The following is a 72,089-nucleotide window of genomic DNA, read 5'->3' on the forward strand; positions in this document are numbered from 1 at the left end:
GCTTATGCTAAGCCCTAGTAGTGGCAGAACTCAACATTATTTGTTGGGGGCATTTTAAAAAATGTATATATTAGTTAAAATATTTTAATGCCTTCAACTAAAATGAAATTAAAAGTTGAATACTTAATAACTTGATTGAAGTCCTCAAGTCGAAGAAGATGAACAACTAAACAAAAAAAGTTTTTTTGTATCTTGAAATCAGAAATAACAAAAAAGAATATATTTTTGTTCATTTAAAAATAAAATAATAAAAAATGTTAACTCTTTTTAATAAATGATAACTAAATTTTAAGGTAATATACATTTTTATAACTAAATTTAATAACTTATTATATACAATTTTTAAGGGACCAATTTAGGAATTTAATATATATAAAATATATACCAACAATAAGTTGGTCTAATGAGATGAGGCAATAGACCCTGTAACAAGGTTAGGGGTTCAAATCTTGGTATTTGTGAATGGAGCAAATTGAGTTGTGAGGGTCGCTCTCACCTGTGCAACACCCTATTTAGATTAATCGATTAATAAATTAGATACCAGTGATTATACCAAGTATATATATAATTTAAAAAAGGGTAAACTACAAGTTTAGTACCCAAACTATCACTTTTGTTCCGTTTTAGTACCTAAACTTTCATTTTTTTTAAAAATCATACCTAACATTTATTTTTGTTTCATTTTAATACCCCGCTTGATACATGCATCAAAAGGCTCACATCAAAGGAAGATGGACTAGCACTTCCAATTGATTCACACGAACAAGCCTTTGAAAAAAAGAATAGCAGAGTAACAGACTTGCGACTGCTTTTTTAATGGGATCCTGATTTTATTCAGTCAACATGTCTTCTGGAGATTTGACCGTATGTTTCTTATCTTTCCAACGGTTTCTGAATCTCATCAATCCAATATCGGGAGCTCAAGACATGCTTATTTTATTGAATACAACACGTGCAGAAATCTCTATAGGGAATTATTACAAATTTTCAATATTTTCATATTAGGGATAGTTTAAGTCAAGGTTATAAAGGTAATTTTATTGTAATAAAAAAACCTAGCAGCCCCGATCTTATTCTCAAAGCCATCACCTTCTAGAAGATTAATCTGGACCATTCATCACATCTAACAGCTGAGGAACAAGTCATGTATTCAAACTCCTAGTTTTCATCACCACCTTCAGATCAAACACTACATCAAGGGTCCATATTAATGTAGCCCACATCACTTGGATTAGGATAGACTTCAGTTTTTATTTCATTGTTATTTTATTCTTTAGTCATGTTAGGACAAGGACTCTTTTTTCTTATATAAAGGATGCTCCTCCCACCTTTGTAATCATCAAGTTTTATTCTTTTCAATACAACGTGAGTATGTTCGTTTCTTTGAGGCTTTTTTTCTTTTAAATTATTAAGAGTTCTTGAGACGGAGATCTTTTTCATTATTACTAGGAGGGCTAGTTAGAGTCGATTATCAATTTTGCCTAATCAATTGCGATTAGGAGGGTTCGTAGGATAACTATCCATCTATTTTCTACAAATCCATCCTCACCGTCAATCATATTTACCATCCACCTTCATAAGGGAGATCTTTTGTTTTATTTATTATCTTACTTTATTTTCAAGTTCTTTATCTTTTGTTTATCTTGTTTTAACCTTGTTCTTGCCTTAAGTCCATCACTTAAAAGAAACCCTAAAGAACTCTAGTTATTGTAACCACCTTCCCTATTCATTCTCTTCGTTTCTTCATCGAGTCTTGAGCTCTCTAGGTTTGATTCTTTAATGAGAGCAATGTTGATCAATTCGATGCCACTTCCCTATCATAACTGTTAACTTTTTGTTTTATTTTAGTACCTTAATTTTTAACAGCGGGGTACTAAAATAAAAAAAAGTAAATTTCAGGTATGATTTTAAAACAAATTAAAGTTTATGTACTAAAACAGAACAAAAGTGATAGTTTATGTACTAAATGTGTACTTTACCCTAAACAAATTGAGGGGGCCATGGTCCCCTCTATTCCTCTAGTAGTTCTGCCTCTGAGCATTAGTGGAGATGGCTTGACAGTGAATTGATGAACAAAGATGGTGTTCGATGGAGTTGGGTGGGATGGCTTGCATTTAGTTGTGTTTGGCTTGAAGTTCGCTATAATTTTCGTTGGTGGGTATGGGAGGATGGTGTGATAGTGATTGGATGAGCGAGTATGGCGAGGATGAAAAATGATGGTGATGAAAGATGGGTTAGAAATGGTTAAGGGGTAGTTGCTCGAGTTGAGATAATGGATTTAGGTGGAATAAAGGTTGAATTTGGACTTAGGAGATCTGAATTGGGAAATATGAAAATTTTGGATCAAACGGTCATCAATGACGATGTCAACATGGTAACTGATTATGACGAACGATGGTAATAATTTGAGTTGACACGTATGTGACTCAAATGTTAATAAATTCAAGTCAAAATATAAATAGAGAGTTAAATGATCGAGTGGCCAAAAGAAGAATAATTTGAAAGTTCAATTATTAAATTTAAAATTTTTAAATGTTAGTGATCAAAAGATGAGTAAGAAGAAAGTTGAATAATAAAATTTCTTATTTAACTTTAAAATGTTATCATTTACTCCAAAATAGGTGTGATTAATGCAAAATAAGTGAAGTTCTAAAATTATGATAGAGAATTTTATTGTTTAATGTACTTTTATTTTTTTATCAATTTATTTTTAGATCCATTATTATTGTATATAATTTTATGTTTTATAGTTCTATTTTAAAATAAGAAAATTTGTCATTTCTTGAAAGGTTTATATTGAAAATCAATTTAAAAAATATCTCTTATCTCTCTATCATTCTCATTTTTATTGTATTTAGGCTTATATCACAAATAAATACCTAAAGTATATCACATTTTTCTTTTAGGTGCCTAAATTATTCTTTTTATCAAAATAAGTACCTAAGTTTTCAATCTATGAATATTTTAAGTTTAAAACTAAAGTCAGTTAAAAAAACACATAAATCAATAAAAAAAGTAACAAATGACGTGTTAAATAATTATTTACATAAAAATTAAAGAAAAACAAAACCTTGATTAAAACAATAAAAAGAATATAAGAGCCTCTCATTTACCTCACCTTCATCTCCAGAGAAGTTTTCCCCTCTTTTCTTCAATCTAGGATTTTTGAACCCGTACTCTCTTAACTTTGTGAAATTCAAAAGAATCAAATATCAAATACTATTCTTTTCAACCTCTAATTTCCACACCCAAAAAACTATAATTTGATCACAAAATTGTTTTTCTGGGTACGTAGTACCGATATTGTTTTTATTGTATCGATACTGCATGAACAATACCGATATTGTTCATGTGGTACCGATACCAAAGGTAAGAGAAGTATCAATACTACCAACTGTTTCCAAATTGCTTAAATTCCATAATGAAAAATAAGTACCGATACTCGAAGGGGTACCAATACTACTTTACACAGTGGTATCGATACCATGAAGCATAGTATTGATACTGGTCAAGCCCAACGGTATTTAACGTCTAGTTTATTTAAATATTACAAAGGTAGTACCGATACTCATTAAAGGAGAACTGATACTCCCTGTCCTAGTCATTTTTATTTTACAGAAAATTAATCCCCAACGGCTAGAAACGGCCACAAACTCATTCCAACATATAGAAACAAGTTGAGGACACTTGAAGAAGGGTTAGAACACCTATCCAAGCAATCAAACACAATAGAATATTTTTTCATTCTTATTTTCCTTTCTCTTGTAAATATTAGTGTTTTTGAGCCCATTGCAAATATTTTTAATTATTTTCTTGTGAGCTTAAATCTTTGCAAACACGTTCCTTAAAGAGGTTTTTCTTGTTTACATCTTATTCTTTTGTAAAGGGGATTGGTTCTAGCTTAGCCTTTGAAAAGCTACGGAGTTGTAAAGGTTATCTCTTGATCTTGTAAAAAGAAAGAACAAATTAGTGAATTTGTTAGAAAATCCTAAGTGAGGAGATTAGGTAGTGGATGTAGACTTGGTTGAGAAGTCCAACCACTATAAATCTTTTTGCATATTGTTTATCTCTTTATACTCCTTACTCCCTAAACTCTCAAAACCAATTCACCCCCTCTTGGTAAATTATTTGGTTGTTCATTTGAGCTTCATCAAAAATCCCAACAATTGGTATTAGATCTTGACTCATTAGAAGGACTCATAACCTTGAGATGATACTTGAAGAAGATCTATCCATTTCTGACATAACCAAGAAGATTTCTTCCACCTCCAACTCGTTCCACATAGAAGAGTCCCAACCGATCGACTAGCCTCCATACTTAATAGAGCCAACTAACATCATTGGAAGAAATTAATGAAGCTATTCATCCAATCCAATGATCTTGATGCATGGGAGATGATCGAGAATGGCTACTCTTCTCCAAAGAAGAAGACAAAGGAGTGGAGTGCCCTAGAACGAAAGAACGCCCAACAAAATGACAAGGCCATTCACATGTTATTTTTTTGCATTTGGTCCCGATGTCTATGAAGGTGTTTCTTCTTGTACAAATGTCAAGGAGCTTTGGAATAAACTCGAAGAACTTCATGGTGACAAGAAAGAAGAACCACCAAAGGTAGTGTGCTTAATGGCTCTTGAAGAGCCCGAGGTATCTTCTAACTCAAATGAATTAAATTAATATTCTTTTTATGAGTTACAAGAAACCTATAATGATTGTATTTGGAATTTCAGACCACGAATTCCAAATATAAGAAATTAATTTCAAAACTTAAAGTTGAAAATGATTTGATTTTGAAAACAAAAATGGATTTTGAAAATCAAAATGAAATTTTGAAAATGGATTTAGAGCTTTCAAAAGTAAAAATTAAAAATTTTGAAAAAAGAATGCTTTGATTTAAAAGTTAAGCTTGAATGCTTAACAAAGAAAAGGAAATCATTTTAAATAATTCATCTAATTTCATAATGACAAAATCCTTACATTGTCATTATCATGGTCACAAGGAACATACTTGTCCTTTAAAGAAAGTAAAACATTTTAAAATCAAACAAGTATGGGTTCCTAAGGGAACAAGGGGCATTGAAACTAATGTTCAAAGATCCAAAGCAATTTATATATCAAAATCCAATTGAATGTTTCTTGTAGGTGTGTGGGAGCAATGGTGATTAAAATGAATATATTCAAATGCTCTAGTAACACTTGATATGGAATGGGTAATCTCCAAGCTTATTTTGATTATCTTGCATAATTGGTTGCTCATTTAGTTTAAGCATGCATGAGTTTTGATTTTAAATAATTTTATATTTTCTATCTTATGTATCTTAAAAATATGTTATGATGAATATTTTCTAAAGTTTTAATGATTTTTCATAAATGTTTGTTTATCATAATGATTTTGGTCAAAATTAGTTTTAATGCTTTGATTTTACAATTTTTAATTTTTGACCTCAATTTAAATGTTTATGCATGTGATTTATTGCAAATGATATCTCTCTAACAATTGATATCAATTTTTCAAATGCATAACATTTTTTGGATAGTTGTATGCACATGCACTTAAATACTATAATTGGTATTGCATAAAGTATATTAGACTTGGATATATTGAATTTTTTTGTGTTACTAACATTTTTGTTAATCTTTGTTGAAATTCAATGTCTTTTAAGTGTCAAGCTTTTAAAGTCAAATTCTTGTTTGGAATGCTTCTATTAAGGGGAAGTTTTGATTTTTCAAATGATTTTATGCTAAAATTTACCACTTACTCTCCATTATTATTTTTGAACTTTAAAGTTAAATTATTTTTTATATATCAAAAAGGGGAGAAATATAGGTTTGAATAATTCAATTGCTCAATGAAAAGGGGGAGATTTAATATTTTCCAAATATGTCTCTTTTTTATTAAATGTTTTATTAAAGGGGAGTTTTTCCAAAACAATTTTTCAAATGTTTTGTTATATCAAAAAGGGGGAGATTGTTGAACCATGTTTTATAATGTTTTGATATAACAAATTAAGGCAAAATGTTTTTGGACTTGATTGAATTTGTTCAAAATTTTCAAAAGTTTTCAAAAATAATTCAAAGTCCATTAAACTAGAATTTGAGCACAAAACTGTTTTTCTGGGTACGTAGTACCGATACTGTTCTTACAATATCGATATTGCATGAACAATACCTATATTGTTCACGTGGTATCGACACCAAAGGTAAGGAAGTATCGATACTCTCTAGGTAGTATCGATACTAGAAGATGTTTTCCAAATTGCTCAAATTCCATAATGCAAAATAGGTACCGATCCTCAAAGGGGTGCCGATACTACTTTACACGGTGGTATCGATACCATGAGCATAGTATCGATACTGGTCAAACCCAACGGTCTTTAACGGCTAGTTTATTTAAATATTACAAAGGTAGTACCGATACTCATTAAAGGAGTATCGATACTCCCTGTCATGGGCAGTTTTATTTTGCAGAAAATTAATCCCTAAGAAACGGCCACAAGCTCATTTCAACATATAAAAACAAGTTGAGGACACTTGAAGAAGGGTTAGAACACCTATCCAAGCAATCAAATACAAGAGAAGAGTTTTTAATTCTTATTTTCTTTTCTCTTGTAAATATTAGTGTTTTAGTGAGCTTAACTTTGTAAACACTACCTAGTAAGGGTTTTCTTGTTTACATCTTTTTACTTTTGTAAAAAGAGAGTGATTCTATCTTAGCCATTGAAAAGATAGGGAAGTTGTAAAGGCTATTTCTTTATACTGGAAAAAGAATAACAAATTAGTGAATTTGTTAGAAAATCCTAAGTGAGGAGCTTAGGTAGTGGATGTAGACTTGGTTGAGAAGTCGAACCACTATAAATCCTTGTGCAAATTGTTTCATCTTTATACTCCTTACTCCCTAAACTCAAAAAGTCAATTCACCCCTTCTTGACAACTTATCTGGTTGATCGACTGCGCTTCATCAAATATCCTAATAGAAAACGACTCATATTAAAATTTTGTTAAGCCAGTAATTAATAAGAAACTCGAATTAAATTTAACTTTTATTATTTAAATTTCAGTCATATCACATTTTAAAATAAAATTTAAAAAATAAGATTTTATAATATTTAACTTTGATTTATTTTATAGAGTTAATTGCATCACACGTCCTCAAATTATGTTCCAATTTCACTCCTAAACTATGACTATCATTCTAAATTAGTCCTCAAACTTTTGAACATTTCAGTTTCATCCTAAAAACTATGACCTTCAATCTAAATTGGTCCCCAAACTTTTTTATCATTTCAATTTAACCTCAAACTATACGTATATACTAATCACTTTCTTTGTTAGTAAAATCGTTAAGTCAAGTTATATTATTATATGTTTGAAAAATAAAATAAAATTTAGGTTAAACTAAGCTTGAAATTAATTACATATTTGGGTGCCTTTTGAGATGAAATTAAAAGATTCAAAAGTTTAAGGACCAATTTAAGGTAAGAGTCATATTTTGAGGATGAAATTGAAATGTTCAAAAGTTTAAGGACTAATTTAGAATGAAAGTCATAGTTTAAGGATAAAATTAGAATATTCAAAAGTTTGAGGAACAATTTAAAATGATAATCATAGTTTGAGGACATATGATGCAATTAACTCTATTTTATAATATAATGTATAATTAAATAAAACTTTAAAATTTTAAAACTTAATTTGTGCATGAATTGGGTCCAAAAGTTTTTTCATGCCCATGTTTAAATTTGGCCCAACCTGACGGCTGGGTTTTACCGGTAATATATGATCTATTTTTTTATATTATCAATATGGATGAGATACTAGATTCTTTAAGCAATGTCAGATATTTGAATTCTTACGTTTGCGAATGTAACAAACTGAGTTAGGAATGTCTCCCCATAATGGGCCTCTATAAAATCTAATCTGAATTAATCGATCAATAAATCGAATACTAATGATTAATTAAAAATATTTTTATTTTAATAACTTATATTTTTACAAAGTGGTGGTGCTTTACAAAGTAAGATAAAACGACTTTGATTTTATTTGTCTAATATATCAGGCAAATTTCATCAGATAATGCTGTGAAAAAAATTTCTTGAGATACCAAAGAGGTCGCTAAGCCGTCCGAGCGACATGTGATGCTGCTGCAATTCTTCACGTGGGCCATGCATGTAGGTCGCCAAGCAATACAATCGTTATCTCTTTCAAAAAGTAAGTGAATTTCCTGTTTTGGTTGCTCAAAAGTTTTAAAAGTGAATTTCCTTCTTTGGTGGATTAAAATTATAAATTAAACAAACTAGAACTTGAAGAGAACGATGCATACATTGGTAGGGCGTGGTGGATCAGTACCACCAAGTTCTTCAAGGAGTTTAATTATTTAAAATCCTTTTTAATAAAAAATCAATTTGTAACTTTACAAAAAGAATTATTTATTTAACTATTAAAATAAAACAGTATTCTTCTATGAAAAAAAACATAGCATTCGTAAAATCTATCTAAAGTTTTCACATAATTAATTAGTATGATAATAATGTGTAAAATTATTTTAACTTCATGTAGAAATGTAAATTTTATAAAAATAATAATTTAACAATTACTTTTTTGAAAAATATGACAGTAGAATGCTTTTTCTTATTCACATGACATTGGTAATCTGAAAACCTTAATTAAAATATTTTAAGATCAATTTAGAAAAAGGATCCTTATATAACGATATAAAGTAAAAATAATTTAAGAAAATAATTTACGTCGATCATCTAATTTGTGGAGGTGACCATCCGTCTTAAGTCATACAATTTAATTGGAGACCATACGTAGATGCAGAAATTACGGCGTGTGTGCCGCACAATGTTTTTGATGGGTGTCAATATTTGTGTGTTGTTACACCATTGATTAATTTTGATTTTATTATCAAATTATCGGATAGAGTGTTGAGGCAATTCAGTTTCCACCAACCTATTCCGCAAAGTCCATGGGATCATGATCACCTCCACAAATTAGATGGTTGTCGTCAGGTGAATTGGGTTGAGATGCATGACCACCTCCACAAATTAGATAGTCATTGTAAAGAAAAGGTGAATTGGGTTGAGAAGCATGCAAGCTACATTAATGCTTGGAACAATAGGGCTTCATTCTTGCCAACTCTTGATCTCATTCAAGATGATGACTTTAATTTTGAGACTTCGACTTACCTTGATTATTATTGGGATAATAGAAAGTCGTTCTTAACAACAAGGGTAGAAAGGCGACAATTTTTTAAATTTAAGAAAAAAATTTGGTAAAGCTGAATACTCTCTACCGAGTGAGGCTAAGAGTTCATCTCAAAAACCTGAAGCGGAAATAACCCATGTGGATAATAGCGCACCACAACGTTCGGCGATGCGGGATCATTGCATTATGCATTTGATGATTCTACCGTCCCGACATACGTACCAGAGTTTGTGCAGCCTCAGGAACCATCTACTCTCCCATGTTTGAGTCGACATATGACTTTGACCAAATGACATTTATGATGTCAAATACCAGTATTTGTCAGTCAACGTTTCCAAGTGGGATGGAAGAGCAAACTGGTGGAATGACAGAGCATAGTGGTTGGAATATATTTACAACACCAGTTGAAATGCTCCCAATGAATGAGGAGGATAGGTACCATACTCCTAAGAACCGCAACGACCACAACGCATCAGACGTCTGCCCCGACATTATCATTCAACAACACCATGGTATCAACAACAATTATAAACTCAATTGTTATTTGTTTAAAATTAAATATTTAAATTAGACTAGTATTTTATTTTTAAACATAAGTTATATATTTAAATTTGTTTGGTATTTAAAAAATTAAAAAAATTATCAAATTAGTAGTAATCATTATTAAAACATTATTATCAAATCATTATTAAATCTTATAATTATATTATTAGTAATCATTAATAAATCATTAGTATCAAATCCAAATAATTAAATATTTATAATAAATAATTATTAGTAATCATTACTAAATCATTAAATATCAAATCATTAGATTAATAATAATTATTAAATCATTATTAGTAACATTAATAATCAACCAATCATATTAAATAATTATTAGTAATAATTCTCTCATGCATTATTTTGGGAAAAAAATAATCCCCCATGTATTATTCCGGCCATTTTGCTCATACATAAATTTTATAAATTCGATTTAAATTGAATAAATTTAACTATTTATAAATAATAATAAGATAAAATATAAATAAAATATAAATAATTCAATTAAAATGAACTTAAATAATTATTAAAAAAACATAATTCCCCCACCACCCAATGTATAACAACTTGGCTGTAAATACATCAAATTATTACATGCAATAAGGGATCACGGCGTTGAAGCCAATAATTCATTCAACAATTATTGTTGCCCTACCCCGTGAATGTTGCAATAATGCATCTATTATAGCTATTATGAATGCTGCAATAATTCATGCATGCAATAATGAGGGGAGCAGGGGTTGCAGCTGCGGGAGAGAAGTCTCAGTCCCACTCGGTAGAGAGTATTCAACTTTACCGAATTTTTTTTAAATTATTTTTACTTTATATCATCTTTTTTAAATTGATCTTAAAATATTTTAATTAAGGTTTTCAGATTACCAATGCCATGTGAATCAGAAAAGCATTCTACTATCATATTTTTCAAAAAGTAATTGTTAAATTATTATTGTTATAAAATTTACATTTCTACATGAAGTTAAAATAATTTTACACATTATTATCATACTAAATAATTATGTGAAAACTTTAGATAGATTTTACGAATGCTATGTTTTTTTTCATAGAAGAATACTGTTTTATTTTAATAGTTAAATAAATAATTCTTTTGTAAAAGTTACAAATTGATTTTTTTATTAAAAAGTATTTTAAATAATTAAACTCCTTGAAGAACTTGGTGGTACTGATCCACCAAAGAAGGAAATTCACTTTTGAAACTTTGGAGCAACCAAAAACAGGAAATTCACTTCCTTTTTGAAATACATAACGCTTGGATTGCTTGGCTACCTACGTGCACGTGAAGAATTGCAGTAGCAGCAACGCAATACAGGTCGCTCGGACGGCTTGGTGACCTCCTTGATCGTCCGGAGCATCTGGCGATCAACGTTCGAACTGTAGCAATCACCCCATTTCAGCAATTAATTCTTCAACAGCTTTAACTCAAGGATTTTTTTTTCACAGCATTATCTGATGAATTTTGCCAATATATCAAAATGGACCACGTGCATGTAGAGATGACAATGAGTCGTTTTTAGTGAATCTGACTAGATCCAAAAAAATATATATCTCCATTTAAATTTGACCTGATTTGAAAAATATATATCTTCTACTCGACCCGACTTAGATAGCATATTTCCTCCACTCAAATCCAACTTGATTTAATTTTTTATAGTATAAATTTGACTCGACTCAAACCAATCTGATATAAAATAATGACATAATTAAAAAAAATTATAGATATAGGGGTATTAAATCATTTATCCATAAATTTATATTAAAAATTACGCTATTATTCTCGGATCAAGTTGGAGATTTTTCACCTTCTACCCGAACCCGATGCGACCCGACCTCATATCTGCATAAACTCTGACCCGAACCGAATTCATTTTTTTTATAAATAAATCTTACCCTCAGATTGAATCGAGTCAGATTCCATCAATTTCAAATTAAATTGACATCCCTTCGCGCATGTAATGCTATTATTGAGGTCAAAGCCCATCGTGATGGGCCGAATTAGGCAATTTAAACAAGCGTGTGGCCCACGATAGCTTTGGAAACCAATCCGACAGTCTCAATAAAAGTTTACTTCCCCACTTGATCGGACGGTCATAATCAACCCTTTCCCATTTTTTAAAGTTTTTTCTAATAATTAATCCCAAATTACAGAAAGTCCCACATCCCCCTTTTTTTTCTCTCCTTTAGCCTGAAACAAAAACCATAAAAAAATCTCCTTTTTGAACCCTAAAACCCTTTTTTTAAACCTCATTTCAACCGCCCAATCCCACTATGAATGATAAAAAAAGATTTGCCTTTTCCAGCTCGGCTGTTGATGCCAACGATTCTGCTGTGAGTTTTCTGATATTCCACTCTTTTTTTTAAAAAAAAGTTAAATTTTAAAAAATGTTGCTGTTGCTTCATAGCTTCATACCCTGAATTGGCAACGTAGCCCTAATTTAGTTTTGTTTGTTCTCTTCTATAATCAAGAAAGTGGACCCTTTTAGCAGTGATTTATTGTTAAGATTTTCTGGGTTTAGTTAAAGTTTTATTGATTTAGAAGTTAATGAGCTCTAAACGAGAACAAAAATGTTAAAATTTGAATCTTTTGCATGAGTTTTTACTTTCAGTTAGCTGACAGGCATCTTGGGAAGATTGAAGGTTTTATTTTTAAATATTTGGTTGTGGGTTTATTGTTTTTTTAAGAATGTACTTGACTTGATAGAAGCTGAATGTGTTTATCATAGCTATCATTGTTCATGTTTTATGTCTACAGCAGCTTTTTTCCGGTTGATGATGCTATAGAGATTATGTTTTGAAAAGCCGGGAAAACCAACCAATAGAGCAAATTAATTTCATTTACTTAAGGAATGATTGGAAACAAAAAGTTTTTAACTTGCTTTTTACTTTCAAAAGATTGGAGTGTGCTTGCATTTTTTGAAAGAGGGCGGGAGAGGAGGGGATTGGCAAGTAATTGTGTCTATCTAGTTGATGGTTATTTTTCTGTGATTTGATCCATTATTCTTGTTGCCAAGGCTTCTTATATAATCATCGACTGTGGTGCAGTTCCGTAATAAAAGAATAATGGCAGAATCTCCTTTTGATGCTCAAAGGGAAGAACCATCTCAACAGCAGCCAAATGCAACACCACCACTAGACCCACAGCAAGCTGGGTTGTCTCGGCAGCATGTCAAAGCTCTCAATACCCAATTTGCAAGGTCCTGTCTCTGATGTTTCAACAACTTGCTTTTGCTTTGTATGTTTGTTTAGGACAGTGATTTGATCTTTTGCTACTTATAAAACAAGTTTGATGTATTTACCATTCTTTCTACCTTTATGTATGAATATCTTATCATTATGAGTCCCTAGTGTAACCAAGGTTCTTGCTTCTTTGTCTGTGGACCTCAGTAAACTTAGCAAACTTAGAGTTTTGTATGATTGTATTTATTTTCCATAACAACATTTATTTTAGCAGTTGGGTACAATCACAACTGAAGAATCACCCTGATGAGCTTTGGCAAGATGGTGTTAGTGATTACTTATGTCATGCTTCAAACATTATGGTAACTTCTGATGGTTTCTCATCCACTTGCAAATATTTGTGGTTATGGTTGTACAGTCTAAGTGAATGTATTGGTTTGCAAATTTTTTAGCTGTACTGTTAGATTCTTTGAGATCCATCTTTAAAGGATTTTGTTTTATTGTGTCATGCTACTTTTGTTTCTATATGTTATAAGTATATTTTAGTAATATATAGACTTTTCTAGTCTCTTTTTCTTTAAAGAGTGTAATATGAATTCTTCATGTAATTTCTTAATATTCATAAAACTAAAGCTAGCTGTCATGCTTGATTCATATATCGGTATTTAGTAGTTTGCGATTGGGTTTACTTGCTCTTACTATACACCTTTTAATTGACATAGATCAGAATATTATACTGTTCCACGATTAGTTTGATGACAGCTTTAGACTGACTGTATGTCTATTTGAAGTTAACTTATCCACCATCTAACTAAAACAGATGGGCTAACTTGGGTGTATGTCACAGATAACCTTCATTTGTGTATATGTGACTCCTTCTAATGTTTAAGTTAGAATGCAAGACAAGACCACATATATTCAAGGTATTATTGCTTTTGTTTTCTAACTTGAAAGGTACTCTATTTCCTCTTTTGCAGGAGAAGTTCAGTGACGTTGTGGATTGGCTCAAAGCCAATGCAGTAAATGTGAACAACTTGTCTGCTGCTGAAACCCATAAAAATGACAGTAAAATGGCGCCCGAAACCAAGAATCCGGAGAATATTTTTTTTCAAGGAAAAACTGGATTTACTCCAACCAGCACTACAGGCTTTGTTCCAGGCTCTACAACCACGAGCTTTTCTGCAGGCACTACAACCATGAGCTTTTCTCCAGGATCTACGGCTGGGACCTTTTCTCTGGACACTACAACTACACGCTCAACTCCAGCTGATATGACTAAAAAAATTCTTCCAGAGGGAACAACTACTAGCTTTACCTCTTCTAGTTCAACTACAAGTTTGACTTCAGCTGGTCTGACAACAAGCTCAATGGCAGCTGGTTCAAAATCAAGCTTTACATTTGGCCTTGCAACTGCAAGTTTTGCTTCCTCCAGTACAACAAGTAGCTTCACTTCATCTAATATGACTGCGAGCTTTGCATCTCCTTGGAGCTCTGGAGTATTCTCTAATAGTCAGTCTCCTTTCTTGTTTGGTAGGTGTTGCATCGACTTTTTACAACAAATATTTGTACAAGGATTAAAATTCAACATTATTGGTTTGAATATATTAAGAAAATTACATGTGCCTAGAAGGAACAAAAGATGAAAGTTGTAACCTCAATCAAAGTCGAGTTTGGATTCTGCTCGTGTTAGTTTTGTCAAATTAATTTCACTTCCTGTTTTGTTATTTCAGGAACTCAGACCTCAGTTTCTGTGGACAACAATGCAGCCGATGACGCAGATGATGGTGGGACAAAGAAACTTTATCTTTTGGTTCTTATTTACTGGATATTGTTTATGTTTAGTGCCACTTCTTCGTTAAATTCAGCGTTATCATGGAAGTTTTTACTTTTCTAGGTTATTTTTCTTTATTGGTTTTAAGTAGATAGGTCAACTCTTTATCCCTACCTCTCTCGACTTGTAGTAGTGTTACCTTCTCACTAATGCGCATTAGTAAGTGTCATTTTGGATTGTCAGATAATGAGTTGCCAAAACCTAGCAGTCCATCAGTGAAGAAATCGGAAGAGAAGGGTGTTGTTGTTGTTCATGAAGTCAAATGCAAGCTATATGTCAAGGTGTATCTTCTGAAAACTTGCATTCAGTTTTGATTTTCAGATTCGCTTACTCTTGGTTTGTGTCATGGTGTTTGGTCTGACCTTCCATTTTGTTACCTCTTTCCTACCTCCTTTTATGCCAGTCAACTGATCCAGCAGATAAAGATTCATGGAAAGATAAAGGCACAGGAAAGCTCTCCATTAAATGCAAAGAGGGTATCAGCAAGGGTTCAAAAGATTCCAAACCGACAATTGTTGTACGAAATGATGTATGTTCCTTTATGTCCAATGTAGTGGTTTTATAAATGTGATTCATGAATGAGCTGGTGTTCAGTGGGTAGATATGAGACAGTTCACTCTTAACCACAAAAATTCCCGTGTTTTTTAGCTATCTCTAACTTCTATAACAATGTATTGGTTGCAGGTGGGAAAGGTGTTACTGAATGCTTTGCTATATCATGGGATCAAGACAAGTTCACAAAAGAATTCCCTTGTCGCAATATTTCATACTTCGGTAATATATATTAAAGCCAAATGTTTGGGTATTTTGGACATTCAGTTTTCTAATTTTGGTATTGTGTATGCCTTCTGTCATGTCATTTGTATCTTACAATGATTTATTAGCATAGCTTATGGGCATGTATGTAGCAGCTGGAATCGTTTACCTTGCACTCAATAGTTTAGGTTACCCCTAGTCTTGCGGATTATCATACTCGAAGACATTCATTTGAAAATTCAATTATAGCCCCACAGTTAAATATACTTATGGTTCAGGGCTCTAGAGTAAAGGTCTAGATGTTAACATTTAATTTTTACTGCTCATCTCGAAAGTAACATTAGGACCCATTGCCTGGTGCAATGCCTACTTTTGAGCTGATGATCGTGGGATACAAGGTCGATCTTGGAAGTAGGATTATTTTGGCCTTGTAAGCTGCTCTGGAGTATGAGAGAAGTTGTAAATATGTTATAGAGCTAAGCATGCTGCAGCTATGTAGTAAATTTTACTAACATGGAATTTGGATGTGGAAATGTTAACAAGTATATTGGTAGCTGGAACATGTGATATAAGGTATATTTGCTTCGAAATTGTTCTTTGCAGAATTTGACCTTGTCGAGTATTTCAGTGACATCTCTTGGATTATGTAGGATGAAGGTGGCAATAACGAAGATGTCGTGGCACGGACCTTCTTAATTAGAACAAAATCAGAGGATGACCGAAACAAACTGGCAACAGCAATCCAAGAGTATTCTCCCGCATCGTAAATTGTATGTGCCATCATCCTATTCGTGTAACCTTGAATGAGAGTATAATTTTACCTGGATTATGTTAGTCCTTTACATTTTTCCAGGGTCGGCTTCTTAGTGATTGGACCAGCTTGTTCTAGTGGCTCCAAAAGGAATGGGGCCTATATCATAGATGGATTTCATTAGATTGTTATATGTTCACAGCATTTGCACCATTAACGGAGATTACAGGGATTATTTATCCCCATATCTGTTATCCGAATTTGCACACCCTAGTTGAATGCACTGAATTTTGGTCGATTGTATTTATACCTGTTGCATCTGTTCATCAATCAAGCAATGAATTTGGATCAACGGTGTTTAGTTGGATGCCTAGATGGAAACTTTATAACTTGTATGTATATAGGGGTGAGTAAAATTTGATTCGATTTGAAAACCCGACTCAACTTTACTCGAATTTCATACATTCAACATGACTTCAAAAAGAAATTAAAATAAAGTTTTAATGATAAAGTATGATTTGTCAACTCGAAATTTTTTAACTTGATTCAACTCGACTTGATTGAATAATCATTTTAATTCCTCTTGTCCTTAATTCTTCCTTGATTTTAAGGTTCATTTTTTGTCATATTTAAACTACACATTCCCCTATTGCTACGGAATATTTGTGTAACTTTAATTTTTACATTTTACTTAATAAAAAATGTTCAAAATATATTGTTTTACTTAAAAGTGGCGCTTAAACTTTTTTTTGATCAATCTAAGTATATAATATTACAAACATTACTATTCTATGTGCTTTGGTAGTAACGTTCGTTAAAATATTTTGTTAAATGGCATGTATCGCATTTAGGTAATATTGAAAATTTTATTTAAAATAAAAAAAATTATGTTTTAAAAAATCAAAATTTTAAAAATCTTTAAAAAAATCCCAAAACTTTGAAAAACCTAATACCAATCTGTATATCCTCACCTATTGTTGTCGTTACTGTCGATTAGATCTCCACCTAATGAACAGTCAAACACGATGATCCGAAAGCCATAAACTACGACGAACAATTGACGAAGAGAATGGCAAAGTTCAACCCCAAACAGCAAAATCATATACCCAAGCAACTCGATGGCACTCCTGACGACTGACAAAGGAGATGTCAAGGATGGCGGAGGCAGCGAAAGTTGCGGCCTGTAATGGAGACAATAAGGTTAAGGTTACAGTTAGGGTTTATAGTTGATTTTAAGGATCTTTAGGGATTTGGGTTTCTTTTATAATTTTAGAGAATTAGAGTTTTTATACATATGATAATTTTTAAAGTTTTTTTAAAACAACATTTTTAAAATTACTTGAGTACACTTAATGGCAGAATGTAACGTTTGTTACGATCGAGGCATCTAAAGTGATAATGTTTATAACATTAGACACCTAAAATAATTAAAAAAAGTTTAGGCATTACTTTGGAAAAAGTGTAGTAGTTTTGGCACTTTTTTAATTTTTTTATATTAAACCTTTATTTTTTAACAATAAATTTACTCTTATAATACCTCAATTTTACATTTTATTTAATTTTTTTGCTACTGTTTACTTTTCAATTTTTTTCTTCTCATAAATTCTATAAATTCTATAAATTTTAATGGCATTCGATTAATGTTAAAAAGAATATGGTTAAAAAAGTCCTTAAATTGCCAAAATGGTTGAAATTATGTCTTTTAAAAAATTACCAAAATAATCCAATTTGAGCATTATTTCCTAGGCTATGGCGATTGCAACAATACCTTCAAAAGACTTCAGAGTGAAATGAGTCTTAGTTTGAATACTACAAGACTACTATGCGTATTTAACCTTCCCATGTATTTCAAATTTCAGATACATGTTGTATTTCTAGAATCTTCAACTGAAGACTCATTACATTCCTAGAATTTTTTGAAGTCGCATGAATCACCATGCGTCTTCTCCTATGCACTGTAGCAATCATCCTAGTATCAAAATAATCGGTGAGTTACAATCTTGTTTAATTCAAATTTATTGTCATATTAATCATAATCATTATATAAATATTTACAATTAAATTGATAATTACCTGTTAATGTGGTGAAATAAAGCGTGAAATGTTAAAATTCGATGACTTCTAGAAATTGAAATTCGTATGAAAAGGAAAATCCTTAGGTTTATATACAGCACTTGTCATTTGCAGCCATGTGTTTGTTATATGGTTCACATTGATTTGAATTAAGTTTGAGTTTTACTTTCATAAACTCAATTCGAATGGAGAAAAATTTAAATTTGAATCGAGTTATAAAATAGAACTCAAATAGTAATTCAAAGTTTTTAGTTATTAGTAGATTAATTTTCAAGTTTGTATTGAGTCTCTCGATTCTATATGATATATGTATATCACATATGAAAAAAAATATGAATATATATATAGAAAATCATTTAAATTGAAATTAAATATTATCATAATATTATAATTATTTACAATTAAATTCAGGGTAAAGTATATAAATAGTCCCTCAGGGTGATGTTTTCTTGAGCCTCTCGACTATTAAAAATTATAAAATGTTCCTCTAACTATCATATGTTGCTTTGTTGAGTCACCGACTATTAAAAGTTACAAAATGGTCACCCGACTATTTAGTATGTTCTAAACATGTTATTTTCCGTTAAAAACTGAACTGCAATCTCGAACCTAAAATTTTCAAACTCAACTCAAACTCAAAAAATAATATTAAAACTCGACTCGAACTCGAAAAAGCTCGAACTCAAAAAACAATTTAAGAGCTCGATTGAAGCTCGAGACTCAAACTCGAATTGGAACTCGAATAAAGCTCGAATTTAAGCTTGATCCCTCAAAAATAAATTTAATATCATATGAGCCATTAGCCTACGTATCAGATATTAAGCTAATAAACACACACTACTCTTGATCTTAGCCAAAAGGCCGAGAAAAGATATACTTAAGTTCTTAACACAAGCGATTAGTCCACTCGTTTTATAACTGCTCTCCAGCACTCTAACTCTCTTCAACACGTGGGATATAAATGCTCTCTTCAGCGCCCGGTGTGGGATATAAATTCAAAAGGCTTTGGACTAACAATGAGCCTTTATCTATTCTCTTTATCTCTATCGAGTCCACTATATTACTCAATCTTTGATATTGCTCTTGTCTTCTCCGTCGACCATGATTCGCTTCTTGAAATATTCGAACTCGAATATTACCCACCACCACCCGCCTGCTCGACTCATCCGTTGCTCAAAATTATCGTCATTTCTCTCGCTTTGCAGGGGATGTTGGCAATGATGATGATCTTCAACACCCAGGGTCATGGAAATTGATGGAGGGTCTCCGCCGTTGCTCCGCCAATTACGTGCCTTTGTGCCTTTGTCCCCCATTAGCTTCCTGGAGAGAGATGCAAAGGTTTACAGAGACAGAACATTACTTGTTTATGGTTCTCGTAAGTTCACATGGAGTCTGACGCATCAACGTTGTCTCAAGCTCGCTTCTGCCCTGTCCCAGCTCAAGATTTCCTGGGGCGATGTGGTTCGTCTCTCTCTCTCTCTCTAATATAGCTTGCTTCTGCCACTTTGTTTTGCTTTACTTTTGAATCTTATTTTACTATTTGGTGATGGTTGATATCTTCAAGGATTACTTCTACTGGATTCTAGTATGATTTTCAGTTTATCTTCTGATTTCTTATAATCAATCCGATGAAAAATATCAAGTTTTTTTTAACAAATTTAGTTTCAGAATTTATGGAAAATCAATTTGTATGTTGATTGGACTAAATACTAGTTTAGTTGTAATAAATTCATGATTTTCACTTACACACGGTACCTTTGTGATTGATCTGCCATCAACATTCAACATGCAGAATCAAGCTGGCTTATATTCATTTTTAATTCACCCTGATATGTACCTAATGCTTGTCTTTCTTTCCTTTTGCTTTCGTGTTGAGGAGAATTTGTTTGCTTTTGTTGAACTTTAACCAGTATTTTATATAATACTTCATGGAGGTGTTTTTTTGAATTATAGAATCAAATGAGATTCCCATTTTTTTGCTCTTTGTTTAAGCAGGTTTCGACCCTAGCTCCCAAAGTTCCAGCAATGTACGAGCTGCATTTTGTTTAAGCTGCATTTACAGATCAATTGCATATAAGACCCTGTACTTTATGCGTATTTTGTATTTAAGTCATTGGTTTAATTCCAATTTAAGTCAATAATCTTCTTTGGTTATCAATTTTCTCTCAATTCTACATTTGAAACGTCCGAGAACATAGTCAAATATACCGTCAAAGAAATGGTTGCGGTCTGCACAATCTGTTACTGAGGTAAATCTGTTGTTGATGAGATGCTTCCTACATATTTAGCTAATGTGTTGTAACGTATGATATCATTTAATTGGATTCTTAATTAATGTTTCTAGGTCACATATCCTGCTCCTGCTCATCAAGCTTCATGGTCAATTGATGACCTACCCAAATCTGTTGCTTGTACCATTCACCAGGGATCCAACACGACAAGCATGTATCGTGTAGGCACACTTTAGTTTAGGTAATAATTTAATCCTATTTAGGATTGTCTTATTTAAGTAGTTGTGTATATTTATTTTGCATGTTGATATGTTTATCTATAAGTATGCGAATGATTTATTTAGGAATCAAATAACATCATTTTGTATAATTTGTATGTTAGCTTCATGTGTATAACTTAAACCCTTAACTCTAAACCTTAAACTCTAAACTATAAACCATAAACCTTGCACCCTAAATCATAAACCATAAACACTAAACACTAAATCATAAACTAAAAAACCCTAAATCCTATATCATATACCATAAACCCTAAATACTAAACCATAAACCCTATCACATAATTACAATGGATGAGATGTCTTAGTTGTATTATAGAATTTTTAATATATTTTTAAAAATTTATAATTATCAATAATGTATTTTTAATAATGTAATTTTAAAAAATCTAAAATTATAATATAACATTTTTTTGAGCTGCTCACGAGCTTTTCGAGTTGAATATCGAGTAGCTCGTTTCGGCTCGTTAAGAAATCGAGTCGAGTCTATTCGATCCGATTATTTATCAAACCTTAATCGAATCGATCTCGAGTAGCTCGCGATCTATCTTACCTCATTTACTGTCATAACCGTACATATGACAGTTTATTGCCTAAGTTGGTTTCACGAGATTTTATCGTTTCGCTTAGATCTGTAGGTGTGGGACAGTGGGAATGGCTGCCACTTTTGTATTGTGAATCACCACATTATGTTGTCATAATGTCATTGGCTTTCTGTTTTATTGTGTCTGATTGGGAACTCTAATTGCCATTCATTGAATTTAAAACTCAATTATTGTTTTTAAATAATTACCGATATCTTATTTATTAATTAACTAATTTGAATCAAATATTACAAAAATTCTCTCAATACAATTTTAAAATTCAGTTATTACAACACTCCAAACCAATATCATTTGATATATATTATTGATGAAGTATCTAAACTTTAATGTAAGGTCGAATCAGGTTGGATCGAGTTCAAATAGAAGAAATATGATTTTTGAATCGGGTCAGATCAGGTGGAGTGTATGCATTTTTTTAATTGGGTCAAATTCAAGTGCATGATATATTTGGTTTGGATCGGATTGAACAAAAACCCGATCAACAAGACTCGTTAACATCCTTATTCTCAACAATGCTAAGATTTGGTATTATAGGATAATTTTAACACATAATCTTAACCAATATTTTATCTACAAAATTAATGAGTTAATTGTATCATATGTCCTCAAGCTATAACTCTCATTTTAAATTGGTATTTAAATTTTTGAATATTTTAATTTCATCCTCAAATAATGACTCTTATTCTAAATTAGTTCTTAAACTTTTGAACATTCTAATTCATCCCTAAACTATGACCCTCTCTCTAAATTTATCCACAAACTTTTGAATATTCTAATTTCATCTCTAAATTCATGCAAATATTTAATTAGTTTCGACCATAATTTAACTTAAATTTTTGTTTTTTTTCAAACATATAACAATATAACTTGACTTAACAATTTTATTAACAATGGATGTAATACCAAACTGAACCGTAGAACCAAATGTAAGTACCAAAATATATTTTTACCATTCATATTATAACAACAATTTCATTTCTCAAACTATCAGAAATTATTATATTTATTAAAAATTTAACTGAAATAAATAATTATATTAAATAAATATTGCATATTTTAGATCTTGCAATGGTGTATGGTCGCATGCAACCCACTATAGAGCTTTCACATGTAACCCAATAGTCGAATTTTATGGAAAATAAAATTGACAACTCACATAAATAAGATTTACATATATTTAGTTTTGATTTTATAATAATAATTTATTTTAATTTAATTAATAATATAAAGTATTACTTTTTGAAATGAATAGTCAATTATCTTTATATTAAAATTTGGCTTAAGGTAACTTTTGCTCGTGTAATAAACCTAATTTATCATTTTTGCTCCTATGGTATTTTCACATTATTTTAACTCTCAAAGTTATTTAATTGCATCATTCTATTCCTTAACCCTAACTCAGAATCCTAAACCCTAAACCATAACCCCTTAACCTTTAAACCCCTAACACTAAATCCTAACTTAAAACCATAAATAATAGTAAATATTTTAAATATTGATACAATTGAACAATTCTGAGGGGTTAAATTAACACTAAAAATATCATAGGGATGAAAATGATAAATTGAGTCTATTACAAGAACAAAAGTGACCTTAAACCTAAAATTTTTATACATAAAAGTGATTCATTTTAATCTAATTAAGATCAGTTTGATAGTTTTTTCAGAAAGCAGGTGAAAAATTGATTTTTTTTAAATTGATTATGGAATGAGCATTTGGGTTGTTTTGTTTAGATTTATCTAATAAGTTAACTTTTTAAGAATTAATTTTTAAGTAAATTAATTATTCAAATGCAATAATGTATAAATTTTTATTTAAAAGAATAATTTTTATTTTTATGAATTATCCAAATATTTTTTAAAAGATATTTTTAAAATATCAAATTACTAATATAGTAAATAATTAAAGGATATTTTCCCTGATTCAATATTTTCTCAAACTCACACTTTTATATATTATGTTTATATTTTTAAACACATTTTCTTGATTCATTTTTGAACAAAATATTTATTCTCTATATAAGGATGAAACCAATAATATTTTGAGAATAAATAAATTATAATTCTTAAAGGGTTTTAAATATAAATTCACCATATCTTTAGCATATATTTTATTATTTTTAATGTCTAAAAAATATATTTTTTAAAAAAATATATTTTTATTATTTTTAAATGAGACAGTGTAATTTTATCATTGTTTAAATTTTAATTTTTTTGCTAATAAATTTTAAATTTTAAAAATAATAAAATTATTATATACACATTTAAAAGTAATATCTTTAAAAAAACATAAAAGTAATAGTAATTTAGTTGGGACTCATGCAAATTAGTTTGACCTAACATGTGAATATAATTAATTAAATATTTTAAAGTATATTATAAATTAGAACCGAAATTAGTTTTACCTAACATCTTCTTTAAGCGAGTATAATTAATTAACTATTTCATTCAGTTCTCTCTATTTTTAATACTGTATTGAAGTAATACAAAATTAAAAATATGATTAAATTATGTTTGAATTTCTGTAAAATTAAGTATTCTAAACTTATATTAAAATCTGAGCAAATAAACCAAGAAATTCAACCATAATGTTTGGATACATGGTTCAAAAGTTAAAAAACAGTTTTATACGAAATTAATTTAATTTTTTTATTTTTAAAATATAAAAGTTTTTATATTTTAAATAGTAAAAACAATTTTAAGACAATATATAAATATTATTAACTATTTTTTATTACTTGAAAATTTAACTTTTTTAGAAATATTGATGTAAATATTTTAAAATTGAAAATTTCTACAACACTTGTCGAGTGTAGATGAGCACGGTTAACGGTGAAGACCATTAAATTAATTTATAAAATATTAAATTATAAAGTACGAAACGTATAATTATAAATTAATTAAAAATTTGAATGTAATTTGATTAAAATATAATATTTATAAATCATTAATTTTATAATCTTATTTTAATTATAATTAGATCAAATATTAATTTGAAAATTTATAAACCATAATTTATTTTCATAGTTTTGAAATCGCCATTGCCAGGTATCATCTTTCATCACCGACGAACGACAAAGACTAAATCGACGGTGAAAGATGATATGGACGGCGGTGGAAGTTATGAAAATAAATTAGGTATATAAATTTCCCAAATTAATATGTGATCTAACTATAACTATAATTAAAATAAGATTATAAAAACTAATTTTTTATAAATATTGTATTTTAATTAAATAACATTTAGATTTTTCCTAATTTATAATTATACGTTTACTATTTTACAATTTAATATTTTATAAATTAATTTAATGATACTCATCATTAACGGTGTTTATCTATGCTTGTTGAACGTAAAAAATCATCCTTTAAAAATTTATTAAATAAGTAAAAAAATAAAATAAAGCTATCTGGTAAAGCTAAAGTTTAAAAACCATAATTAAAAATTATTATAAAAATTGAGAATCTAATCAGACTGAACTAGACCAATATTATATTTATTTATATTTGCATAATTTAACCATTTAATTTTAAAAAAATTAGTTTAATTATGTAAAATAATTAAATCTTATTGTTAAATCGATGGAGTAAAATTAATAATTCAACAAATTATACACAAGGAATTAATAAAAACCAACGCTTAAACAATACATATGCTGAAAATTAACAAAGTCCAATAGTTCAATTTTAACCATTTTTTTTTATAAAATAAGGAAATCAAATTATTATAAATTAAAGTAGAGAGACTAATTTCTCGAATTTGATAAAAGTATAAGGATGAGATTTAGAATTAGACCGTAAAAGGAAGTATACGTAAACTAAACGTGTTGTCTCTTCATGAGGTGGGCCCGGATGCAGATGGTTGCTATAAAATCTCTGATACATATTCTGCTTTTAGAATCGAGCTGCAAACAAAATTACAAAAAATAAAATAAAATAAAGGATAAACTACGTCTAAATTTTTTATTTTTTTAAAATCATAACTATGCATTTTTTCCGATATATCACATTTTTCATTTATTTTTCTCTGTCAGGTATAATTCAAACTAATTTTCTTGATATAACACCTTTTACAGTAAGGAGCGCCCCTGCAGCACGATTTATGGTGATTTGGAGCCATGTGGGGTAAGTCGCACCCCTGGAGCACGCCTTATGCTGATGTGGGTTACACGTGTGTAATGCGCGGCCCCTGGGGCGCCTTACGCCACGTTGGGCAATAGTGCGGGTCAGGAGTCGCGCCTTACCTTTAATTCAATTATATATAACGCGGGATAGAGGCCGCGCCTTAGCTTTAATTGATACAATTATATAAGGCACGGTGCAGGTATTTATAGCTACTTTTCTCGGCTATAAATACCCTTCTCCCCCGGAAAACTCCTCACATCTCCTCTATCAACTTATAAATTAATACAACAATTCCGTCAACGAGTCAATAATTCCGACAATCTTCTCATATTTGATTCAGAAGTTCGTGCGATTTTTCGTTATAAGATAATTTTGTTATAATTTTTTTATTATACTTATTGTTTATTATGAATATTTGAAAAAAATATTATACGTTTATGTGTAAAAATTTTATTATGTTATATTTTCGTTCATATATTATTTATTTAATCAGGTTTGTTTCAGTTGTTTTTTTTTTGCAGATATAATATTGTCGCACTTTTAAACTCAAATAATGACGTGACTTTCAGCTATTGTTTATTATGATGGTGAAATTCGAGAAAATGTAACCGGCGTTGTTTTCGTATCAAATGAATGTGTTAAAATATAATTCAAGAGAAACATAACTCTTGAGGAGCTAATAACGAAGATTTCGAGGAAGGTTCATGTTGGAAGTAGTAGAAGAATGTCGTCGTTGTAGTACATATTTCCAACATCATTGTTGCCATTAACTTATACAACGTTCGAACTTTCGAACAATGATGATGTTGAAGTGATGGTTGAATCTCAAAGTAATTATTCAGACGCCGATATTGAGATGTATGCAAATTTTGTTCAAGTGCGTGCTGCTCGGGGTCAGTGATTAAACTCCCACTATGGGCTAGCTGAACAAGTTAATCAAGTTGACAGCCCGACGACAGTAATGTGTAATGATTTTAATGCCATAATAGGGAGACATTCATCCGCAACTCCTTACGATTTATACCGAGGTGGGTCGACGAACAATCTGTATGGTAACATCGCGTGCAGTTCAAGGGGAATGCATTCATCTGCAAATCCCTTTGACCTTAATATGGAGATGCCATCGACACAACAATCTGTGCACTATCCATTTGACACGATGGCTTCAAGCTCCAGGGGGAGGCATTCGACTGCGAGCTTTTTCGATCTCAATGTCGATATACCTTCCAGTTCAAGGGGAAGGCGTGCAAGTAGTAGGTTCTTCGACCTAAATGTGGAGAGCATCGAGGAACTATCATCTCCACCAGAAGAACCGCTTCGTGAGCTTGGTGCGGATGGTGCTGAGACTGGACTATTTATTCACTATGAATCACCGCAATTCAACTCCGATGATGATGATGTAGATGAAGTTCCAGGAAATATGGCACAAACTGACCCTCCTGCACACATGTATGAAGCTGATTATGGTGCAATGTATGAGCCAGAATTTGCGGATATGCCTCATCTCGGTGACTATGGATATTACTCATCAATAAATAATGGTGAGTTATCTTTAGGCATGGAGTTTTCAAGCAAAGAAGAAGCGACGATGGCTATAAAAAATTACAATATCCGTAATTATGTTCAATCTAAAGTCGACCACTCCACGACCGAAAAATATGTATGCTACTGTGCCCGACGCGAAAACAGATGCAATTGGATGGTTCGCGTATCGAAGAGGAAGAGGAAAAACAACATATGAGAACTAGCAGTATACAACGGTCCTCATACATGTTGTGCTAGAGGGGTCAACCAAGATCATCCCAACTTGGACTCTAAAGCAAGCTCTCATATAGCTGTTGCAGTGTTGATTTCAGCTATATAATCGCAGTATGGGTACACTGTCTCCTATAAAAAAGCTTGGTTGGCAAAATAAAATGCCATTGTCAAACTTCATGGCGAATGAGATGCATTTTACAACGAACTTCCAGGTTGGTTTAGGCTGGTGCGGACGTTGAATCCTGGGATAATTATGGATTTCGAAACCTCCAATGCATACCATAATGATCGAGTTCTACGCGATTGATGCCAATTCTACCGGGTTTTTTGGACTTACCCACAGTGCGTTAATGCTGTCAAATACTGCAAGCATGTGGTCCAGATCGACGAGACTTTCTTGTATGAAAATACAAGCAAGTTTTATTATTGGCAGTTATCCAAGATGACAATCGCAACATTCTTCCAGTTGCTTTTGCTCTTGTCGAAGGAGAAGATACATATTCTTGGGCTTTTTTCCTCCGAAACTTACGTGCACATGTTATCACGAGGGAAAAAATCTGTGTCATTTCAGATCACGGAGCTGGGATCAAAGCAGCAATTGAGTCTTTCGGTCCAATGTGGCAACCACCATTTGTCCAACATAGGTATTGTCTCTGAAACATTGTTGCAAACTACGATGGAAGGTACAAGAAGAATGATGAGTGTCAATTAATTGTGTGCATGGGTAAGTGAAACTGATGTAGTTTGTTTTCTTTCGATCGTTTTAATTTTGCAAAGAAAGCAAGTTAGTAAGTTATACATTTTTTGATCAGGTTACGAACTACTTCCTTGAACGTTTGAATCAATGCTTCAAGATTTACTGGTGAAGAACGAGGAAGGATACAATTACATCAGCCTCATCGATAAAGAAATGTGGATGAACGCATATGATAGTGAATATCGATATGGACACATGACGACCAACTTGGTTGAGGCAATCAATTCAACCTTAAAGGGTGCACGCCCTTACCTGTAGCGGCTTTGATAAAAATTATATATTTTTGTTTGGGGGTGCTTTTTGCGAAGCTCGGGGGACAAGCTCAAACCTGGATGCAAGGCCGTCATGTCTATCACCCTAGATTAGTTACAGATCTACAAAAAAATTTGCTGCATCAAATGGAATGTCTGTATCTGACTTCTCTAAAAGGCATGAAATGTTTTGTGTCACAGAGTTGCAGCGACCTCTTCAATGGATTGAAGTTGTGTCGTTAAGAGTAAATCTACGGGATAGAACGTGCGAGTGCGGGTTTTTTTCAAGCTCTGAATTATCCATGCTCTCATGTGATAGCAGTTTGCTCGCATACGTGTCAAGACTATAATCGTTTTGTGGATCCCGTATACATACTATCTGAAGTTTATAAGGTATACGAATTTGATTTCCCCCTATAGGTAATGACAAAGACCCTGATGAGGTTCAGGATTGGCTTTCGATTGTACCAAATCCAAGTTTATTGAGGGAGCGTGGTCGTCCAAAATCCAATCGAATTCATTGCGATATGGATATTCGAGAAAGATCTAGACAATACAGAAGATGTGGGCATTGTAGAAACCCAGGATACACTAGAAAAACATGTCCACTTCTGTTGTCATCAAGTAACAATTGATGATGACATGATGTAGTTGTTTATCAAATAATAATTCTTGTACTTTAATTTGCATTTACTTAAAGTTAATATCATTCAATAACCGCTGATGAACAGTAAAAAAATGATACAAGAAAACGAGATTGAACGTTGACGTTATATGTGATTATAATAAAAGAGATAATAAGTGACAAACTGAAGAAAGTTTGAGAACAAAATTATTAAATTTTATCAAACTAATAACAATTTGGTATTTGAACATAATTTTAAATACAACAAACTTACAAAAAATATTAAATGGTAAATGATAACCAAATAACAATAACTAATATTAAATGGTAATAAACAAAATTAACCAAAATATATTAACAAAACTGTATAACAAATTTAACAAAATAAATTAAAATAAATCCAACCACATTAACGAAAAAAAGTAAGTATTAAATGATAAATAATAAAAAAATTACAATAAAAAATCCAATAAACAACTAAATACAAATATAATAAAAAAACAAAATTTATCGATGCTTGCGACGCGAATGTGCTCCGCAAGATGGTGGTTGTCGGCCTCGAGGAGGATTTCTTCGTATCACTAGTTGTGACTCCTCGCTGTCATCATCATCACCATCATCATCATTGTTGCCGTCGTTGTCCTGAGCAACTACATTTTGTTGAGGAGGAGCTGATAACGATTAAGCACCTCCATAGAACAAGGACCCTGGAGGTGTATGATTGACTATCCCATCGGCCTGCGAAAACTAGGAAAACTCATAAAACCTAGACATCGTCAAGTGTGAAAACTGTACAGGAGGTATTTGTGCTGCGGCCATAGGTGATGAGGTTGCACCTGCCAAATATTCAGCATATGAACCCCAAGTAGGATCTGCAAACATAGACCCATAATATCCTCAAGGAGGGGTCATAAAAATCTGTGACGGTGGCGGCGACGGAGTCATAAAACCAAGTGACGGTGGCGGCGACGACATTGGGTAAAGGAACGACGATGGCGACATCACATATGGCTATGGAAGGTAAGTCGCTGTAGACGGTGGCTTCTGTGAAGGTCCTGCTGGTGCAGTTGAGGATGAACCGGAAGTACTTGTTCTCCATCCACGAGTCGGGGGACGATGGTGTTGTGTCGGTGAACGTCTCTGTCGACGTAGTTGAAAGGTCTGCCCTCGTGCATCATCGGAAAGCAGAAATGGTTTCCTGTTACTATTGAACCACTCGTAATAACCGTCAGCAACCATAAAGAGGTCAGTAAAAATGGGCTCTCTACGGGAAAGGCGCTGATGTCGATCCTTCCACAGCACGACCCACTCGTGATGCATCACCAGCCAATCTGTATCGCTATTGCTGCGTCTATCTGTGCTATGCAACTCGTCCATATTGTGAGGTGCTTCCGGAATTAGTTGAAAACAACCAAATTACCGGAGCACGCGATCAGTGGAGTGCCACTCGATGATCGCATAACAGATAAAAGAGACCATCTCCTTCCAAACATCTAATGGGCCCCTCAACTCAGGTGGGATCACCATCCTCACATCATCATTAGAATATGACACCCATTCAAACTAAAACAAATATATATAATTTTTTTTCAAAATAATAATCTAATTATACAACTATAATCTAAAATCGATTTTTAAACATTAAAAGGCATACTTATGTGCCAGCCTTCTGATCAATTAGCACCCTCATTTTTTCTAAATCATCAGGTAACTCCTGATGATTTTTCCTATCAGTAGATCACCTATTCAAGGAATAAAATTATTATACACTGTATAAAATGACTAATATATGAAATCAGTTTTATAAATACCTCAATAGTAGTGGAAATACGAATGGGTTCTTGACAACGAGACATAAAAAGGGCAATCGATACCACGCCCAAGACTGCATCAGCATGAGATATCCGCCGATAGCATTTTTTTTGTAGTCAATCGCGCGACACATCTCCCTATACAGGAAAGCTAAAACTGCCGAGCCCCAACTGAGTGATCCGGCCAGATGAAAGTTGCCAAGATGTCGCAACAACATACAGTGAATCTGGTTGCGCGATTTTTCCGGCATCAACAACCCTCTTATTAGCTGCAGTATGCATGCCCGTGCATACATTTTAACTTCATCATCAGAGGCGTCCTCGCTCAACTCCCGAAAATTAGCATCTAACCAATTTAACGGTATCTGACCACCATTAAAACTTTTCGGGACACGTCCTAGATAGTCCCGTCACAAAGCAGTCCATGAACCGTGCGCCATCCCCGATATCACATCTCTATCCACCGGAAGCCCCAGGTGCATAGAAACATCCTCAAGTGTAATTGTGCACTCTCCGCACGGAAGATAGAATGTGTGGGTCTCCGGCCTCCACCGCTCCACTAAGGCAGCAATAAGGTATGGTTCTATCTTACAGTGACCCTCATATATACCTATGTGACCGAATCCAACCTATACTAAATACGACATGACATGACCAGGTATCACTAACTTAAGGTTCCTAATAAAAAGATCTAATATACGGTATCTCTCCTAAAATATAAATAATTCCAAAAAATAATTTTTAAACTAATAATCATGCATTAAATAAATAAATAAATTATTACTAATATTTAAATTAAATTAAAACGTTAAAATGTTACCGTATCAGCAAAATGTCGAGATATATGATTTCCATCCAAGCGAAGCAGACCGCCTTCCATTTTATTTCTTCAAAAAAATCAATTAAATACAATATTAAATAATTTAAATACTTAAATAAATTATATACAAAATATTAAATATAATAAAATATACCTTAAACATAGATTATAATATTTGAGAGAGGTTGAAAGAAGTTGAGAGGATTTGGTGTGATGAAAGTGATTGAGGATGGGGTATTTATAGGGAGAGAGGGGGTGTGAATGGTCGAGGTAGGTATATAATTAAACCTAAGGCGCACCGTAGGGGGCGCGCCTTTCTGACGCGTGTCAGATTTGCAGGTAAGGCGCGGCCCCTACCCCGCGCCTTACACACGTGTATCCTAGTCAACATAAGACGCGCTTCAGGGGACGCGCCTTACCCCACATGGCGGCAGATCAGCGTAAAGCGCGCTGCAGGGGGCGCGCCTTAGTTCAAAGAGTGTTAGATTGGGAAAAATAGTCTGAAGGGTGCCTGACAGGGAAAAATAAATGGAAAAGGTGATATATCAGGAAAAACACCTCATAACTAACGTTTAGTTTTTGTTTTATTTTAGTATCCATTGTTAAAAATTTAACGAACAAGTTGATATGATATAGTTCCGGTAGACGGACGACCAATCTGAACGGTGGATCACAATAGAATGACGAGTCGATCAACATAATCCAATTTTAGGCCCATCTGATGGTAAACTATAAAGATCAGGGGATAAAGAAATCGAAGAGTCCATCAATGATTTAAAGAGATTAAGACGTTTTCTGATGAAACAGAAGTCGAAATCGTATTTAGGACATTAAAAAGGTATGGGTTGAAAAGTTTATGCTTCATCTACTGACGGATGTGATGATTAACGATTGTAGATGCGGTGATCGCTGAGTTGATTTGTAAAATTTTTAACGACAGTTACTAAAATAAAATAAATATTAAATATAATTAAAAAAATAAAATTTAGATACTAAAATAAATAAAAATGATAGTTTAAAAATAAATAAGAATTGATGGTTTAAAAAATTAAACCGTAGTTTAACATAAAATAAATAATAAAGATTCACCCCTTCCTTCTCTCCTAATAATTGGATAAACAATCACTCAAAATTCCAGTTTCATCCTTTCATCAATTATCTCAAAATTGTATGTTTTTCATCGCATCTTCTTCACACTCAACACCCTTTTTTTCATTTTCCTTCAGTTTACCAAACACAACCGCCGCCGGTTCCGACTCGTCTGAAAAAGATCATCTTGGTTCTTGCAGATATCTTGGGTTTATAAGTATTGTTCGTTGATTGTCATCTAAGTTTGTTTCCAGCTACAAGAAGAGGTGCTTTTGCTTTGTTTCATCAGGTAATTCACTTCTTTCAGTTTCTTTTGCTTTTGATTTTATGTGGGTTCTGGGAAAACAATCGGTACCCATTCATTCTTCTTATGGTTTGGCATCCTTAACTTTATTTTCGGTGTTTTCTTCTCCAACTTTCTTGGTAACCAAACAGAACATCAATAAAAGTCTCTTTAATATTTGCCAGCTGTTGTGATTATTGACTTTATTTGGGTGACCAAGTCAATTAGGATGACTTTTCCAGTGGCGTTTGATGCAGTGATAGTTTCATGATCATATGATACATAGTATGAATTTCTATTTATCGACTAGTAATTCTAGCAAAACTGTACAAGGAGAGAGACTAACCATTAGTATATTGTTTACTTCATTTTATGTGTAGTGCGAGATGGTTGCCTTTGGGAAGAAGTTGAAGGAAAGACAAATTGAGGAATGGCAAGGGTATGTTTTCATATTCTCTTATTTTTGTGTATGTTGTTGTTGAACTGCCCCCTATATGAAAACTATGCTCTTTGATCTTGCAACATGCTGCTAGACAGTTTGATATATTCTATTAAGTCATCTTTCATTGAAGTTAATGTGGTCACCTTGCACGAACCAAGCGACCTCGGTGTTTAAGTTATTGTTGTTATCTCTTGAGGTCCCGAGTGCAAGGGTATGAGTGTTCATTTTCAAATGGTTGAGAGTCTTTGAACAAATACTACCTTGTTTTACCCTAACATCATAAAATAAAAAAATGTGGTTACCTTCTCTAATAGCATATGGTCAGGGGTGAAGCCAGAACACTTCTTTATGTTGGGGGGGGGGGATTGAAGTTTCAATTTTTGGGGGATCAAAGTGCAATTTTATCCTCATAATTTCATATGTTTAAGGGACTAAACTGCGGTTTTCCATATTTTTTAGGGGTAGGTGTGGCCGCAAGGCCACTGCCTGCCCCTGGCTCTGCCATTGCATATGGTGCTTGATTTGCCACTATCAGTCTTATGTGAACATGGAGAATTTACATGTGACAAATCTAAATGTCATTGGTGGGGAGACTTTATTTATCATCTTGTCAACTTTTAATTCTTTGCAGATTTTACATAAACTACAAATTAATGAAGAAGAGAGTCAAACAGTATGCTAATGAAATTGAAGTTGGGACACAAGATCGTCGACATGTTCTCAAGGATTTCTCAAGAATGCTGGATAATCAGGTATTTTGAAAATGAACTTCAAAGTATCAGCATCTAGTTTTCATGCAAACCTATGACCAAAGGCTTGAATCACTGGGAATATTATGGAACCCACAAAAACATACTGATATTCTGCTTTCGAAATCTGATTTATTTTACCCTTATTTTCACTTGCTCCTTTTCCTATTCATGTATTGTTAAGGGCAAAAGAGTAGGTCTTGAAAGTAGTGGGGGATAGATTACAGATATGTTTATGAGGATTCTTTTAGTTTGTCTTCTATATTATTCATCCTTTGCTTTTTGTTGTTGAATTACATTTTACTGCCTTTTTAGTGGTAAAATACTACTTTATAATGGTCCGTATCAGCAATGAGATGTATCATGATCCAGGGGAAGAGGGATTATAATCATATAAAGGTTACCGATGGTCTTGTGAGAGTTTATGCCCATTTTACCTCTTCAGTATGCCTTTGGTTTATGGATATCTTGTTTATTCTCATATTTGTTTCTCTATGCTCATTGTGCACTCATTCCCGGGTGAATGCTGGTATGGTGTGTTTTTTTTCATGCTTACTATCATAAGAGCGCATGAAAAATGTTTTCTCAAGGCTCAATCTGCTGTATTCTCATGATTTTTTGTATCTAAATTTTAGATTGAGAAGATTGTCCTTTTTATATTAGAGCAACAAGGTCAACTTGCAAGCAGGTTAACAAAGCTTAGAGAACAACATGATGCACTTGAGGGGGAGCCAGAAATATCCCAAATAACTGAACTCAGAGAGGATTATAGAGCAGTGGGACAAGACCTGTTGAAGCTTCTCTACTTTGTTGAAATGAATGCTATTGGACTGCGCAAGATATTGAAAAAATTTGATAAACGCTTTCGCTATAGATTCACCGATTACTATGTTAAAACTCGTGCTAATCATCCTTATTCGCAGTTGCAACAAGTGTTCAAGCATGTGGTAATGTGCCAGATTCATACAGGCTTTGCTTTCATATTTGTCATTTCTATTTCTATTTCTATTTCTAATAAAGCTTGTAGATGGGGTTTTCCTATCCAGCTCCTGCTTAGTTTTTAGATGAGACTGTGAACATGTAATAGTAGGGTATGCAGAGGCAGTTATGGCCGGTACCCAATATGCTTACTTTCTAGTTGTATAAATTGCAGGGTTTAGGGGCTGTTGTTGGAGCAATTTCTCGTAATCTTCATGAACTCCAGGACCGTCAAGGAAGCTACTTATCAATTTATGATCCTCCTGCCCTCCCTCTCCAGGTTTTTCTGATATATACATTTGTATTTAATTTGTCATCTTACTTCCTCTGCCAAAATAGTTATATGGTAATAAAGCTATGGGTGTGCTATTTACTTGGATCACCTGCAGGATCCTGTTGTTGATGCAATAAAAGCAGCTGTTGATAGGCTAACTTACTCAACAAACTTCCTAAACTTTCTAGCACAACATGCTCTCATTATGCAAGAAGAGCTACCTGCTCCTGCTGATGAACGACGCATTGATGAAGAGAAATATCATTTCATGGCCCTCCTCTTGAACTTGGCAAACACATTCCTCTATATGGTCAATACATATATTATTGTCCCTACAGCAGATGACTACTCCATGAGGCTTGGAGCTGCTGCAACAGTTTGTGGTATTGTTATTGGGGCAATGGCTGTTGCACAGGTTTTTTCTTCTGTGTATTTTAGTGCATGGTCTAATCAATCATACTTCAGACCACTCGTATTTAGCAGTATTGTCCTTTTTGTGGGAAATGCAATGTACGCAATGGCTTATGATATGAACTCATTAACAGTTCTTCTACTTGGTCGACTTTTTTGTGGGTATGGGTTCTTCCTTTTCCTCTTCTAACTTGTCAGCACTCAAAGTATATATAGTATTGATGTGACACAATCATTCTATAGACATAATCAAAGCTCACTTTAACGATTTAGACTGCAGTATTGTAGAACCTCTTAATGAATGATGACACAAAGCAAAACCATTTTAAAATTTTCTTCTTTGATTACATTTATTATATTACTTGTAGGGAAAAACTGAGGCTGGTCAGAATCATGCAGGGTAGGAATAGAATTGGAGATTAAATATGATTTCATGTCCTAATTGCAACTTAACCAATGAATGTTATCAATTTAAAAGTTGGAAGACATATTATTACATTTTTACTTTTTTTAGCTTGATAAAGTTAATCTTGTCTTTGCAGATTTGGTTCTGCTAGAGCTGTTAATCGCCGTTATATCAGTGATTGTGTACCGCTAAAAATCAGGATGCAGGCATCAGCTGGTTTTGTTAGTGCCAGCGCTTTGGGGATGGCTTGTGGTCCTGCTCTTGCTGGCATACTTCAGACAAATTTCAAGATTTACAAATTTACATTTGATCAAAACACTTTGCCAGGATGGGTTATGGCTGTAGCTTGGCTTCTATATCTGATATGGTTGTGGATCTCATTTCAAGAACCATCCCGTGATACAGAAGAGCCTCATGCATCTGGTTCAGGTGCGTGTTCTTCTATCACTCATCTTTTGGGGCTTGGCATTTTAAGCAATCCACTAAAATGATTGATTTGAATGTTACATCCTGTAAATACAGAAACGGTAGAAAATAGTGTACTTGACGAAGGTAAACAACCATTGCTGATTACATCAGAAGAGAAGCAAGAAGACGACGAGGATCCAGAAGGTGATGGAAGTGAAGAAGCTTCAGAGGAATCCCGTCAGCCTGCTACATCATTTATGTCAGCTTATAGACTACTTACACCCTCAGTAAAGGTATTCGATTTAATCAAATGCTGGCTTGAGTTCAAATGTTCTGTAAATCAAAGTGTGCATCTGAAGTAATTTGCAATGTTGTAGTAGTATACCTGGGAGATGTTTATGTCTTGCTATTTATTTCTTACTGTTTATGTCTTGCTATTTATGTCTTACTGTTTATGTCTTGCTATTTATGTCTTACTGTTTATGTCTTGCTATTTATGTCTTACTGTTTATGTCTTGCTATTTATGTCTTACTGTTTATGTCTTGCTATTTATGTCTTACTGTTTGTCTTGCTATTTATGTCTTACTGTTTGTCTTGCTATTTATGTCTTGCTCGTCAAGGAACTGTGACTTGTGTATTGGTTTAGGCCAAGAAAATGAGCTTAGTTGTTGATACTTTTAATACTTGAATATTTCTGACTGGATTCTTATACTATCATCAGGTTCAGTTATTGATATATTTCATGCTCAAGTACGCAATGGAAATTTTACTCTCAGAATCCAGTGTCATCACCACATACTATTTCAGCTGGTCTACGAGCACAGTTTCCATTTTTCTCGCATGTCTTGGGTTAACAGTTCTTCCGGTGAACATTGTTGTTGGCAGCTACATTAGCAATATGTTTGAAGACAGGTATTGTTTTTTTTCAAAAGTGTGCTCCGTTTTTAGTTAAATTTAAAATAACTCGGTATTCATATCTTTGTTGATCATGATCTCTGGATTTGTGTTCATTGCAGGCAAATTTTATTGGCATCTGAAATTATGGTTTGCATAGGAATACTGCTAAGCTTCCATATGATAATACCTTACACTGTACCCCAGTATGTGTGCTCAGGGCTCATCATGTTTGTGTCGGCCGAAGTGCTCGAAGGTAGATAGATACCTTTTTTCATGACATAATTCTCTGAGAATGATATGTTGCAGAAAGGAAATGCTAAGTTATGATATGCGTGGTTTCCTCTTGTTTCGATGTCATTATATTAACATAGAATTTTACCATTGTTGGCCTCAGGTGTCAACTTGTCTCTACTCTCGCGGGTAATGTCATCGAGGCTATCGCGCGGAACGTACAACGGGGGACTACTATCGACAGAAGCTGGGACGATTGCTCGAGTGATTGCAGATGCGACAATAACGTTGGCAGGATTCTTAGGTCAGAGTCAGCTCTTGAATGTCACTCTCCTTCCTTCACTACTTATATGCGTTGCCTCCATTGTTGCTACATGCTGTACCTACAACTCTTTATATTGATAAAACTAGGGAGAGAGAGAAACACAGTTATTCATTTCACAATTCCATGGCATTATGTTTCTTTTGAATTGATTTCCATATAAAGAATGATTGGAAATCTTGTAATTGGATTTTATTCATTTAATGAAAATATGAAATTGATCAGACTGAAAAAACAAAAGCGATTTTGTATCAAAAATAAAAAAAATATGAAATTTAGGTATTTTTATCCCTTTCTCACCTCGATTCGTAAAGAAAAAATAATCTAGGAATTTTGTATCAATGTCTATCAATGCTTGTGTGTAATTTTAAATGGCATAATGCCAAAAATAATGTTTACTAAAGTAGTTATTTTGGCTTTTATTTTTTTTATTTTTAACATTTAACCTCTAACGTTTTACTTTGAGATAAAAAGTTCTCTATATATGAAAATCATTAGTTAACACATGATCAACACATTAAAATAATAGTTTTTTAACCTAAAATAAAATATTGAGGGTTAAAATTTCCTAGAAGAAAAATGAAGAAAATAATTATTATGTCAAATATTAAGTCTTTTATTCTAAAATAAAATGTTGAAAGTAAAATGCAAGATAATAATATATGTATAACAATAGAAATTTTTCGTATAGATCATATATAAATAAAATTTTAAGATTAATAACGATAATAAAATTAATAATTAATATTAACAAAAATTTTAGAATAAACACTTATCTATAGTAAAAAACACGTACATCTGTCACTAAATAAAAGTCATTTTCACGGGAATTAAATATCAAAGGCAATCAATCATCCGCACCAATAAGCAACACAATTACACAAACATTTGTTTATTCATTTTATAATTCCAAAATTCTATCATGGTTGCTTTGGTCGCTTTCAAACTTTATTGCATCTGTGAGAGATCCAACGACCAACCGTTGGATCTGTGAGAGATCCAACGACCCATATTAACCATCAGTTAGGGTTTCACACTAACCCATTTTAGCCGCACCCTCTTAGCCGCACGATATGAACCCATCCAACGGTCCAGATTACACCAAGGGTCATCTCAGCTGCCTCCCGTTTCCACCAATCTCCGGCCACTGATGCTGCTACCAACCGAAGCCTTTGCATTGTCAGAAGCCCAAATCAACACACAAGCAACAAATCCACACACACAGGCAACGCAAACAATGATTTTTTTGTGACCATTTTTGTTTTACCAAGCAAGTAAGCAAAGTAAAAAATATTATAAAAATGGGTTATATAAACCCGAACGGAAATATAAGAAGGGGTTTCCTTCTCAAAATTTTCGAAAGCAATAAAGGGAAAAAAGTTGAAGGTATTTATTTATTTTTATTCATTTTTTTTAGTTTCAAAATAAGAAAAAATAAAGATAACAAAGCAAAAAAAAAAAACACTTTGCATGTAAGAAAAACATAAAGGGTCGAGAAGTTTACCTGGGGGGAGTCAAACCGTCCGACCGATTCTCCTTCTTGGCATTTGGAGCTAGAAGTTGAAATGTTGAAGGGATTTTTGGGTGTTTAGAGGATTGTTTTTTAGGTTTTGACCCCATATATGATTTCTAGAGAGTGAATCGAAGGTCATAGGGGAGTTTGAGGGTCGTTTTGGGAGTTCGACCGCTGTGTGCGGTGGCTGGCAGTGGGCCGGGCGAAGGAAAATGAGAGAAAGAAAGAGAGATGATTGTTTTTTTTATTTCAGTTTAAAATGAAAAATAAAACAAAAGATTGCATATATAGAAAACGTTTTAGGGGAAATCATGCTTAGGTCCCTCGACTTTAAGCGTGTTTTTGCAAAATAGTCACCTGTAGGGATCAATTTTGTAATTTACACGTTTTTTTGTGCATATTATAAATTTTTGGTTTAATTGTTGTTTAGTCCCCTTAACTTTAGCGTGTTTTTACATGTTAGTCACATGTAGAGATTATTTTTGTAATTTACCCTTTTTTGTCCCTATATATTTATACGTGTTTTGCATTTTGGTCATGTGTAGTGACTGTTTAATTTTTTTAAATGCTTATGGACTAATTTAATAATTTTCCCTTTTTTATTCGAATGTATATTTTAGGCTAGGAAAAAAGGAATATTTAGGAAATAACCCATGTAGTTTCTGCATGTGTGTATTTCGAACCAGAATCTATCTTTTTATTTATTTTAATTTGGCCATGCAATTTTAGTTTATTTTTAATTTAGTGCCCATGTTTTATTTATTTTTATTCTTTGTAATTTTAGCACCCAATATTAAGCATGCTCATTTTAGTCACTTTTATATTTTATTTTATTTTAATTTTGACATGATGGTTTGATTGTTTATGTTTTAGTCCTATTTTTATTTTATTTTAATTTTTGCATGTTGCTTGCATGTTAGTTCATTTTAGTCCTTAATTAATTTTGCATAATACCCTCATAAGCATCTCTTGACTCGAATCGAAATAAATTGACTAAGGGTAATATTTGTTCAATTTAATATTATCGTAAAATGACTGTCTTAACGTATAAGAAAGTTACTTTCGATAATTTTAAAACGAAAGTATATCCCATTTAGTGACTTAAATTAAATCGAATTTATTTTAAAATTCAGGGATTGAGAAAATGATCATGTTCTTTTAATTAAATTCATCGATAAAAGATTGTTAGATCGAATCTAAGGTCTCTTCTAGAGATATTTAAATAATTGAACATCCTTATTCTCATTAAATATTGGTAAAATAAATAATTAATTATACTTGCTTGATAAATGCTTTTAATTTGCTTTATTTTTGCATGTGTTTTTTGATGGGTTTTCGAAATAATAACACTCGAATTGATATTGAGAATAGTAATATCTTTTCATTTTGGTTGGAGTAATAAATGACTGCTCTAAGGCATAAGAGGTCACTTATTCTCGATTGGAAATAATTTGATATTATCATGCTCTCTTGAATTAATATTGATTTTTAATATGGAATAGTGATATCTCTTCATTTCGATTGGAGTAATAAATGACTACTTTAAGGTATGAGAGGTCATTTATTCTTGATTGGAAATCATTAGATATTATCGTTTTCACTCGAATCGATATTGAATTTTAAGATGAAATAGTGATATCTCTTCATTTCGATTGGAATAATAAATGACTGCTTTAAGGTATGAGAGGTCATTTATTCTCGATAAGAAATAATTAGATATTATCTTTTTCACTCTTAAAATTATTTTGGGTGATGTTATTTTGAATTAATAGTGAATTTTAGAATGAAATTTTAATATTTCTTTATTTCAATTGGAGTAAGAATCGATTTCTTTAAGGTATGAAAGATCGATTATTCTCAATAGGAAATAATTAAATATCATCATGTTTCATCCAAAAATTCATTGAATATGATATTTAGGGGATCTTAAATTAAATTAGACTCAAACTTGAAAATTTCATTGCAAAGACAACTAATTAATCGACTAGGTACCGATTTAGGGCCCTGTGGGAGTGCTAATGCTTTCCCACACGTAACCGACTTCGGAACTCGAATTTTGGTAGCGCAGACCGCAAGTTTGTTGTTTTAACTAAATTTAATATTTTATTAAAATGACAAATAAATTTTTTGGTGCCCAATCACACCCTAATTAAAGATTGGTGGCGACTCCTCAAAACATGTTTTATCATTAATCGGTCATAAAAAATTATTTAAAAAATGGGACCCCTTTTTCCCTCTTTCGAAAAAACTGTTTCGACAACTTGGCGACTCCACTAGAAACTTTTTTTAGAGAGTCTGACCATTAGTCGACTAATTATTTTTCTTTGCAAATAAAAATTACAAGTTCGTTCTAATTTGGTTTTTGGTCCCTTGTTTGGATTAAATAAGTGCTTATAATTTGACTAAACACTAAATATTTGTACTGATTCGTTTGCTAATGTTTTCAGAGTAAATAATTATTCAAGTTTTTGAGACTTCTGTTTGGTGTTTGTTTTGTTTTCTCTTTTCCTCACACACTGCACAGTTGCATTTGCATAACATGAGGTAAAACCCCGCTCCGTCCTATTTAAGTAAGAGTGAGAAGCTACTCCATCGTGTGGTTTTCAACTTCGTATGAGATAGTGAATCGCTCATGGGGCTTATGACTTATGGTCCTCGTGATGGTTTTCACCTCCATATGAACATAAGAAGGCGTGTCCCCTTGAATTAAACTCGATTCAAAAACCTGCGTTGGGTCAGGATTGAGGGTTCGACAGCCCTAGGGAGCACCGGCAAGGATAATTCAACGACCTCTTACTTTAGAGCCTAACCCAACATATAGTAAACTTAGAACCCAAATAAAGACTTACCCATATCATAAGAATCCTGTGAGGAGAGTACAAAAGGAAAAGCCTTTTTGAGCCTTTTAATTTTTTGTAGTGTAATTTTGATTCCCGAATAAATGTATGCGAACTAGAGATCACGTGGTTAGTTTTATTTTTTCAAATAAGCATGCGAACTAGATGACATGAGGTTAGAATTTTCTATAAACAAAGTATGTGGTTAGAAATCCTGTTTGGGTAGGATGTACTAAAGCATGGTTGGGTGTGGGCAAATTATATTATGTCCGAATATTTCATTTATGATTACTGACTAATGTTCTCTTGTCCTTTTTTTTTATTTTGTTCTCATTTTGCATTGTACTATTCATCTCATGGTGTTGATCCATGACCAATGTCCATATAGAAGGCTAATAATATGAAATGAAGGATTCAAAAAGAGGTAGAAGATAATGTATACGTTCAGAGATGGTCCGAGCAGTCCCACCTAACGAACGAAGATAGTTTACAGCCTGGGTATGTGTCAGATTTGATTGGGTACACTCATATCAATATCCGTCAAAATGAACTGAGCGAGCTGAAAGAGATTTGGGGGAAGTGGGAAGCTTTCTTTAAGCAGTTGTTTTATCAACTCTATGGTGACATCTAGTATCTCTTAGATGTTCTGATTGATTGAAATCTATTTAGAGCTCTGGCATAATTTTGGAACCCTGCCTATAGCTGTTTCACTTTTGACCAAGTGGACATGACACCTACTATAGAGGAATATCACACCTTAATTCGTTGTCCGAGATTCCAAACAGACAAGGTGTATACCAAGCCCCCAAATACTCATTCCTTCATGAAGAAACTACTTCTGATGACCTGCATGAGTGAAGAGTGGGCCGTAAGAGGTATCAAAAGGAAGAGAGATAGAGAGTACATTACCTAGATCGTTCTAAGAGAAGTGATCGACCATCATCACAACAGAAGAAAGAAGATTGACATGTTTGCTCTGGGTATTTATAGTCTAGTCATATTCCTGAAGGTTTTGGAGCATGTTGATGTATCAGTGATTGACTTGTTCGAGAGACTGGACAGACATATGGATCCCATTCCGGCTATCTTGGTAGAAACGTTTCGTTCCTTGAACTCTTGCAGACGAGAAGAAGAAGGCTTCATTTGGTGCGCACCGCTGTTGCTAGTCTGGATCCTCAATCACTTTAAACACGTCGAGAGGGCACCTAGTCGAGGGTTTCTAGAAGGATTTTCACCTTTGAAGGATTTTCACCTTTGAAGGATTTTCTTTCTCGGGAATGGCCCGAGGGTTTCATTGAAGAGAAGTGGATGGTTATTTTCAAAGATATCCGAGACGTGATATTTTATGGCATACTTCGTTGAACGTTTCCTCAGACATACTATATAGGTGTGGAGAAAGAGATTGAGTTTTGTAGCTAGGCATATGGGGTTATGTAGGGTATTCTCCGTTATTGGTTTCCAAGTAGTATGGGTCGAGATAGTTAATTTCAATGACTTGGGATTGATTCGGGTATGAGTTTGCATTTAGAGGTGAGCAATACAAGAATAAAATCAAAGGGGTTGCTGATGTATGGAAGCACACTTGTAGAGTAAATCTCTTTACATTTGACTTAAGGCTATCACAAGAGTACGAGGAGTGGAGAAGCAACATAATTAATGATAATATCCCAATGGACAATCCCAAAAATACTCTGCCTATGGAAGAACATCTTAGAGTGATACCATCTCCGCTAGAACTAGTCTAACTTGATTTTGAGGCTGAAAAGAAATAGTGGAAGGAGACATTACAGAGATTGGAAAATGTGTCGTACCAGGGAAGCTTAGAAATCGGTATCCAAAATGGTCAAGTGACCAGATCGAAAAAGTAGAGAAGAAACTCAGATTGGACTTCGATGATCTCTAATTGTCTTACCAACGAATGGTCAAGGCTCAGGTGGCCACTAGCTCAAGTAAGTCTCCTCCTGAATGGAGACAGAAAGTGGAAAGTTTAAACAGGGAAAACAATGAAGATCTTAAGCAAAGTAGACATTAAGCGAAGCTGCTTTCAAGAGAAAAAAGTTCACTACAGCAATAATTGCTAGAGAGTCGGGCCCAGAACGAGAAATTGAAAGGTAGAATCTTGAGTTTAAAGATAATTTTGTGACGGTACCGAAATCGAGAAAGCATTTTCAACCGTGTGGAAGTCGAAACTTGAAGAAACAAGTAAATGAACTCAAGGCCATGGTTTAAGATTTTCAGAGAAAAACAAGTGAACTGCAAATAGTCCCCTATGAATAAGTTATACAGCGGTGCCATCATTGGGAACATGCTCAGTGGAGAGTTAAGTAAAGGAATGACCTCATCGTTAGCTACCTACAACATGCTCAAGGAGTGGCTCAGTATTTGGTTGACCTATCACATGAAATTGATGCTGTAAGCGAATGGTTGAAGCTCGAGACGGAAGAAGCTCAGAGGATTTTAGATTTACTGGGGTACATCCAACAATTAGGAGAAATAGATCAGATTTATCTGTGATATATTTAAGCCTTGTAACCAAACTTCGTTTCTAATATAAAAAGTTGTTCTAAGGAATCGTTCTAGAATCAACACCTTGCATTACATTTACATTGCATCAACACTGCATTTACTTTTCGCATCACATTTTATTAACTAATAGTTATTTTTTATTCATTAATAAAATACCAATATTAATAAAAAGGTTGTATGGCATAATACTGAACACTTCTAAGAATCTGTACCATACTCGAAAAAAGACAATGAATGAAAGAATTGTCCAGATTGAGAGGACTCAACTCAAAATCCAAGAGAGTTTTAAGAAAGATCAAGAGGAGATACGAGAGTAAATTTTAAAGACACAAAATGATATGATGGAAAGGCTGGAAAGTATGTTGCATGGAAAGAACACAAGTCGAGAAGAGACTTCGATTATTGGTGTTAATGTCGAGGAACCTGTGTATCCCCCAGGCTTCGAACCACGGGCTGATCGTGGAAAGGCTCCCACTGTTGGCTCATCTGAATAACCCATATATCCCCTGGCTTTACACCACTGCATGTTAGGGCACAACAGGCATCGATTGCTCAGCTAGGAAGAATACACATAAACTTACCTGCACTTCTGTAAATCCGCACCCTGTTGAAGATGTCCTAGTTTTTTAAAAAGGAGGAAAAAAACAGAGTAAGCAATTTAAGGAGAAATGAGAACAAATGAAATATGAGATCCGAGCTATGAAAGAAGATGCTAGCATGTATGGGATCGATGCCAAGGAGCTAAGTCTGGTTCCTGATTTAGTGCTGCCACCCAAGTTCAAAATTTCGAATTTTGAAAAGCTTGATGGCACAAGATGCCCTTCTTCACACATTACTATATTCTGCAGAAAAATGACCGGCTATGTGGGGGATGATAAACTATTAATCCATTGCTTTCAAAAGAGTCTGGTAGGATCAATCATCAGTTGGTACAATAAGTTGAGTCAGGCTCAAATTAAATCCTGGAAGGACTTGGCTAAAGCTTTTCTAGAGCAGTGTAAGCATGCGAAAGACGTGAACCTAATTGAATCATGTTGCAGAGCATGGAGAAGAGGTATAAATGAAAGCTTTAGGTAATATGCCCAAAGCTGGAGGGATGTGGCTGTACAAGTTCATCCACTGCTTGAGAAAGAAAAAACCAACATGCTCTTTGTGAACACTCTGAAAGCTTCATTCTTTGCCTACCTCATAGGAAATTCATCCAAGAGTTTTGCTAATGTGGTCACAACAGGAGAGATGATCGAGATGGCGATCAAGAGTAGGAAGTTTGACGGAGGAGAATCTAATAGGAAGCCACCAGTTAAAGGAAAGGATAATGAGGCCAGTAACGTGAGGAAGTAGGAGTCTAACTACATTAACGTATCTCGACCTCAAGCCACAGGTCATCTACACAAAACCCTTCCAGACAAGGAGTAAGATAATCGAGACAAGAAAGAAAAAAGCTTCTATTTAACCTGATCCCCATGACCTACAAAGAACTGTTTCAGATCTTGTATGATTAGCATGTGGTGTCTCCTTACCACACTTTATTGATGTAGCCCCTACCCAAAGTGGTTTGACGTCAATGCCTAATGCGAATATCATGCAGGTGTTTCAGGGCATTCAATAGAAAATTACGTTGCCTTTAAAAAAATTGTACAAAGATTAAGGCATAGGAATGCCATCAACTTTGGTGATAATGAGTAGCCTAATGTGGCTCAGAATCCACTGCCAAACCATGCAGGGGTTAATGCAATTATCGAGGAGAGAGGAAAAAACGATTATAATCGAGGTGAATGAGGTGAAGTCACCCATGCATTGGGTATGGAGGCATATGATTAAGGTAGGCTTGATGGTCTCAAGCATGGTTGAAAGGAGTAGGCGTGCATTCCCATACCACAACAGTGAGGGTCATACCATACATGATTGTGCTAAGTTCTGAACCTTAGTGCAAAGGCTGATGGATAACAAGAAAATGGAATTTTACCAAGAACCGCTGAACAGAAAAAATAGAGATTTATATATCCGAGGGTGCATCCAAGGGAGTCTACAATGTCAACTATCCTCTAACCATCACGCCAAAAACTCGTATGACAGAGAGAGTAACCCCTAAAGTGGTGATCACACCCCATATTCTTTCGCTTATAAGGACAATAAATAGGTCCCTTGGATATACAAGTGCTAGTTGGATAACATGAGTATTTCAGAGGTCGCCAAAGGAGAAGTGGATGAGGTAGGCTATTTCACCAGAAGTGGGAGATGTTATTCTCCCAATCAGACCAATGAACCTAAAAAAAGATCTTCTGTTGATAAAGGGAAGAGGGTCGAGATACTACTGAAGAATGATGAGCCGATCATTAATGAGCCTATAACGGAGAACAAGGTTGTGGATTATTTTAAATTTTTTTAAAGCATAACGAATACAACATCATTGAACAGCTACACAAGCTACCGGCTCTTATCTCGATCCTAACTCTTCTATTAAGCTCTGAGGTACATCAGAATGCCTTATTAAAAGTATTGAATCAAATTTTCATACCAAGGATGTACATATGTAAGTGATTGACCAAATAGTTGCAAATATCTAAGCTGACAATTTCATCTATTTCTCCGTTGACAAGATCCCATCCGAGATTGTTAACAATCCCAAGGCCCTTTACATTACCATGAGGTGTAAGAGGCATGTGTTATCCCGAGTGCTACTTGATAACGGCTCAACCTTGAATGTAATGCCCTTAGTGACCCTGAAAAAGTTATCGACCGACAATACGCACATGAGAAATTACCAAAGCATCTGTCGAGCTTTCGACGGAACGAAAAGAGAGGTGCTGGTGAAGATTGATATCTCTTTGACCATAGGCCCATCAATTTACGAGGTCAAATTCCTTGTCATAGATATCATGCCGACCTATAATTGCTTATTGGGAAGGCATTTGATCCACCAGGAAAGAGCCGTGACATCCACTTTGCATGAGAAGCTCAAGTTTGTAATTGAGAGAAGACTGGTGTACCTTAGTGCTGAGGAAGACATCATTGCTTCTGTATCTACTACCACTCTATATGTTGAAGTGGAGGAAGAAGCTGTTGAGAGCTCCTTCAGGTCCTTGGATTTTATCAATGCCACTTTCGTGTTTGAGGGGAGGAAAATATCGAAGCCCAAGCTATCTAATTGTACCAGAATGAAACTGAAATTGACTATAGGAAGGGGAGCCAAGGCTGAAAGAGGGATGGGGAACTGCCTATAGGGATCTGTCAGTCCAGTTTTTCTATCATCAAGAGAGATCGCTTTGGCATGAGATACCACTTAACCATGAAGGAAAAGATGAAAGGTATTCAGAAGAGTTAGGAAAAGAGAAGAGCAAGGCTAGCCGGGGAGGATATTAAGTGGGAGCCTTTGACTTTTCTTCCACAGTGTGACACCTTCATATCCGGGGCCATATGTTTCAGGGAGGCCAGTCATTTAAAAAGCCAGTTATTGAAAATTCCTTGAGGGATTTGGGCATAAATGTGATATCAAAGGAGGATATTGAAGAAGGAAGAGCTATGTGCATCTATCTAGCATTGCCATACTTTGTTGTAAATAATTGGACTGCAGAAGAATTATCTACAGTTTACAAAACTTTTTCAGAGTAATGCACAAAAACTTTCCTTATTGTGTAAAACTCGGGGCAATAGGTGATCTTTTGTAAAGGGTTAATCTACTTGTTTTTAATTTTTAATGAAAGATGCATTCCTTTCAATTCACAAAGTGGCAAACATTATCCTGTGCATATTTTTTATTTCTTTATCTATTATATATATTATTATTTTATTCTATTTTGATATGGGATAAATTCTCTTGTATGTGTATATGTATATATATTCTCTTGTTCGTTATTCTTTCAGGACCTTCAATATCAATAGTATGAATGTTGATGATTCTGACATGGAGATAGGTTCAAGGGTTATGATAATAATGAGGAATGTGACTTACCTTCTGAACTGCTAAAAATGGCGGAGAAAGAAAATAAACAGATTCTGCCACATGAAGAGCCCATTAAAATTTTGAATCTGGGATTAGATGAAAACAAGAAAGAGATAAAACTTGGCATCACCCTATCTGTTGAGGGAAGGCAAAGTCTAATTAAGCTTATTCAAGAGTACAAATATGTGTTTGCTTGGTCATAGAAGGACATGCCAGGTTTAGATACTGAGTTAGTGGTGCACAAATTACTGATAAAGCCAGAATGTAAATCGGTACAACAAAAGTTCAAAAGGATGAGACCCGAAATGCTGCTAAAAATTAAAGAATTAAAGAAGCAATTCGATGCTGGGTTCGTGAAAGTAGTCAACTATCCGGAATGGGTGGAAAATATTGTTCCAGTACCGAAGAAGTACGAGAAAGTTTGCATGTGTGTTGAATATAGAGATCTTAACAGGGCTAGCCCAAAATATAATTTCCCTTTGCCACACAAAGACACCCTAGTGGACAATACTGCTAGAAACTTCTTATTTTCATTCATGGAGATGTTTTTAGGTTATAATCAAATAAACATGCTTCCGAAAGATATGAAAAAACTACAATTGTCACCATGTGGGGCACGTTTTGCTATAAGGTGATGTCATTTGGGCTAAAGAATGAAGGGGCAACCTACCAAAGAGCCATGGTAACACTGTTCTATAACAAGATGCATAAAGAAATAGAGGTCTATGTCGATGATATGATTGTTAAGGCCAAAATGGAGGAAGAACATGTAGATAACCTAAAGAAACTCTTCCGAAGATTAAGAAAATGCCAGATAAAACTCAATCCAAGAAAGTGTACATTTAAAGTAACGTCTGGGAAACTCTTGGGGTTTGTAGTAAGCAAAAAAAGGATTGAAGTAGACATAGACAAAGTCAAAGCTATTTAGGATTTACCACCCCCACAAACACAAAAACAGTTCAAGGATTCCTAGGAGGATTAAACTACATCGCCCGGTTTATTTCATAATTAATTGAGAAGTGTGATCACATTTTTTGCCTTCTCCGTAAAAATAACCCAAGGATATGGAAAGATGATTGCCAAGGATATTTTGAAGCAAATAAGGGATATTTGTCAAATGCTCCGGTCTTAATGCCATCAATATCAGGCAAAGCATTAATTCTTTACTTGTCAATCTTCGAGAATTCAATGGGGTGTGCATTAAGGCAACATGACCAAACTGAGAAAAAAGAGAGAGCAATCTACTACCTCAGCAAAAAGTTCATTGATTGCAAGGTAAAATACTAACCAATAGAAAAGTTGTGTTGTGCATTAGTTTGGACTACTCAAAGGCTCTGACAGTATATGATGTATCAAACTACTTGACTGATCTCTAGACTTGATCTTTTGAAATATATAATGGGTGTACCTACTTTATCTGGGAGATTTTCTCGTTGATAGATTTCATTGACTGAATTTGATATCCAGTATGTAAGTCAAAAAATAGTTAAAGGGAGTGCTATAGCATATTTCATTGCAAGCAGGGCTTCGAAAAAAATAAGAATTGCTGAATTTTGATTTCCTAGATGAAGACTTAATGGCTATTTCAATCGAAGAGGTAGTTACTTCTATGGATGAACATTGGAAGATGAATTTTGATGGCGCCTCAAATGCCTTGGGGCATGGGATTGGGGTAATTTGGTCTCACCTAGTGGAGAACACTATAATTTAACCCGACGATTGAATTTCGATTGCACAAACAACATGGCTGAGTATGAAGCATGTATTCTTGGTCTTAGAGCTTCCATTGAGCATAAAGTAAAAACACTTAAAGTATATGGGGATTCAGCCCTGATGATTTATCAACTTAGGGGTGAATGGGAAACAAAAGACCCTAAATTGGTGGAATACCATAATTTAGTCCTGGAGCTTATCAAAGAGTTTGAGGAAGTGATATTCCCTTACCTCCTAGAGAAGAGAATCAAATGGAGAATGCTGTAGCAACTTTGACAACAACCTTTAAAGTCAATAAAAGTTCAAGTATGATGCCTATTGAGATGCAAGCTTATAAGTATCCAGCCCACTGCTGTAGCATAGAAGAATATGAGGATGTGAATCCCTAGTATTATGCTATCTTGCAATACATCAGATATTAAAGCTACCTTAGCAGGTAAATGAGAATGAAAAAAAATGATTCGAAGAATGGCCGTAGGGTATGTGCTTGATGGTGAGATCTTTTATAAGAAAAGTCACGATCAGATTTTGATGAGGTGGGTGGATGCCAAAAAAAGCCAAAATGATCGTTGAAGAAGTGCATGAGGGAGTATGTGGTACTATTGCATGTTGTGAGTAATATAAAATTATATGCAAATAATGTGCAAGTATACACAATCACTCAAGTAATAAAGTGATGAGTGAGTATCATCTCCACAGGGATTGGTGGGAATTACAAAGTTTAACCAAAGCAAAGCACTACTCTATCTAAGTATAGTTAGTGATGATATGCACTAATAGAGAATGTTACGGTAATGGAAAGTGTATGTTGGTGGATATGGATTGATAGTCTGATGGGGTAGCAAATGGAAATGTAATGGATATAGTATATTATAATGTTGAAAATGATAGAAATGTCAAGGTAATGAAAAATTGTAAAAACAACAAATAAATGATTGTTTGATAATCCTCACATAACAATCTTCCATGGGAATGAATGGTAAGGATTGATTTAAGGACACTAAAACTTATCTCTCAAGTAGATTTAATTTATCTAAACTTCACTTGCTTGACAGGATTTGTTGAAAATGCTCATGCTATCTATAGTCAAAGAAACCTAATAGAATAGTATTCCACGACATATACTCTTAGTCTCAACTATGGTAGCCTACACTATTGATAAAAATTGCCCCTCTTAGTTGTTGAAATCTTATCTTAGTCTCTCTCAAGCACTAAGGGATTATGATACACTATTACTATGCCAGTTCAAAGCTTAAGAAAATACTACACCCCATTGCTTATGCCGATCTTACTTGTGTTTCTCTCAAATACTACAAGTATTAATAACTAAGTTTCTCTCAAACACCTAGCCTTCATCTAAGTAATGGACACTCTCATGCCTCCTTCAAACTTAGACAATGAAGCATTCATAAGAAAAACAAGTAAATGCAAAAGATAAATGTAAATCTACCATTAAAATAATATCAAACATCCATAAAATTAACCCACAAAATAAGGTTAGTTTATGGTTGAGTTCGAATCATCTATGAAATAAAACATTAAATTTATCCGTTCCAGCAAAACAATATCAAATAGAAAATAACAGCAAAGGGAAAAGGAGAAGAAGACTTTGACGTGCGCAGTCAAAGCTTTCCTCAACCACCACGACTCGCCTTAGCTTGCGAGCTCCTCTCGGACGCCTATCTCGCCACTCCTTGGAGCTTGTAAATGGAGGAACACCATAAGAGAATTAAAAGAAGGATACCGAGAAGAAGAAGGTGGTTAATTCTCCCCCATTTCTCTCTTATATGCGGTGTATATAAAAAATATAATATCCAAGGGTAATAATGGGCTCTAACATTCCATTATACCCCTAGAATCACTTCTTGACGCGAATCTTATACTCCCAGGTGGAAGTGGTCCCCAGCAGGCAGTTATAACAATTAGATATGTGCCTCGCCAGCTTTCCTTTTACAAAAATATCTTTTTGTCCTTATTTGTGCCAGAAATGCCAAGGCATTTCCATCTGCTTCAGTAACGAGTGATGTCACGACATTCCTTCCCAATTCAACATTTTTCTTGCTATTTCATTAACAACATAAAAAACCACACCTGTCTCTCATACAACACCTTTACAAGATAAAATAGCAATACCACCACTAATGCAACTATATATAACTACATGATCTTAAAATGACTAAAATGAGCTTTTAAACAAATAATAAATTAAGTGAAAAAGGGATGAAAAGTAGCATTTTTAGGAAGTTATCACATCCCCAAACTTAAGCTATTGCTTGTCCTCAAGTAATGGATAGTAATTAACACAATCAAAATGTCATGGCAATTTTCAACAATAGGACAAAAATTGAATTTCAACCCTTTGAAAAATTAGCTTCAACATGCTAGGCATATCAAGAATTCAAGTACTTTTCCCTAGGTCAAGATTCTTTATGGTTGTGTGTGTGTGATTGTATCCAATCTATACTTAACAAATTTAAACAAATTCTAATCACGTTCCCTAGTTTTTCCATGTCATTAAGCACATTCATACTCCCTTTTCACTTACTACACATTTTATTATTATTATTATACTGCTACGCAGGGAGTCAACTCATCACACATACCTTCCCACACTCTAGGTGAAATGGAGTATACATTCCATCCCCAATCTAGTTAAGTAGAGTCATCTCGTGACTATTTTCATTCACTCATATGTGCATGGATGCTATTTATTGAAGAGAGTTACATGCAATGCCACGATACAGAGGAGTGTTCCTCTATAGCTATGCCGAAATATTTATTCACAATATCATATTTAAGGGAGTTATCAATGATTTATCCTCTAAGCACAATACTGAATTTCTATGCCAAGAATAACTAGAGTTTTTCATAAAAATTTCTAAATTTTTTAAGTATAGAGAACATACAAATCGTGTAAGAATAATTCACAAAGCACCAAGCCCTAGAGTCAGTTATATCTTTTTCAATAGTCATTTATATTCAATTTCTAGCCTAATAAGTTCATCATAAGCAGGTATCATCAAGACATTTTATCTAACTGTCTTTCCAATTACTGCTGCCATGGCATAATGTTATACTAATACTATCATGCACATGTTCTAAAAAGAACACTAGCTCCCCCAAGCTTAAGGGAAACATTGTCCTCAATGTTTAAAGAGAACAAAATATAACTATATTCCATGCGATGAAATGCAAAATGAATACAAATGGATGTAAATGAAAGTACCTCATGTTATATGTTGTGGTGTTGCTGTGGAGGTACTGGAAGCTCCTCGTCTTGTACACTTGCGAAGTGGTGCAGGACTGGAATATGAAGATGTTGAATATGAATGAGAGATGTTGATACATCCAACCGATTTTTTTGTATATCGACTGCTGTATTGTATAGAAGAGGGTTTAGGAGTAGGAACTTGACTCTGGGTTTTATCAGCTAGAACATCAGGTGGGTCTAGTGTCGGGAATCGTTGATGGTCGGGGGTCAGTTCATTAATAGGGGGATCGACGTCATATGGTTCTAGAGATGTAAACTATAAAAATTAAAAGAAATAGTGAGAAAGATGGAGTTAGTGGACAATTGAAAAGAAATGAGTGGATGGGATAAATGGGTAGTGAGAAAAAGAAAAAGTAAATTGTAAAATTAAATGTGATGTAACAAGACAATGGAGAAACAAAAGTAAAAATAAGGAAAAAAATAAAATAAAGGATTAAATTAAAAAGAATATTTCCCCTTTAAATTTCTTTTTCCTTTCCTCCCTTGATAACAACTCCATGTATGGCTGTAGTACTGTGAGTCCCCTATAAAACAAACCAGAATTATACACAAAAAAATAAGAATAAAAATAAAAAAAGGAAATAATAAATTTATTATTTATGAACAATCAACAAATTCAATGCCATGACATTGAAATTTAGTTTTCAGTTGGGCACACTTCAGCATCGTGCAAGTACAACAATGCCTTGGCACGCAGAGGTGGAACTCCATTATAAGCTTTCAGACGCTGGCCATTGACTTTGAAAATCGTCCCATCATTTATATTCTTGATGTCAACGGCTCCATGGGGATAAACATAATTACCTGAAATGGTCATGACCATCAAGATTTAAGCTTCCTAGTAAAACATTTAAGTCTGGAATTGTAAAGCAATACTTTATGGCTAACATGAAAATGATGGGGCATCAGTTTTTGGTCGTGCCACTTCTTGGTTTTTCCTTGTATATTCGTGCATTTTCATATGCTTGTGTCCTAAAGTCTTCCATTTCGTTAAGTTCCAACAATCTCTACCCCAACTAACTTAATATAAAAATTCAATTGCTTAATGGTCCAATACTCCTTATGTTCGAGTTTAACCGGGAGATGACAAGCCTTCCCATACACCAGGTTGAATGGTGACATACCCAGAGGAGTTTTGTACCATGTTCTATACGCCCAAAGTGCTTCATCTAATTTTGGTGATCAATCCTTCCGCCTTGGGTTCACCACTTTTTCTAAAATCTACTTGATCTCACAATTGGATATCTTAGCTTGACCATTTGTTTGCGGATGATATGCCGTGGCAATCTTATGACGAACTTGTTATCAAAATGAGTTCCTTCATCACTAATGATAGTTCGAGGTACTCCAAACCGAGTGAAAATATGCTTGTGTAAAAACCTGAGTACAATTTTAAAGTCATTCATTGATGTTGCTATTGCTTCTACCACTTGGATACATAATCCACATCAAGCAAGATGTATAGATCTCCTCCAGAATATGAGAATGGTCCCATGAAATCGATACCCCAAACATAAAAAACTCCATTTCCAAAATACCTTACAGTGGCAATTCGTGATGCTTGGATATATTTACAGTGCATTGGCATCGATCAAAAGATTTATAAAATGTATGAGCATCTCTAAACAGAGTTGTACAATAAAAGCCTGATTGCAGGACCTTAGAAACAATCCTTGCTCCTCCAAAATGGCCTTCTCTTGGGGCCGAATGACAATGGTATAGAATGTCGTATTGTTCTTCTTCACGTACATATCGTCTAATGATCTGATCAGCATAAAGTTTAAACAAATATGGCTCATCCCAAAAATAATACATTGTGTCATGCTTGAATTTCTTTTTACCCTGGCTGTTCAAATCAAAAGGCAATATTCCACTAACAAGAAAATTAACAAGGTCAGCGTACCACGAGATTTTCATGGCATATAAAATTTTATCAGCAGGAAAATCCTCTTGAATGTATACAGTGTCATGGCATTTAGAATTGTTCTCTAACCTAGATAAATGATCAACAAATTGGTTTTCAATACCTTTTCTATCTACAACCTCTAAGTCGAATTCTTGCGAAAAGTAAAATCCACCTAATAAGTATAGGCTTTGCATCTTTTTTATGCACTAAGTATTTTATAGCCAAGTGATCAGTCTGAACAATAACTTTAGTGCTTATTAGGTATGGTCTAAAGTTTTCAAAAGCAAATACCAAGACAAGTAATTCTTTCTTTGTGGTAATGTAGTTCAATTGTGCTTCATTTAATGTATGACTAGAGTAATATATATCATGAAAGAATTTACCTCGGCATTGCCCCAAAACAGCTCCTACTGTATAATCGTTTGCATCAGACATCAACTCAAATGGTGATGTCCAATAAAGAGGGACAATAGTAGGTGCTGAGATCAATCGTTGTTTTAGCTCAGTGAATGCGCTGAGGCATAACTCATCGAACACAAATGGATGGTTTTGTTGAACCAATGTGCACAAGGTCTTAGAAATCTTGGAGAAGTCCTTGATAAATCTTCTATAAAATCCAGCATGTCCAAGAAAACTACTTATACCCTTGACCAAAGTGTGTAATTTTTCAATTACTTCAATTTTTGCATTATCTACCTCTATGCCTTTGTGAGATATTTTGTGGCCTAACACAATGCCTTCAGTCACCATGAAGTGACATTTTTCCCAATTTAAAACCAAATCATCTTTCTAGCACCTTTTGAAAACTTTTGCCAAATTACCGAGGCATCGCTCAAAATTGTGTCCAGAAATAGAAAAGTCATCCATGAATATCTCAAGGAAATCCTCAACCATGTATGAAAAAATAGCTTGCATGCAACGCTGAAATGTTGCTGAGGCATTACAGAGTCCAAAAGGCATCCTCATAAAGGTAAAAGTGCAATAGGGACAAGTAAATATAGTCTTCTTCTAGTCCTCTAGTGCGATGTCAATTTAATTGTACCTTGAGTACCCATCTAAAAAGCAATAGAATGCTTTGTCTGCCAATCGATCCAATATTTGGTCAATAAAAGGTAAAATCGATGAAATGTAGAGGAAAATGTTAATTTTTTATAGCTTTGTTGAGTTTACGGTAATCCATACATATCCTCTGTCCAGTAACAGTGCGAGTGGGTAATAGCTCATTATCCTCAATGGTAACTATAGTCGTGCCTCCTTTCTTTGGTACATGTTGTACAAGGATCACCCATGAGCTATTTGATATAGGGTAAATCACTATAGCATCAAGCCATTTCAGGATTTCTTTCATTATCACTTTTTTATAATAGGGTTGAGTCTACTTTGTGGTTCTATCGAGTTGTCATGGTATTCCTCTAATAAAATCTTTAGCTCTATGGTAGGTGCATGCAATAATGATGGCTTAGGAGGAATAAATTCATCAAAATTCAAAGGTTCGAAATTCATACATGATCTAGCTAGTAGTAACTAGATTGCTCCTCCAAAACAGGGAAGTTGTCGTACTCCACTAAGCTTTCATCATCCATTCAATATTCCTTGTCTTCTAGCTAAGTAAAATTGTTTGGTAAAGTTGTTTAGTTTCTTCTTCAATTACTGAGTTCAATTCTGAAATGCCTTGGCATTCTTTAGTGTCATCAACATACTTGAGAGTACGAAACACATTGACAGTCACATACTGATTGGCCACTCTCATGGAGATTTCACCTTTTTCACAATCTAACAAAATACGACTAGTGGCTAGGAAAGGTCTACCCAGAATAATGGGTTCCATGGCATCAACTTCAGAATCCAGAATTAGGAAGTCGACTGGAAACACAAATTTATCCACCCTAACTATGACATCCTTGACTATCCCTTCAGGTTTAACATGGGATCTATCGACAAGTTGTAAAATAACCGATGTGGGTTTTGCATCTCCTATGCCAAGCTTCAAGAATATAGATTTCAACATTAAGTTTACGCTTGAACCAAGATCACATAGTGTCTTTCCAACAAAATTAGCTCATATAGAACAAGGAATGATGAGGCTGACCAGATCATTTTGCTTTGGTGGCAACTTACTCATTGAAGAACAAAATTCTATTACCGTGGCAACTGTCTCATACGTCTCTACTTTCCTCTTATTGGTATAAATTTCCTTAAGAAATTTGGCATACGTTGGTATCTGATCAATAGCTTCCAAGAGAGGTACGTTAATATGGAGCAGATCCTTAGGTGTGAGTCTTATCCTTCTAGGAGGCATTGGTCCCCAGCAGGCGGTTACAGCCATCATTCACGTGCTCTGCCAGCTGTCATTTTACAAAAATATCTTTTTTTCCGTTTATGCGCCAGAAATGGCAAGGCATTTCGATATGCTTCAACAGCGTGTTATGTCACGATATTGCTTCCCAGTACGACCTTCTGCTTGATATTTCATGTACACCGAAAGCAACTACACCTTTCTCTCATACAACATCCTTAAAAGATAAAATAGCAATACCACCACAAATGCAACTATATGTAACTACATGATCCTAAAATGACTAAAATGTGCTTTTAAACAAACAATAACTTAAGTGAAAAAGGCCTTAAAAGTAGCCTTTTTATGAAGTTATCACAACCCTAAACTTAAGATATTGTTTGTCCTCAAGTAATGAATAGCAATTAACATAAGTTGAATGTCATGACAATTTTCAATAATAGGACAGCAAGACAAAAATTAAATTTCAACCCTCAGAAAAATTGGCTTCAACATGCTAGAAATATCAAGAATTCAAATACTTTTCCCTAGGTCAAGATTCTTTGTTATAGTGTGTGTGCGTGATTGTATCCAATCTATACTTAACAAATTTAGACAATTTCTATTCAAGTCCCTTAGTTTTCCAAGGTATTTACTCATTCATTAAGCACATTTTTACTCACTATTTTTAATTGCTGCTACGAAGGGAGTCAGCTCATCACACCTACCTTCCCACACACTAGGTGAAAGGGAGCATACCTTCCACCCCCAAGCTAGTTTAGTAGAGTAATCCCGTGACTACTTTCATAAACTCATATGCGTGTGGCTGCCATTTATTAAAGAAAGTTCCAAGCAATGCCATGGAAAAGCGGAGTGTCCCTCTACAGCTATGCATAAGCATTTATTCACTGTCTCAGATATAAGGGAGTTATTTTTGATTTATCTTTTAAGCACAATACTAAATTTCAATGCCAAAACTAACTAGAGTTCTTTTATAATTTTTTTTTAAATTTCCTAAGTATAGAGAACATAAAAATCGTGTAAAATTAATTCACAAAGCATCAACCCCAAGAATTAGTACTATTATTCTCAATAGTCATTTATATTCAATTTATAGCCTAACAAGTTCATTATCATCGGGTATCATCAAGACATTTTATCTAACTGTCTTACCACTTACTGATGCCATGGAATAATGTTACGTTAATGTTATCATGCATATGTTCTACCTAGAACACTACCTCCCCCAAACATAAGGGAAACATTGTCCTCAATGCTTAAAGAGAACTAAAAGAAATAAAAACTATATGCCATGAAATAAAATGCAAAATGAATACAAATGGATGCAAGTGGAGGTGCCTCGTGGTTTCTGTGGTGATGTTGCCTTGGAGGTGCTGGCAGCTCCTCGTCTGATGCACTTTCGCAGTGGTACAGGGTTGGACTCTGAAGAGATAGAGTAGTACTGTGATACATTGATGAATCCAACAATGTTTTGGTACGTTGGCCACTGCATCGTACAGAAAGGGGTCAGCACATGAACTGGACTGGGTGTTTTTTCAGGATGAATAATAGGTGAGTCAGGGGTCTGGGAATGTTAAGGGTCTGGAGTCAGTTCTTCAACTGAAGGATCAACGTCATTTTGCTCTGGATCAGGAGATGCCTTGGTATAGAATGCCAGTATAATTTCATCCAGAAAGCCTGAAAAATTCTGTTGGATGTGGGGAAAGATTTCTTGAAACATCGTTTCCACCACAACATCTCTATGTTTGACATAACCAAAGAATTTTTTGATAAGACCGTGTAAAGTGTGTAAATGAGTCTTAGTTTGCATAACAGCTTCTTCGAGAGCAAGTATCCTTTCCTCGACATTAGATTGCGTATTATCTGCAGACTTCTCATGAACATGGGCTTTAGATTTTGAGTTTTCAAGTCCCAACAATAATGGTAATCTAGCCATAGTAATACCCGAAACTCTAGATAAAATTTCATCAAAAGTATTTTCACTTACCTTTTTCTTTCAACATAAAGCAGTAATCAAATTTGGAAAAACTAAAGCTCTCGCCTTTTTACCTAAACATTCATGTACTTGTTGAACAATGATCTTACCCACATCAATAGAATGGGTTTCCATAATTGAATGTAAGAGCATTAAATTGGAAAGAGATACCTTCGTATTGTGGGATGTAGCCATTTGTGCTCTAGAAAATGGTTCCATAATTTGGCATGCGGTTGGAGATGTTCACGATTGACTGAATAGCGGCTGGTTTGGTGACTATTCCAGGAGGTATTCGCAAAGCATAAATCCTCAAAAACTGTATCATAAGTGGCGTTGTCAGCTTAATTTTCAAACTTTGCATGTTGGTCTTCAACACCCTGCAAATGAAAGTATTATTAATCGCAGTTGGTGTAAACCAAATATACTTACCTCACACAAAAATAGCATGCTGGTTTAGTTTGGAAATGTTAGCATAAAACTTTCACCAATGATGCATTCACTGAACCAGGGTGCCTTACAAACTTGGGCCATTTGTGTGGAACAACTATATCCATCACTTCTGGTCCAAAACCTTTGTCCACTTTATCGGTAAAAATGAACACCAACTCAAAGAAAAGCTTAATATTTTTGAAGTTTTGAAACCTTGCTTTGGCTTCATCATTTTCGAACTGCTGAGCAATGGGAGCTTCAGCTTCGGTGGGTCTTGTACGCACCATTTTTTCAGTGTTGTGAAGAAAGAAAAATGAAAAAGAAAAACACTTTGTTTGTTTGGAAAACTTGAGAAATTTTAGTTATGGGGGGAAATGAAGGAAGAAGAATAAGAAGAAAAGAAAGATAAAATGAAAAAGTAAAAAAAATTAACTGATTGGACGGTTGAAAGAAATGAGGGGATAAGGGGTAAATGGGTTGGTGAGAAAAGAGAAAAGTAAACTGTAAAAGTAATGGTGATGGGACAAAACAGTGGAGAGAGAAGTTAAAATAATAAATGAAATAAAAGAAAAATGAATAAATGAAAAAGAATCTTTTCCCCAATTGATTGATTTATAATTTCCTCCCTTGGTAACCTCTCTTTGCAAGGCTATAGTACTGTGGTCCCCTACAAAACAAATACAAATTATCTACAAAATAAAAATAAAATGAAAATATAGGAAAAAATAAAATTATTATTTATGCATAGTCAATGTGTAATATCCCAAAATCAGGGCTAGCGACTAAAATAAAAATTTTAAAACTTTAAGGCCTGATTCTGCAAAATTTAAAAGTTCAGGGACTTAATTCTAAATATTTTGTGAAAGATTGTTTAGTAAATATTTGATAGAGTAGGGAGTAAACTGGTCTTTTCACAGAAAAGATTTTTATTTTCCCTTTATATGGAATTAACACGTGGAGTTTGGGTGAAAAGAAAGAGAAGTCTGGAACTTCTTCTTCATCCTCTTCCCTTAAGCCCATTTTAAGGTGAATTGCTTTTAAGTTGTTTGTTCTTTGAATTTTTAAGTTGGTTTTGATTATTGGAGTGTTAGGAAAGCTTAAAGAAATACTATAGTAGTGTAAAACTAAAAGATGAGGAAGTTATGTAAGAATTAATAAAAGGGGTTGTTAAGTGAAATTGTGGTGAGAAGTTAGTAAACGAGTTTTAAGATTAAATTTGACTTGTCATTGGTTAGAACAAGAAGTTTAATGTGTTAGAAATGAAATTAGAAAATGTAGTGAGATTATTGGTTTCAAGAATTTGAATAGGATATTGAAGATAATGATGTTTGATATGGATATAAGATGATTTTAGAAGTATAGTTGAGTTTAGTAGTATGAAAGGAGTTAAAAATGGAAGGTATAGGTAGGTATGAGTGAATTTTCGAGTTAAAAAGATGAATTCTCAGCATGGGGTATCGATATTGTTCATCCAATACCGATACTTCAAAGCAAAATATATAGGAAATGAGGTTGGGGTATCGATACTGAAGGAACAATATCGATACCATATGATATAATTGGATGAAATCTTTAAAGAAGTATAAATACCTAAAAGATGGCATCGATACCGGTTTAAGGGGGTATCGATACTAAGTATTTAGTATCGATACCATTATCAAGTTGTAAACATCGAATGTAAATAGGGTATCGATATCGAGGAGAGGTATCGATACCATAGAAGAGTAATATCGGTACTATATGGGGAGTACCGATACTATTGAGTATAAAATGATAAGTTAAGTGTTTCTTTCAGCTTACGTTTTATTGATAGGTTATAAATATTCGAACTTTGATATTTATAGAAGTTGTATAATTGTGCAGATGTTAATCGGAAGCAAGTATCTGATGAGTCAACGAGATGAAATCGAGAAAGAAGGAGATAAGTGCACAACTTAGACTAGTGAGGCTAAGGTGAATACATCTTATTTTATAGGATTATATGGAAATTTGACTTGCGATAAGTCAATTTCCTATAGTTGTAGTGCATGAAGTCTTGATTATAAGTATGTGAATGACATGAAGTGTATGTATCCTTGATTATATGAGTTGATATGTTTTTGTATATGCTATGTGATTTATGTAAAACACTATTAAGTGATAATTGGAGAATATAAAATAAGTTATGAAATTATATGAGTATAAATGATAAGTCATGTGATAAGATCTATGTGATATATGGAAATGAATATATATGTCTATGAAGAGTCATAAGAGAACAAAGTATAAGTCATATGATAATGAAATATAAGTCTATGTGAATACATGGTTATGAAATAAAATATGTAATAATAGGAGAATATGATGAAAGTGAATTCAAGAGAAGTGATATGAACTAGGTAAACATGTGTAACAGTTATATGAATAATAGAAACATGAGTTGGATAAGTACATAGTGGTATGATCAATTATGAGAATTAGTATAATAAAATTATATGATTTAATGAGAATTGAGGAAAACTAAATAAGATTGAACTATAGGATGAAATGGGAATAATATATTAATTAGGAAACTTGAATATAAAGTGATGATACGAACATATAAGATAAGTTATATGATAAAGAACTATGGAGCTATATAAAAAGGTTATAAGGAATATATTAAATGGAATTAGTAAATAGATTAAATTAGTATATAAATAAAATGCTATTAAGTGATATATGTTTATAAGTATGACATAGGTTATGTGATCTAAGTGAATACAAAGGAATGAAGCATAAAGTATATGATATGATATAAGTTATTATATACATATATGATATATGTTATTAAGCAATGTGACAAGTAATATGAAAGGACTTGGAAAGTTGATATAAGCTATGTGAAAGTGAATTAGGTGTCTATATGTGATATGTGATTTATGTGACAATACGTTATATGAAAATAAGTGTAGTGATTACTTGATCACAAGAGATAAGTCAGAGGATGTGAATGATATGATAAGAAGCTATGAGCCTATGTGATATGAATAAGTGACTATGTGATAAGTATAAAGATAATGCCCATGTTATGCGTTAGGAGAGCTAGATGTATAGTTGGCATGCCAAGAGTCGAGGGTTCTACGTGGTCATTCGGGAAACATATGTAATCCTTTGGAACATATATGTGGTACTTCGATACACTTATTTAGTCCATTAGAATATGTATATAGTTCTTAAGGAGTGGTCCTTCGGGACATATATGTTATAAGTGGTCCTTCATGACAAATTCGAAGTGTCCCTAGTGAGAATTATACGAGCTGTGGTGATAACATATGTGCACAACCTCTATGTACTTGCATATATTTAGTTCTCACATGTGTACATGAGCTAATAAAGAAATAATAATAACTACATCATATGTAGTGTATATGTGTTGTGATGTGAAATGTATTACAGAAATTATATGATGGTGTGTGTATTGTTTGGTTAAGATTTTGGGTACAAGAGCATATGATTAAAAGATATGGATGATAATAATGCTAATAATGACAAAAATAATAATAAGGATAATGAGATTATATGTATGTATTTATGTTTTGATGCATAATGTATGTTATAGTTTAATATTATTACTTGAAGTGTGCATAGTAGAAGTTAGTAATGAGAGGTTATCTTTAAATTTATTTATGCCTCACTAAGTCATCGACTTAGCATGTGAGTGTTTCACACGTAGGTTCCTGGAAGCAAGAAGAGAAGCTAAGTGGAGCAAGACAGGTCAGCCTCTCCTTTATGAAATTTAAATCAGAAAAGAGCTTTGAATTTTATGTATTTTATTATATTAATTGTAGTTGGCATGTACTAAGAGATTTGTATATTATATGCTCTGATTACTTTTGTAAGTTTTTGTATTAAACTAATGTAACTTATGGGATTTTATAATATAAGTTTAAATTTTCTATTATTTTGTACAAGTATATGGTTTTAAAAAGGTAAAGTGACATCTCGGACTCGTATCTGGGTCGGGTATGAGTTGGGGGTATTACACAATGGAATTTAATGCTGTGACATCAAATTTGGTTCTCAGTTAGACACACTTAAGCATCGTGCATAAACAACACATCCTTGTTGTGCAGTGGTGGAACTCCATTGTAAGCTTTCAGACGCTGGCCATTAACTTTGAAAATTGTCCCATCGTCTATATTCTTGATGTCAACAACTCCGAGGAAATAGACATAATGCACCTCAAATGGCCCTGACCATCGAGATTTAAGCTTCCCAGGAAAAAGTTTGAGTTTGGAATTATAAAGCAATACTTGCTGGCCAATATGAAAATGCCATGGCATCAGTTTTTGGTCGTGCCACTTCTTGGTTTTTTCCTTATACATTCGTGCATTTTCATATGCTTGTGCTCTAAACTCTTCCATTTCATTAAGTTCCAGTAATCTCTCTCCCCAGCCAACTGAGCATTAAAATTTAATTGCTTAATGGCTCAGTACGCCTTATGTTCAATTTCAACCGGAAGATGACAAGCCTTCCCATACACCAGCTTGAATGGTGACATTCCTAAAGGAGTTTTAAACACTGTTCTATACGCCCAAAGTCCTTCATCTAACTTTCGTGACCAATCATTTTGCCTTGGGTTCACCACTTTTTCTAAAAATCGCTTGATCTCTAGATTGAATATCTTTGCTTGGCCATTTTTCTACGGATGATATGACATGGCAATCTTATGTCGAATCTCCATATCTCCTTAATTCCTTGGCAATCAACTTATTATCAAAGTGAGTTCCTTCATCACTAATGATAGCTCGAGGTACTCCAAACCGAGTGAAAATATGGTTGTACAAAAACTTGAGTATAATTTTAGAGTCATTCCTCGATGTTGCTATTGCTTCCACCCACTTTGATACATAATCCATAGCAAAAAAGATATATAGATCTCCTCTAAAGATGAGAATGGTCCCATGAAATCGATGCCTCACACATCAAACAACTCTATTTCCAAAATATTTTGCAGTGACATTTCATGTCATCTGGATATATTTCTAGTGCGTTGGCATCAATCACTGGATTTATAAAATGCCTGAGCATCTCTAAACAGAGTTGGCCAGTAAAAGCCTGATTGCAGAACCTTAGCAGCAGTCCTTGTTCCTCCTAAATGGCCTCTACTTGGGGTTGAATTACAATGGTATAGAATATCACGTTGTTCTTCTTCAGGGACATATCCTCTAATGATCTGATCAGCATAATGCTTAAACAAATATGGCTCATCCCAAAATAGTACCTTACATCGTGCTTGAACTTCTTTTTACCCTGGCTTTCTAAATCAAAAGGTAATATTCCAATAACAAGAAAATTAACAAGGTCAGCGTACTACGGGATTGCTGTGGCATATAAAATTTTCTCATCAGGAAATTCCTCTTGAATATCTACACTGTCATGACATTCATAATTTTCTCTAGCCTAGATAAATGATCACCAACTTGATTTTCAATTCCTTTTCTATCTACCACCTCTAAGTCAAATTCTTGCAAAAGTAAGATCCACCTAATAAGTTTAGGCTTTGCATCCTTTTTGTTCACTAAGTATTTTATAGCTGAATGATTAGTATGAACAATAACTTTAGTGCCTATTATGGTCTAAATTTAACATAAGCAAATACCATAACAGGTAATTCTTTCTCAGTGGTAGTGTAGTTCAATTGTGATTCATTCAATGCGCGACTAGAATAATATATAACATGAAAAAGTTTACCTCAACGTTGCCCTAAAACAGCTCCTAAGGCATAATCACTTGCATCACCATCACACATTAGTTCAAATGGTGATGTCCAATCAGGAGGAAATATGATAGGTATCGAGATCAATCGTTATTTCAGCTCAGTGAATGCGTCGAGGCATAACTCAACAAACACAAAAGGCTGGTTTTGTTAAAGCAATGTGCACAAGGGCTTATAAATCTTGGAGAAATCTTCTATAAAATCCAGCATGTCCAAGAAAACTTCTTATACCCTTGTCCGAAGTTGGTGGTGGCAATTTTGCAATTACATCAATCTTTGATTTATCCACCTCAATGCCCTTGTAAGATATTTACACAATGCCTTCAGTCACCATGAAGTGACATTTTTCCAATTCAAGACTAAATTAGCTTCCTCGCATCTTTTAAGAACTTTTTCCAAATTGCTGAGACATCATTCAAAATCATCTTCAGAAACAGAAAAATCGTCCATGAATATCTCCAGAAAATCCTCAACTATGTCTGAAAATATTGTTTGCATACATCGCTGAAATGTTACCGAGGCATTACAGAGTCCAAAAGGCATCCTTATAAAGGTAAAAGTGCCATAGGGACAAGTAAAGGTTATCTTTTCCTGGTCCTCTGGTGCGATAGCAATTTGATTGTAGCCCGAGTACTTATCCAAAATGCAATAGAATGCTTTGCCTGCCAATCGATCCAACATTTGGTTGATTAAAGACAGAGAAATATGGTCATTCTTTGTAGCTTTGTTGAGTTTACGATAATCCATGCATATCCTCCATCCAGTAACATGCGAGTGAGTAATAGCTCATTATCCTCATTGGTAACCATCGCAGTGCCTCCTTTCTTCGGTACACATTGTACAGGGCTTAATCATGAACTATTTGATATAGGGTAAATCACTCCAGCATCAAGCCATTTTAGAATTTCTTTTATTACCACCTTCTTTATAATAGGGTTGAGTATTCTTTGTGGTTCTATCAAATTACCGTGGCAATCTTTGAGCAGAGTCTTGTGCATGCAAATCGTGGGACTAATTCCTATCAATTCAACCATAGTCAAACCAATCGCTTTCTTATGCTGTATTAAAACATTTAACAAACTTTTCTCTTGTTTAGAAGTAAGGTTAGCGGAAATAATCATTGGTAAAGTTCTATCACTACCCAAGTAAAGATATTTAAGATGCCCTGGCAATGTCTTAAGCTCTAGAGTAGGTGCATGCAATAATGAAGGTTTAGGAGGAATAAATTCATCAAAATTCAAAGGTTCAAAATTCATACCTGATCTAACTTTTAGTAAGCTAGATTGGTCCTCCGAAATTGGGAAGTTGTTGTACTCCACTAAGCTTTCATCATCCATCCAATATTCATTTTCAGCCAGTTGAATAAAATTGTCATGGCAAAACTGTTTAGCTTCTTCTTCAATTACTACGTTCAATTCAGAAATGCCTTGGCATTATTCAGTGTCATAAACATACTTGAGAGTTCGAAACATGTGACAATCACATACTGATCAACCACTCTCATGGTGAGTTCACATTTTCACAATCTATCAAAATACAACCAATGGCTAGGAAAGGACTTCCCATAATAATGGGTGACTTTGCATCAACTTTGAAATCCAGAATTAAGAAGCCGGCTGGGAACACAAACTTATCCATCCTTACTATGAAATCCTCAACTCTCCCTTCAGGTTTAACATGGGATCTGTCAGGAAGTTGTAAAATAACCGATGTGGGTTATGCATCTCCTATGCCAAGCTTCAAGAATATAGATTTCAACATTAAGTTTTACTTGAAACAGTATCACATAGTGCTTTTCCAACGAAATGAGCTCCTATAGAATAGGGAATAATGAAGCTTCCTGGATCATTTTGCTTTGGTCAATGAAGAACAAAATTCTTTTACCGTGGCAACTGTCTCATAAGTCTTTACTTTTCTCTTCTTATTAAAAATTTCCTTGAGAAATTTGGAATACGTAGGCATCTGTTCAATAGTTTCCAAGAGAGGTATGTTAATATGGAGCTGATCAAGAATGTCCATAAACTTCTTGAACCGAACTTCATCATTATGCTTCTTCAATCTTTGTGGGAAGTGTGGTGGGGGACTAATTTCCTTTACTGTAGGAAAAGGATTTCATCATTATACTTCATCATGTAATTCAGCTTCACCCATTTCAATAGTTGGAGTATATTTATCATGTTGTGTCCCATTAACCTAGACTTGTTGGTTAATTTGTGTTCCTCCCCTAAGAGTTAACACGTTACAATGCTCTTTTCTATGTGTTTTAGTGACTTCAATATCACTTGGCAAATGTCCTTGCTGACGCTTTGCAATGTCATAGCAATCTGACCAACTTGACATTCTAAAGCTCTCAAAGATGTGCTATGGCTTTGAAGTAAGGCACCTTGACTTGAACTAAAGTTCCTTGATTTTTAATTGAAGTATAGTAGTCTTAGAGATATGAATTCTTGAATTGTAGCTTCCAATGAAATCATGCTCGCTGAAGATGAAGCTCCTTTATTGGTATTATGCCATGGCACAACATTTTGGTAACCTTGAGTTTCATTGTGATTCTGTTGCTGAGTGGGCTAACTAGTATAGTGGGCTCTTTGATTTCCCCATGAGAAATTGGGATACTGACGCCATCTAACATTATAAGTGTTAGAGTAAGGATTATTATTGCCTCGATTGAAATTACCTACAAAGTTGATGGACTCATGATTAGTCGGGCATTCACTCTCGTGATGATTGCCATGGCATAACAGACATGCCAAGCTAGTTGCTTTCATTTTTTTCACATTAGTGGAATGTTGTAAAATTTTTAGTATACTAGTGATAGTTGAGAGTTGAACGGATACCAAATCCTTCGTATAGAACATAAATGTTCTCAGTGCTTTCCTCTTACTTCCAAGTCTTGAGGAAGGAAATTGATAGTCTTTACTAGTAATTGTTTCCAAAATAGCAAACGCCTCAGTAGATGATTTACCCATCAATGTTCCATTTGCCGAGGCATCCAACATCATCCTCGTAGGTGCATTGACTCTATTATAAAACATAACTACTTGAGTCCAATTGTGAAAACCATTATTTGAACACTTTCAAAGTAAAATCTTGTAATGATCCCAACACTCATACATATATTCATCGTCGCCCTGGCGAAAGGATGCTATATCATTCCTTAGTTGAGTATTCATGTTCGGTGGGTTATATCTCAATAAGAAACTCTTGCAAAGATCAGCCCAAAAATCCATCAAACCGGATAGAAAACAACTCAACCAAGCCCTTGCTTGGTTACGCAATGAATACGGAAACAATTTTGATTTCAGAACATCCTCATGTACTCCTTCTTGGCGGAAAGAATCACAAACTTTTAGAACATTTTGAGTGTACTGCCTGGCATCTTCAGTTGGCATGCCCTCAAACTGCCCAATATAATTCAACATGTTACACATAACTAGTTTAAGCTCGAAATGTGCAGCTTAAATTTTGGGGGCCACAATTCTAGGATTCAAATCATCCAACATTGGATTTAAATGATCACTAATAACACAAGGCTATTAGTAGGTTCAACATTTTGTAATTCCTCAGTATTCAGAATTCTATCATCTTTACCAATGCCTTGGTTTCCAATTTGATACCTATTTCCTTGAGCATGTTGATGTGTAAAGAGTCTTTCAATCTCATGTTCTATCGGTTCCAATGGCTCTTCAGATTGTCTTCTAGGCATACACTAAATAAACTTGAAAAATAATAAAACAAAAATATCAAGTAAATTATACACAAATAAAGATGCAAAAATAAAATGCTCTGGCAAAACTAATTAACTTCAGACTGCCAATCCCCGACAACGGCGCCAAAAACTTGTTGCGTGTTGTGAGTGCTATAAAATTATACGTAAATAATATGCAAGTATACACAATCGCTCAAGTAATAAAGTGATGAGTGAGTATCATCTCCATAGGGATTGGGTGAAATTACTATATCTAAGTATAGTTAGTGTGATATGTATTAATGAAAAATGTCATGGCAATGGAAAGTTTATGTTGATGAATATGGATTGAAAGTATGATGTGGTAACAAATGGAAATGTAGTTGCAAGAACATATTTTAACGTTGAAAATGATTGAAATGTCGACGCAATGAAAAACAGTAAAAACAACAAATAAAAGATAAGTTTGATAATCCTCACACAACAAGCTTACACCATAATGAATGGTAGGGATTAATTTAAGGATGCTAATACTTATCTCTCAGGCATATTTAATCTATCTAAAATCCACTTGCTCGACTTGGTTTGTTGAAAATGCTCCCGCTATCGCTAGTCAAAGGAACCTAACAAATAGATGCCACGACATCTCCTCTCAGTCTCAGTTATGACAGTCTATACTATTGATAAAAACTACCCTTTTTATTCATTGAAATCCTATCTTAGTCTCTCTCAAGTACTAAGGGATTAGGATATAGTATTACTAGGCCGGTTCAAAGCTTAAGAAGATACTATAGCCCATTACTTATGTGTATCTTTCTTGTGTTTCTCTGGAATACTACAAGTATTATTAGCTAAGTTTTTCTCGAACACCTAGCCTTTATCTAAGAAATTGACACTCTCATACCTCCGACAAACTTAGACGATGAAGCATTCATAAGCAAAGCAAACAAATACAAAAGATAAATATTAATATACCGTTAAAATAAAGTTAAACATCCATAAAACAACCCCACAAAATAAAGTTAGTTCATGGTGGGGTTCGAATCATCCATAGAACAAGCCATGAAATTTTTGTTTCAAACAACCCAATAATAAAAGAAAAAATAGCAGCAAAGGGAAGGGTGAAGAAGCCTTTGACGCGCGCCACTGGAGCTCTCCTCAACCACTAAGACTCGCCTTAGCTAACTAGTTCCTCTCGGACGCCTAGCTCGCCATTCCTTGGAGCTTATCAATTGAGGAACACCACTCAAGGAACAATAAAAAGATACAGTGAAAAGGATAAGAAAATGTTGCTGAATAATCCTCCTCTTTCTCTCTCTTATATGAGGTGTAATATATAATAAAAATATCTAAGGGTAATAATGGGATTTTTGCACTCAAAATACCCATCATACCCCTAGGGTCACTTCTTTGGCATGAGTCTTATCCTTCCAGGTGACAACAGGCGATTAAAACCATCATTCACATGCTCTACCAGTTTTTCTTTTATAAAAATATCTTTTTGTCCGTTTATGCGCTAGAAATACCAAGGCATTTAGATCTGATTCAGCAACGTGTGATGTTATGGCAATCCTTCCCAGTGCGACCTTCTGCTTGCTCTTTCCTGCACACCAAAATCTACTGCACCTTTCTCTCATACAACATCCTTAAAAGATAAAATAGCAATACCACCACAAATGAAACTATATGTAACTACATGATCCTAAAATACTAAAATGAGCTTTTAAACAAACAATAACTTAAGTGAAAAAGGACTTAAAAGTAGCATTTTTAGGAAGTTATCATAAAGTTTCTTGATTCTATATTGAATTAGAATGGTCTTGCAACATTGTCTTCGTGGTAGATATGAAATCTTGAAATGTAGGTTCCAATGAATTAATGCTCGTTGAAGATGAAGCTCCTTTACTAGTATTATGCCATGACATAGCATTTTGGTAGCCTTGAGATTCATTGTGATTCTGCTGATAAGTGGACTGACTAGCATTGTTATAAGTGTTAGAATAAAGATTATTATTGCCTCGATTGAAATTACCTACAAAATTGATGGACTCATGGTTGGTCGGACATTTACTCTTGTGATGATTGCCTTGGCATAATAGACATGCCAAGCTAGTTGTGTAGATGCTCGATTTGATCGGGGCCCATATCAACTA

At 33.9% G+C, this 72,089-nt stretch overlaps 2 protein-coding genes and 1 non-coding gene across 4 annotated transcripts; 2 read left to right on the forward strand and 1 right to left on the reverse strand.

Annotated features, from left to right (window-relative positions):
* Positions 1-11,941: 11,941 nt before the first annotated feature.
* Positions 11,942-16,520, forward strand: LOC120166827 (uncharacterized protein DDB_G0271670-like). Of its 2 annotated transcripts, XM_039176020.1 has the most exons (10): positions 11,942-12,088; positions 12,803-12,954; positions 13,212-13,299; positions 13,915-14,467; positions 14,668-14,721; positions 14,952-15,049; positions 15,172-15,297; positions 15,453-15,542; positions 16,175-16,294; positions 16,378-16,520. In XM_039176020.1, exons 1-9 carry the CDS (start codon positions 12,029-12,031, stop codon positions 16,289-16,291), a joined length of 1,338 nt encoding a protein of 445 aa, XP_039031951.1. In that variant the 5' UTR covers positions 11,942-12,028; the 3' UTR covers positions 16,292-16,294; positions 16,378-16,520. The 2 variants fall into 2 exon arrangements, with proteins under 2 accessions (XP_039031951.1, XP_039031950.1); XM_039176019.1 differs by having other exon boundaries at positions 11,943-12,088; positions 16,175-16,520.
* A 2,501-nt stretch (positions 16,521-19,021) lies between these two features.
* Positions 19,022-19,221, reverse strand: LOC120166895. The gene has a single exon (XR_005519982.1). It is a non-coding gene; the product is annotated as a U2 spliceosomal RNA (small nuclear RNA).
* Positions 19,222-33,366: 14,145 nt separating this feature from the next.
* LOC120166891 (SPX domain-containing membrane protein At4g22990-like) lies at positions 33,367-38,179 on the forward strand. Its single transcript, XM_039176068.1, has 10 exons — positions 33,367-33,419; positions 34,054-34,174; positions 34,807-35,118; positions 35,325-35,429; positions 35,539-35,996; positions 36,377-36,669; positions 36,763-36,941; positions 37,371-37,561; positions 37,666-37,799; positions 37,941-38,179. Exons 1-10 carry the CDS (start codon positions 33,367-33,369, stop codon positions 38,177-38,179), a joined length of 2,085 nt encoding a protein of 694 aa, XP_039031999.1.
* Positions 38,180-72,089: the final 33,910 nt, after the last annotated feature.

The sequence above is a fragment of the Hibiscus syriacus genome, unplaced genomic scaffold, assembly GCF_006381635.1.
Source record: "Hibiscus syriacus cultivar Baekdansim isolate YM2019G1 unplaced genomic scaffold, ASM638163v2 tig00111648_pilon, whole genome shotgun sequence".
In the NCBI taxonomy this organism is placed as follows: domain Eukaryota; kingdom Viridiplantae; phylum Streptophyta; class Magnoliopsida; order Malvales; family Malvaceae; genus Hibiscus; species Hibiscus syriacus.

Coding starts and splice junctions, on each gene's coding strand:
- LOC120166827 (XM_039176020.1), top strand. CDS start 12,029: ATGAATGATAAAAAAAGATTTGCCTTTTCCAGCTCGGCTGTTGATGCC. Junction 13,300..13,914: donor GTCATGCTTCAAACATTATG/GTAACTTCTGAT, acceptor CCTCTTTTGCAG/GAGAAGTTCAGTGACGTTGT. Junction 15,543..16,174: donor TCGCAATATTTCATACTTCG/GTAATATATATT, acceptor TGGATTATGTAG/GATGAAGGTGGCAATAACGA.
- LOC120166891 (XM_039176068.1), top strand. CDS start 33,367: ATGGTTGCCTTTGGGAAGAAGTTGAAGGAAAGACAAATTGAGGAATGG. Junction 33,420..34,053: donor CAAATTGAGGAATGGCAAGG/GTATGTTTTCAT, acceptor AATTCTTTGCAG/ATTTTACATAAACTACAAAT. Junction 37,800..37,940: donor GTCGGCCGAAGTGCTCGAAG/GTAGATAGATAC, acceptor TGTTGGCCTCAG/GTGTCAACTTGTCTCTACTC.